The following is a 60,145-nucleotide window of genomic DNA, read 5'->3' on the forward strand; positions in this document are numbered from 1 at the left end:
GCTTCACTTGCAGCGATATATTCTGCTTCAGTAGTAGAATTTGTTGTGGTATCTTGTTTACAACTCCAAGATATCGCTCCACTAGCCAAAGTAAAAACAAAGCCTGAAGAAGACTTCATATCATCAACGTCAGACTGAAAATCCGCGTCGATAAAGGCAGAAATGACTAACCCGTCTGCCCCATAAACCAAACAATAATGTTTGGTTCTCCTAAGATATTTAAAAATATATTTAACCGCCGTCCAATGCTCAGGACGTGGGTCTTATTGATATTTGCTAACCACACTTACAGAATAACAGATATCTGGCCTTGTACATAACATGGCGTACATAAGACCTCCCACAGCCGATGGATAGGGAACTTTATTCATCATTTGCTTCTCCTCAGATGTCTTTGGAGACATCTTCTTGGATAGCCTGATTCCATGCCTGAAAGGGATTAATCCCTTCTTAGAATCTGTCATATTAAACCTTGCCAATATCTTATCAACGTAAGCCTCATGTGATAGCCCAAGCTTCCTACTTTTACGGTCCCTAAACAATTTAAGTCCTAAAATATAAGAAGCTTCACCCAGATCTTTCATTGCAAATGTACTAGAAAGCCATAACTTTGTGTTAGATAACATTCCTACATCATTCCCAATGAGTAGAATGTCATCCACGTATAGAACTAAAAAGGTTACGGCACTCCCATTGACCTTCTTGTATACACAAGCCTCATTAACATTTTGAGAGAAGCTAAACTCTTTGACCGCTTGATCAAAACGATGATTCCAATTGAGAGATGCTTACTTTAATCCATAAATGGATCTCTACAACTTGCACACTTTCTGATTATCCTCTTCAGCAGCCTCAAAACCCTCTGGCTGGACCATATAAATATCTTCTTGAATGTTTGCATTCAAGAAGGCGGTTTTGACGTCCATCTGCCAGATTTCATAATCATAATGTGCAGCGATAGCTAACAAAATCCTGAAAGACTTTAACATACATACAGGCGAGAAGGTTTCCTCATAATCAATTCCAGGCTTTTGAGTATAACCCTTTGCCACAAGCCATGCCTTGTAGGTCTCAACCTTTCCATCAGGGCCTTTCTTCCTCTTGAATATCAATTTGCATCCAATAGGCTTAATACCCTCTAGTTGATCGACTAGAGTCCAGACCTTGTTGAAATACATAGAGTCCATTTTGGATTTCATAGCATCTAACCATTTGCTCGCATCGATGTCTAACATCGCCTCTCTATAGTTAAGGGGATCCGTTTCTTATATGTTTGGATTAATTTCCTCACCCAGATAGAGATATCTACGGGGTCTTCTGATCTCCCTAATACTATGTCGAAGTGACAGAGTAGGCACATTAGATTCTTGCTCAGTTTCCTCATATGTCTTTATTGGATTATCAGATTGCTCTTCCAAGGCAATCATCTCCATCTCACCAGCATCTTGGATGAACTCTTCTTCCAAGAATGTGGTATTCCGGCTTACAACACAAATTTGTTCGCCAGGGTTATAAAACCAATAACCCTTTGTTTCCTTAGGATATCCAATAAAGAGACACCTTTCGGTTCGAGTCTCTAACTTGTCAGCACTTATCTTTTTAACATTGGCAGGACAACCCCATATCCTCATATGATTCAATTAGGGTTTTCTACCCATTCATAATTCATACGGAGTCATTGGTACTAACTTAGTTGGGACTCGATTAAGAATACAGAGCGTTATTTGTACGGCATACCCCCAAAGAAACAGTTGTACCTTGGCAAAACTCATCATGGATCGAACCATGTCTAACAAAGTTCGATTCCTTCTTTCTGACACACCGTTCAACTCGGGTGAGGCAGGTGGAGTCCATTGAGACGTTATTCCATGTTCTTTTAAGTAGTCATTAAACTCATCCGAGAGATACTCTCCTCCCCTATCAGAGCGAAGAGTCTTGATTTTCTTATTTAACTGCTTTCTACTTCATTCTTGAACTCCTTGAACTTTTCAAGGGTCTCAGACTTACGTCGCATTAGATACAGATATTCGTACCTTGAATGGTCATCCGTGTAAGTCACAAACTAGACAAACCCTCCTCTCGCATGATGAGAAAGAGGTCCACAAACATCCGTACGTATTAACTCTAACAGACTTTCGCTTCTTCCACTCTTGCCTTTAAAAGGAATTTTGGTCATTTTGCCCTGTAGACACGATTCACAAGTTGGAAAGGGTTCCACTTGAATAGCATCCAATGGATCATCTTTCACTAACCTCGTGATCCGCTCTACACCAATATGACCTAATCGAAGATGCCAAAGTTGAGTTGGAATTACAGTATCCCTTGCCATTTTGAGGTTCGGAACATCAACGCTTGGAACACTCTCAATGTTACTCACATTCTCTTTGGCATTAATTGGATACAAACCATCTACTAATGCACCTTCCATAATAATAGAATTTTTCTTTTTAATAAAAACTGAACTTTAATTAAAATCTACTAAATATCCATTTGAAATAAGTTTAGAAACAGAAATCAAATTCCTTCTTATAGAAGGCACATAAAGACAATCTTTTAATAATAAGTATCCCTTAGAAAATGCCAAATAATAATCGCCCACAGCCTGAACTGCAATAATTGCATCAGTTCCAACCTGTAGGTTGAGTTCGCCATCAGTCAGCCTTCTACTTATCCTTAGCCCCTGCAAAACATTGCAGATGTGTGAGGTCGCAACAATATCTACACACCAGAAAAAAGCAGGACCAATCATATTGGTTTCAGCAACAAAAACTTGCGACATACCTTGAGAAGGCTTGTCTCCCTGCTTGCTATCTAAGTAGCTCCTGTAGTTTCGCTTCCAATGTCCAGGCTTGCCACAATGGAAGGAAGCATTCATCGTTACTTTTGGTTGACTTTTTCTTGAAAGTTTTCTTATTCATAACCACTGAAGCCTTTTTCTTGGAGGGTTGGCCTTTTCCCCTTCTTTTCCTCTTGCCTTTCGGTTTGGAAACTGAAGGTACATTATCCTCAGCTAAGAAGACACTCTTTTTATTTGCCTTCTAAAGATCTTCAGTTGACTGGAGTTGGTTTAATAGCTCAGTCAATGTCATTGTTAACTTGTTCATATGATAGGTTAACACAAACTCATTGAATGACCCTTGTAGGGAAGCAAGAACAATGTGTACCTGCATTTCTACATCCATGATGGCCCCCAAGATGTTGAGTTCATTAAGGAAACCCATCATCTTTAATATATGGTTCCTGACCGGAGTTACCTCTACCATCTTAGTGGATACAAGGCCCTTTATCGCAATCAATCTAGCTGTGCGATTTTGCTCTCCAAATAATTCTTTTAGATTAAGTATTATTTCTGTGGCTGTAGCCATTCCAACATGTTGCTGTTGCATCACATTGGACATGGAGCTAAGGATATAACACTTAGCCATTTCATTATCATCAGTACATTTCTGCCTCCTGTCCCTTTCAGCTTGTGGGGCATCGACAGTAGGCTCTTCGGGAAGTGGTAAGAACCCAGTAAACTTTCACAGCTGTTAAAACCAGCATCAAATTCCTTTTTGAGTCAATGTAATTAGGGCCAGTTAACTTATTATCTTCTAGGATTATAGCTAGTGGGTTGAAGGAAGCCATTGATCTACATTCAATGAAAAAGAGAGACACACATTAGCAAGACTACCAAATTTAAGTTCATTAATCTCATGACATATTTCCATGGGATCTGACTTCTCGATCTACAATGGTACCACCCATTGCACGTCTCATTCACGGGCTCCTCATCCTCATGAATCAAGAGAAATTTGTAATTTCTCCATTGGGTATCAGAAATCTATTCATAAATTTGAACAAGTGGATACTTCTAATCCATTATGTCTCACATAATATCCAATTTTTATTTTGGCCTCCAAGCATCGCGGTATGTTTATCATTTGGGCTTCAATACCCTTTGCTTGGTTAAGTTAGACCCATTGCCTCGAAAAATAATATAAATTTACAAAGCTTATGCTTTGGCATGTGACTATTGCATTTTTTGCATATTTCCTTATCCCCATGGCAATCTAACGGTTACTCTCGAATGGAATCGACTTCTGCTTTGGCATGTGACCGTTCTATTTTTTTGACCAGCCAACCACTAGATAGCTATGGAAGGCCATGGAGTTTAATTCTTTCAATTTGAACCCCATTTATCAACTTAATATCATAATGATGGTAGTTTTATAGTGGGAGTGTGAATATAACATTAATTGCATGTTTTAAGCAAACAAACATCAAATGGAATAAAACATGCACATTGAACAAGCATAAAGCAATCATAAGGCATCCAGCACATGAACAGATCCATCCAAACCATAGGCTCTATTTGGTATTTGGGTTGTAGGGAACTCCCACTAACCTTATTATAATAAGGGTATCCCCACGACTCCATATTACCAAACTGAAGGTGAATTTTGGGCAACTTAGTGCTTTCGCACTAGGGAAATTCGTCGACCTCAAGGCGAATCATCAAGAGGGATAAATTTCAGATATATTCCTCATAAAAAATTGCTAAATAAATCTGTAACATCAGCATATATGTCCGTCCTTGGTCGAATAAAAGACCGACATCATCCGCCAGACTTTCTGAAGCATCTACATGCCACGATTGATTCGATACGTCCGTCGGCCTCCAAAGCAACGATCCGATCATTAATCGAGCTTATTTGAACATGAAATAAACTACCTTAGTGTCCTACACTAGCCTTGGTAATCTATACATAATGATCAAATCTCCATGGGAAACCAGTTGTCCGCACAACTGTTCAGAGGGAGTATAATAATTAAATAAAATTAAAATTAATACATTGCGGACAATATGAGGAACAAACCACGAATGATAGGATAAATCACTTGCACATCAGCACATAAAATCATAAATTAACACATGGTTGTAGCGCACAAGTTGAGGTCCAAACTCCCTTTCGCACTTTTGATAGGAATACCAAAAAATTTGTCCTGTACCGGGGACATAATCCGTATAGCATGACCTTTCAGATAATTATGAGTGGGATTCAATTATCTGAAAGACCTATCATAGTTCTGCTCATGCTACAAACTCCCCAAGACATTGTTTGAAAAATCCATGCCAGGGTTACATGTTTTTCAAACTTGTTTGGGGTGAAAATCAAAAACCCGTTTTGATTTTCGCATCAAAATTTCAACAATTCCAGCAAATTATATGCAAATTCAAAAAATCGTATCACCTAATCCGCCCATCGGATTTCGATGATTCTTGATGCGTTGGATTCATATTCGAGTGTACTATCCAACCATGTGAAGCGTCGATCCAAAAAATATCCAGCAAGCATATCAGATCCGCTGTTTTCTAAAAACAGTCCTATGTGTATTGAAATCACACAAAGAATAGAAATCTCGGATAGCCGGGATAAACGTCCGGGCTCACAGCGGGTAACAACATGATCTATCTTTGGTTTTTTAGCCTCTTAATCTATTCCCTAGTTTGCTATGATACCACTTGTTAGAAGAAGGGTCGTATAACCCCAGGCAAAATCGCTATGCGCAGCGGAATCTAATCGCATAGTATAATAATTATTTTTCAATTTTGCCCTTAGCCCAAGATTTTTAGGAACTAGATTATATTTTGGTGATAAAATAAACAGATAAAAATATACCTTTGTAGAAGTTACCACGAAGAAGATCATATGCTTGATCTACTCCCCGAATCGCCGCTAACGAGCTTTTCGGCGCGAACACTGCAAGTTGATCTGATGGGATCCTTTGATTTCGCACAAAGAATAGAACAACTTTTGTTCTACTCTTATAAACTGATAAAAATCAGTTCTTTTGATGGAAAATCCAATAATAGATGATGGAGCTTTTGTGTTTTCTGATGATGATTCCAGATCACTTTGAACGAGAATAATGGAAGCGTAATCCCACTTATTCCTCCACTTTCGCCAAGAGGAATAAATGCTTGAGAAAATAAAAAGATCGGTGAGATGAGGGAAGAGGACTAGAATAGATTGGTTATGATGATATTGTGTATATATTTTTTAACTAGTGGGTATGATAGCTCTCTTTTATAGAATTTTCCTAAAAGTCCTCTTCACAATCCACTTCTTCTTGCTATCAATAGAGCTTTTTAAATTATATAGGGAAACCCACAAGTTTTCATCTACTTTTATGATAAGAACAAAACTCAGGTGCGTCCCACATGAGAGACACATATATTTCTGTGGACCCCGATCCTGAGAACGAGTGCGGAGGACACAAGATCCTCTGCAATCCTCAAAGATCTCCACATGAAAGAGAGCTCTGCTTAGGAACTCTCGAAACGGATGCCACCCTCATAGCACAGCACGAGTGGCGATATAAAAAGAAAAATATGTCTTAATCCGGAGCCAAGGCTCGAAACCAAGACATACCTAAAATAAACTCAGAGTCGCCATCCATGGATAGGCCATGGAACCCCAAAATCAAATCCTCTGTGGAATGGATAACCAGAAATATATATGGGCTCGTGCCTGATTACGAATGGAGAAGGTCCGAAGAGCACCCCCAATTCGTCCGAGTGCAAGCACTTGGTCTCTTATGTCATTTATTATTAACTTCGAAGAATTTTAGGCAAAAATCATGTGAAATGGGAACAATCCTCAGGAGACGTCTACCTAAGCATACATTTCCTGAGAATAGAAATAATAAGCACAAAAAATAAATAAATGAAAGAGGTGTCACCTAAACATTGCTAGGTTATGAGTGACATACCTAACTGATGTCTAAGTTCTGATGGACAAACACATGCATGCTACAGCTAAAGGTATAAAGTCTGAATATGAAAGTAAGAAAACATAACAAAATACACAACAATGACAACACAACAAATCCTAGGACTCTAAACGATTTAAGCCGAGTCCTTGGATGGTCTGATGTTCATCCAAAGAAGCCTACGTATCACCGCCTCCACAAGAATCAAAGTCACGTAGTTCTTCGCACCTATTCTAAGCTATGATGCCTAAGAGATCTAGACCTCTATCCTAGACTCGACCTAAAAGACCGGACTAGTTATTAAAGCTTCTTATGCGATTATTTAAATTCCAGTGGATTGTGGATTTTAGACACCCTATATGCCCCAACTAAATGCAGGTTAGCTCTAAGCTAATGCAGGTGGTTCCTACAACCTATGTGTAACTAGGCTGTGTGTCCTAAGAAAAACAATGGGATCACTAGCGCATCCTAGACCTAGTAATCAGTCGGCAATGTGAATCGCCAACTGACCGGACGGAGGCGTAACAAACCCCTAACTCTAATACAAACACAAATAAACCACACAACACATCAAAGACAAACTCCTAACTCTAAAACTCTTTATCTAGGACAAACTCCTAACTCTAGAGGAAGACCTTTTTGAAAACAAGTTGTTTGAATAATTTTTGAAAGATTTACAAAGTCTATTTACAAAGTGTGGCTGGACTTGGGATAAAGATCCCAAGCTGCACTATGTACCTCGTGGAAGAGGATCAAGCCAACGTAGTTCGAAATCGAACTCTCCAAACTAAAACTTAACACCGCAAATGACTTAAGTTTTTAATGCTTTTCAAATATTTTTGACTTTTACATTTTCGATGCTTTTGAATTTTAAAATATTCAATTGTTTTTTTGGATTTTTAAAGGGTTTCAATGTTCTTGCGATTTTAAGATTTCAAATGTTTATGGATTTTAAAATTTTAAAAACCTTCACCCTCTTGGTCAAAGGCCAAAGGGAACACACAAAACAACACCCTAGGGTAAGACCCTTAGGGTAAAGGGGAAACCCCAAACCAACAAACTAGTAACCCAAAACAAGATGTAACAATCCACAAACAGGTAGACAAGTACCCCAAGAACAAAGAAAATGATCGAAGATCCCTAGCAGGTAAGCTCCAATAAGACAGATTTAGTCTCTAATGGAAAAACTCCTAGCTAATAACACTAGAGAGGGAGCACAAATGAGTCAGAGACTCTCTAATAACACTACCAAAAAGAGATGAGTAAATAAGTCAAAGACTTGCTCTAGAAGAAGGGGGACTCTAACAAGAGGTTGGGTAAGCCTCCTAAAGGGGAAACACTCTAAATGAAACAAGGCTTGTCTCCAAATAAGGGCTCTACAAATGAGGTAAGGCATGCCTCCTAGACACAAAGGTGGGCTCCAAATATCCCTATCATCGTCCTTGTAATGATAAAGTAAGGGATTAGGCAACTAACGGACCAAGTTGGTCTCTAACTAGTAGGGGGTACAAGTTGGTGTACAACTTAGAGAATGAATCTATAAATGAGGCAAGGCATGCCTCCTGTGGGTACACTATCTATCAAAATCAAGGTAACCTCCCTGAGGGTAGGCTCTAAACAACAAGGCTTGTCCCCAAGGAAGAAACACCTTAATGAGACTAAGCATGTCTCCTAAAAGAGGACTCATGGAAGTTGGAAGGTCTAGACATGATTTGGAAGTGATCCTAGAAGTTTTGAGATCTAGGTTGACATGTAGCACGGGTTCCACTCATTTAGCATAAAAAAAAATATTGAAAACACTCTACACAACATGCAATTTTTGCAAATAAGGCTCTAAAATATAAAGTAAATCATGAAAATTGATCAATATATGATTTGTGACTTGCTAGCATGCTTATTATATCCCAATACAAGCATTAGAATCAATATAGGCTCAAAACAATCTAAAAAAAAAAGAAAGATGAAATTTCCACCAAACATGTAATTTTTACCGAAGAGGGTAAACAAATGCCAAACAATTCATGAAAATGATTTAATATATGATTTAAAACTTGCTACCAAGCTCAAAACATCCAAAACAATCATTAAAATTGAATAGAGCTCAAGTTGTCGGTGATTTTCAAGAAATGGCACAATTATGACATATAGTGTGAAAAATGCGACTTTGCACCGACTTTTGGACCCCTCAAACATCAAAACCATCTAACACTCTACTGATCAAAATTGTAGATCTCAGCATAAGAGACATTCTCTCAGTTGACCACTTCGTTTGGATCTGGCCAGAAGTGGCCGGATATTGGCCTCTTCCGATCCATCGCCATTAAAAGACATATTAGTGTTTTAACTGAAACTTCGGGCTCAGTTTTGACACTCAAAACATCGTTTCTGAAAATATTCGCTCAAGGACAAAGTATTAGAAAATCTTGTGAAGAACATTTTTTCCTTCTGCGACTTCGGACGAAACAGACCTGAAATAGCCTAAAGTTGGCCAAAAAGCTGCTGTTGCAGAAATGACAGTTTTTTCAGAAAAACTGAAGCTTGTAAGTAGTTTTTGACATATTAAAAAATCTTTATGGAAAAATTTGCTCAATAAGACAGCTTTAGGAAATATTATAACGAATACTTTTCCAGTTGACAGTTTGGAACAATTCCGACCAGAAGCTGCCCAAAAGTTACTCGACACGATAATTGCTAAAAACTAACATCGTGGGCTGTAAACTTCAAACGGGCATAACTCTCGTCTTTTGGCCAAATTTGGGCTGCTATATGTCGAACTGACCGGCTCGACGAGATCTAAAAGATTTTTCTTTGTTTTTAGAAGTTTTGAGCATTTGAGGTCGAAAAAGGGGAATTCAGAACTAGACGGCATGCATGTAACATTTTTTTTTTTTAGTAGTGACTACTTATTGTAGGAGAAGGCAATGGTATCAGCATTGTCATATCTTAGTAGAATACACAAAAACATCTCATCATTTAGAGTTTATATGACTGCTCCAAGGGTTATTACAATTTCCAAAAGATTCACAAGCTAATCAAAAAGGAAAGATGAAGTAGGGATGCAATTATCAAGACATAGCTAGGATTCCCCACCAAATGCAAGGACAAGTATAGAGCTATGCAACTATTGAAATTGGGCTGGGCCAATACTACTCTTCAAGCTGGTGGAGCTGCCATGAGTGGAATTTTGAGAGATGGGAAAGATAATACATTGGGGTAGTTTGCCAATGATCGTGTTAAGGAAGAGATTTGAGGGCTGGAAATGAAACCGAATTAATAAAATTTACCCAAATAAACAACTATTCATCAAATGAAGCTGATTTGGATAGCATGCATCAGGCTCTTCCAGGTACAGTCACTATCCGGTCTTTTATTCATGGACACAGTAGCAAAAGGTTATCTCCATATACCAAAACAATGCTATGATGACCCCATTAAAATGGAAAGCATTCTGCTAGCAAAAGGTTTTCTCCATATACCAAAACTCTTTCCAATCCAAGGGGAAACTACTTTTCGCCCAATCTTCCAATCGATGGGGAAACTATTTTTCCCTCAATCTTACAATCAAAGGGGAAACTACTTTTCACCCAATCTTCCAATCCACGGGGAACAACTTTTCGCCCAATCTTCCAATCCACGGGAAACTACTTTTCGCCTAATCTTCCAATCAAAGGGGAAACTACTTTTCGCCCAATCTTTCAATCAACAGGGAAACTACTTTTCGCCCAATCTTCCAATCAAAGGGGAAACTACTTTTCGCCCAATCCGAAATCACGGTGAAACTATTTTTCACCAAGCGATGCTATACAGACTATTGCTGAAAATCCATCTGTTTAGCTATCCCGGTAACTCTGACTCCTCTCTTTCAAGGTAGCAAATCACCCAAGATTTATATGGTCCTGCCAAACAAGTCCATATAAATCAACGCAGATATACCTGACTCCTAACTCGTTAGGTAGCGATACATTGCGAAGCGATGATTAAGCGAGTCACTACTTGACATTTCACTGCTAATCATCTTGGTATTCAAATATTTGAGGAAACTACTTCTCTCCCAAACATTCAATACCAAGGCGAAACTACTTTTCACCAAGCAACAATTAAACATGCCACTACTTGGCACCTCACTAACTAGTAATCAAAAGATTTTTTTTTCTTAAACAAAATGCCCCTTGTTTGGGTTTAACAAAGAAAACGATTTTTGTTTTCTTTTTAGGCCCAAAGGGCTGCAAACATGATCGATGGGTTTACCGATCTTTTATCGATTTCACTGAAGGAAAAGATATCTCCTGCCGAGAAAAATGAGAGTGCATGATCATTGCTCAAGACCAGACTCATAAAACTTGATGGAATTTTTGGGTATTGACTCTTTTAAAGAGAGGAAAAGCATTCTGCTAAGATTTGAAGATCGCAAAAGTGAATTCTAGACTCCGCTTGGGACTAGATTTTCTGAAACATTGACTCTTTCAAAGAATGAGTTCAATTGATGAATTTGATTCAAGAGAGTGTTCAAGCTTCTCTTGTCTCTATCTGCTAAGAAAATCTATCTCAATTATCATGTTTGATATCTTTTATGACTCAAGTAATAAAAGATTCCCCTAGTATGATTACTTCCATGACAGGATTCATAGGAGAGCAAAATCAGGATTGGCAAGAAAGTTTAAGCTTGCATGGGTTCTTTCTTTGGTATATGGGTAAAAGGATATCCAAAATTGCAGAGTCTAAGAATTTTTTCTTTCATTGCTCACTACTTGAGGCTTGATGTCTCTGGCAAGTTTGAACCAAATGTGTTGCCATTTCCTTGATTTCCAGACCAGGATCCACTTTGAATTCTCTTTACATTTCAAAAGGTGTACTCCCGCTCTTCCAGTGCCAAACACTTTGGACATTGAGAGAAAAATGATAAAATAAGGAAAAGACTTCCAAAGACTCCATCAAAGAAGACTCAAATTAATCAAGGGACTTGACTCACTTTTGATTCACCCTTAGATAAAATGCATTATTTTGTATGGTAAGGCTAGCCACTCTTAGAGTACTCTTGAATACCATGTCAAGAGGATCTAATTTCCTCCATCGGGACATCCGTCATGGTTATTACCCCCTTCGGATTGCTCAGTCTTAATGCCCCTAGTTTAAAAGGGTATCAAAGCAAGTCTCACCGACACTACTCGGATTCTGGGATCATGCTTTGTTTCGAGGTTGCTTCTCCGTTGCCTTGATTTCTCTCTTCAAAAGAAGTCACAATTTTTGCTTTCCAAGTTTTTAGTCTAAAAGACTACTTGTCTCAACTTTTGCTTGCCCTACCTGCAATCTAAAATTCTTCGTAACCGATAAACTCCTGCTGTATCTCATCAATTCTTTCTTCATGGGAAGTCTTTGCCTCTAATTGAATTGTCTCTTCAAGTTTTCAATCCAGTAGACCACTACCCTTACTTTGCAAAAAGCCAAACTCGTTGGTCATGGACTTAGCCAGACTACCTACGTACCTCAAAAATGGAGGATCAGATCCGCATAGTTCACTTTTTTTTTTGGGTTGAAGAAAGAATGGTCTAGCTTTTAGCTTAAAAAATATTGAAAGGGGATTTTATCCCAAGGTTTCACCGAACCCAAATTAATCAAGTTGCCTACGTACCCCTGAAGAGTTGGGGATCAGGTCCGACGTAGTTCGGGTGCATAAATGCCCCGGGTTTATAATGTGTTTGAAAAGAAATTGTTTAATTTTACTTTTGGCCCAAAAGGTTTATAGAAGGATTTTTAAACGTTAGGATTTTGGCCATAAAAGTTCAAACGTCCAAGGATGGCCTCCTGATGTATTTGATGTACAAGCTCTTTTGCTTAAGGTTCGAAAACTTTGAATTTTTTTTGAGGTTTCTGACAGCATGTCACGCAAAACTTCAACCACTCTGCTCCACTCCCATCTCGAAGATCTTGAATTTATGCTCAAGATTCCACAACTCCTTATCTCTTTTTTTTTTACTCCTTCTTTTCTCTTAAATGTTCTCTTTCTTTTTGGACAGTGAAAATGTCCTCATTCATGGAATATTCTACCTCGAAATCATAATGGAAATACACAGCCCAAATATTTTTTTTTTTAGGGCTTAAATTTATAATACAGCTTCCTTGCCTAAAACTCTTCTCTTAATATCTCATCAGTTCTACAGGATGTCTGATGCTGATCTCTTTAAAATTTTACTCTTCAACTGGATGTCTAAAGACGATGAAGTCTTGCTGTAAGCCCAATGGTTTTCACCTTGGCATTCCCATCTTGTTTTGATGATTCCAATACACAAGTGATCTTTTATCACTAATGTGTTTGAATGTCCAAGTTGTAGATTATGATAAAGTAAGATCAAGGATGCTTGGATTGAAGGCCAAGAAGCTCACATTGGACCACCAATTGGAAGGCCAAAGTCATCAAGCAAGAAGACATGAAGAAATTCATATTGAAGACCATTTTTTGTCTTTTAGAATGTATTTGATCCAAACCTAGATTAGGCTTTTAGAGGCATAATTAAGTTAATCTCACAAACCCTAAATAAACAAGTGATTGTATTTGTGGAGTTCCAACACCTTGGAACCCTCATAGCAATCCCATCTTGGTTGAGAATTGGAAGCCCAAAACAGAATTGAAAATCTGCTCTGCATAGGCTTCTCGGAACTCCGAGAGTTTTTCTCGGAACTCCGAGAATTATTCTCGGAACTCCGAGAAATGGTCCAGTAGATCATTTTCCAACTTCTGTGTGTATTCTCGGAACTCCGAGAATTCTCGGAACTCCGAGAATTATTCTCGGAACTCCGAGAACACTCCAACGGTCTGAAAAAGAGCCGTTTGGAATTTTGCTGGAATTACCTCAATGCCATTGAACGGTCATATTTTGGTTTTCCTATAAATATGGGTGTTCTAAACATACAAACCATCAATCCTAACACTCTAAAACTTCATTTGAATATCTAAGAGTGAATCAAACTTCAATTGTGCCTCTCATCACCATCTTTAGGATTTGGATCATAGGCTCAAATTTGTACATCCATTTTGTAACCCTTGTGAGGGATTTTTCATTTCTTTCTTTCAACCTTCGAGTGTTGTATTCGGGCGAGTATTCGGAGAAGCGAAGCCCATTCTCCGTGGTGAGGATAGCCACCGAGGTTAAAGCTATTGGGGTGAGGATAGCCACCAAAGTTAAAGCTATTGTAATTGGCATTCGATCTTCGCCAAGGTTAAGAAGATCAAATAGTGAAGCCATCAACGGGTTTGGTTGGTGGAGTGGAGTAGGCCTCGGATTTGAGGACCGAACCACTTTAAATCTCGGGTGCACTCTTTCTATCTCTTTGCTCTTTTATTTGCATTGCACCATTAGATTTAACTTGAATATTGATTCTTGATCTCTTAATCTTAAAATCGGTTTAAAGGTTTTAAATTGGTAGATTCTATTTCTTAAACAACCATATTCTCCCTCCTCATTGTGTTGCCAATTTAGTATAACTTGGGACCCCCCTACATCGGTTTTTCACTTGGTATCAGAGCCTTGGCTCTTAAAAGATTTTAAAATTTTTGTGAAAGTTATTTCAAAATCTAACTAGGGAAAGATTTTATTTGGCAACTTCTATTTGTGAAATGGCACACCAAATTGGAACCGGACTTCCGGAAGGCCATTCCACAACTAGACCTCCTTTCTTCAATGGGTCAAACTATGGACATTGGAAAACAAGGATGCGCATCTATCTTCTGTCGATAGATGTGGAACTTTGGTACATTGTGGAAAATGGATACAATGTACCTTCCAAACCATTTGAAGAATGGAACGTGGTAGAGAAAAGGCAAGCTAATTTGAACTACAAAGCAATAAATTCTTTGTTTTGTGCCTTAGCTACCGAGGAGTTCAATCGAGTTGCTCTTTTTGATTCCGCCAAGACTATTTGGGATACCCTTGCGACTACCCATGAGGGAACATCACAAGTCAAGGATTCCAAAATAAACTTGTTAAAGAGCAAGTATGAAATGTTTAGAATGAGTCCAAACGAGAGTATTTCGGAAATGTATACTCGTTTTTCTATTATTTCTAACGAACTGGCTAATCTTGGTAAATCTTATCCTACTGATGAGCTTGTAAGTAAGCTGCTTAGGTCTCTTCCTCCACATTGGGATCCAAAGGTGACCGCGATTCAAGAGTCAAAAAATCTCAAGACGCTAACCATAGAGGAGCTTGTAGGATCTCTCATCACCCATGAGATGCTCCTTACTAGCCGACAAGAGGAAAAGAAGCCAAAGGAGAAGGAGAGGGAATTTAGATCCCTAGCACTCAAAGCTTCCAAGGAAGACTCATCAAGTGAAGCGGATAGTGACGAAGAAGAAGCTTTTCGAAGATTCAAGAGCTTGTGAAGAAAGAAGCATAAGAAAGATAAGAAGAAGAAAGAAGAAAGTGATGTTGATGGAGCCTTAAGATGCTTCAATTGCAAGAAGATTGGACACAAAAGACCGGATTGTCCACTTCTAAAATCTACTTCCTCTAAGTACAAGGGTAAGAAGGATTGGAAGAAGCATAAGGCTCTTGCCGCCGGTTGGGATGCGTTAAGCACATCGGGCAAAAGCTCAAGTGAAGGGGAAGAAAATAAAAAAGATGATCTTTGCTTCATGACATTCACCCATGAAGATGAGGTAAACTCTAACCCATCTTGTAAATCATCAAGTAGCGATAGTGAAAAAATATCTTATGATGAATTGTGTAACACTTTGCACTCCCAAATTTCCAAAAACAAAGTTCTTAAAAAATCCATTTTAAAGTTAGAAAAAGAACTTGAATTTTTGAAAATTGATTTATCTTCTTCCATATCTCAAGAACAAGTGATACTTGAAAATCATAAACTTGAGATTAATACCCTTAAGGGTAGTTTGGATGAGAAAACTTGCCAACTTTTAAAACTTCAAAATATGGCAAGCTCCTCCAATTCTTATGAAGATGAAAGAAATGAGCTTTTAGTTCAAACATCCCATCTTCATAATGAAAATGAAAGACTTAGATTATGTTTACATGTATTTCTAAATGGAAATAAAATTATTGACATAATCCTAAGTAAAACTAGTCTTAGACCTCAACATGCTTATCATGATAGGACTAGTGTATCTAACCCTCTTGTTAGATGCCATTTTTGTGGAATGAATGGTCATTACCAATTCCAATGTGCATCCAAGAGTAGGGCTAGATGTGGGACCAAGAAATCTTGGGTTCCCAAAACCCCCATATGATTTTATTCATATTGTGTAGATTAGGGGTTTTTGAACTTAAAATTGAATATATTTCATTTGTATGGTTTGTGATAACCCCTCTGGTATTGTAAAATTATTTTAACTAGGGGGAGTTAAAATTGAATTTTTCTTTGAAAAAGGGGGAGCTTTAAAATTGTAAATTTTAAACCCTTTGTTTTTCTTACCCCTTCCTTTTGTTGATGACAAAGGGGGAGAAGAATCTAGAAAATGTGCACGAAATGTGAACATAAAATAAACTCTGCCTCCATAGTGGATGAAGCCGTCATTCTCTGCTTGACGCTTCTCCAAGAAATAGTTCCTCCTGAAAGCATAAAAATATAACCAGAAGTGGATCGATAGGTGTCCCGACAACCAGCGAAGTCGGAATCAGAATAGCCAATCACCTCAAGGCTATCCGATCTCCTAAATGTGAGCATGTAATCTGAAGTCCCTCGCAGGTAACGCATAACCTTTTTGGCTGCCTTCCAGTGATCCAGACCTGGGTCACTTTGGTATCTACCAAGCATGCCAACTGCAAATGAAATATCTGGACGGGTACAGACCTGAGCATACATGAGACTACCAACAGCGGAAGCATAAGGAATATGTCTCATCTCATTCCGTTCCAGTGCGTTCCTGGGACATTGTAACTGACTGAATACATCGCCCTTAACTATAGGGGTATCCACCGTTAGGAAATAATCCTAACATTATTTTCATGTTATGAAGGGTTTGAAGCTGCAAAATTGCCTGAACTCTACCACTTGTTTGTCGACGGCCCCAAAGGTTGTGACTTTTGTAGAGGAACAAGTGCAAGCATTTATCTCGACAATGCTGCTTACAGGAGTTTCATATATAGTAAGTTCAAGAGGAGCCCCGTCGACATGGAGAGTGCATCAGTGGCACTCATCTGCCTTCAACAGAGAGTTCCTTACATTGCTATCAGAGCTTTGTCTGATTTGGCCGGCAGAGGCTCTGCTCAGTCCAACGAAGCTGCTACGTTCACATCGCTCGCTGCCACAAATTCTATTGCTGTTGTGATCGAGTTCATCAAGAAATTGTGAGCTAACCTTGTGTTACTCATTTTCCTAAGCCTAGAACTTTGCTAATCTCACTACAAGAAAAATCTCTTAAGTCGCGAATTCCACATTTCAACCTGATTTCATCACAACTTCAAGGAACTATATCTTATTCATTTGAACTTCGATTCGCTCAAGGTTGGATCTGATGGAATCCGTATGACGAGAGGATCCCACCAAACCTAGATTCACATTTCAAGATTCATGAAACGGAGATCGAAACAAAACTTTAAGATCTAAATTAAAAGTTGCAAAATCTCAATTTCTAAAGCCAAAACGGATTGATCTCGAATTCGTTGGGGTTCAGGAACAGGAAAAACCGCAAGGAATCCGAAATTAATCACGGAGTTCATCTTGAATTCTATCAAACATAATTCCCATCTCCTAAATACCACTTATTCCTCTTTTAGGGTTCTTTAACACATCTCTTTCATCTTAGAACATAAATCTTACCTTGGCTCTCGTTCTCCGGTCTCAAAGTTGGATTCTCCTCTCCTTTCACACGAAAATCGTCTCTTTGTGCAAGACAAAACATTTAGGGTTTTGTTTTAGTCTTCCAAAATCTCACAAAAGTGATATTATACATTTCAATCAGTTGCAAAACCAATTCCCTGCAGCCTTAAGTGGGGTTTTCTCCACACTTTGACCAAAAAAGGGGTATCCCTTTCTCTCCTTTGGCCATGTGTCGTATGCCATATGACTAGGGGTGGCCAACCGGTTCGGTTCTCGGTTCTCGGTTCTCGGTTCCTTTTTTTTCGGTTCTCGGTTCTCGGTTCCATGAACCGTAAGAACCGAACCGAACCGTAGTACACAGTAGGACCGAACCGAACCGAACCAAACATAATCGGTTCGGTCCGGTCCGGTTCTTCGGTTCTAAAGGCTAATTATTAATTATTAATTATAATTTATAAAAACTTTTAATTAAAGTTATAATATAAGTTACTTTCTTATTATAAGAATAGTATTAACTATTACTTATTAATATTATAAGTAATTTATATTATTAAGTATATGTATAATAGAAATATAAAAATATTATATATATATATATATATATATATATATATATATATATATATTCAAAGTTCGGTTCTTCGGTTCTGGAACTGAACCGAGAACATTAGACCCGGAACCGAACCGAATAAGTTCGGTTCTTCATCAGTGGAACCGAACCGAACAAAAAATATTTTTTTACAGTTCGGTTCCGGTTCGGTTCTTCGGTTCTGGTTCGGTTCTGGCCACCCCTACATATGACACCCTAGCCTTGCATTATTCCCTTCAACCTCAAGTGGGGTTTAATAACTTACCATGTGTTGTATGACCTGGCCTGAAATTTGCGGACCTCTGAACTAGGCCCACACTGATACCAAATCCTCTTGGATCAATCCTGTTAGATTATAAAGCAATGTTGACATAATTAAACAATAGATTGCCACATAATTATTTGATGCGTGATACTCAAATAGATACGATTGGACAAAGACTTCAATAGATCGACCCTAACACAGTCTTGCTACATTCAGCAAGTATCATGTAACGTAGAATAAGCTATTTGTAAAACATTTTCAATCATTCTTCCTAAGGCCTTGTTTGTTTTCGATTATGTAAATCGATTGTGACTTGTGAGCTCAAAACTGATTATTGGATGCAAAATTTCATTTATTATTTTAGTCCAATAATCAGTTTTGGACTCACAATCGGTTCCCATTATCCAAAACCAACAAGGCCTAAATGTTAAAGAAAATATTTTTTGCATAAGATTAATAATGGTAGGGAGACTGATCCAAACTGGCACAACTGCGTTTTAATGACCCAATAGGGATTCCACCTCATCTAACCACATTATCATTCCTTTAAGTTTATATTTTCCGAGCCAATGTAAATGCGGTCGGTGACTGGTTGGGTGAAGTGGAATGAACGGGGCAAATTTATATTAGTGCTTGGACTAATCCTTGTCTAACACGCATTTATTTAAGTGGAATGATTTAAATGTCAGGAACACACTTTCAAGACTGAATTCCTTTTGTAAGATAAAGATGAAAGTGAAAATGACGTCTAACTTGATCATTTTCCCACTGTTTCATGCGTTTTGTGGGGAATGGAGCTCTCTTCCTTGTCTTCTAGAGCACTTGTCACGACAGTGGGTCTGTGTTTTCTTTTCTTTTGTTTTTTTTTTTTTTTTCAGAAAACGGATTTCCATTGCTATTTGCACCGCCATGGTTTGATAATGACAGAAACTCACCTTGTCTTTTTTTATTTAACCAGTTGTCAAAAGCTATTACGATTCCCAAAATGCACTCAGCAGCTAATTAAAAAGGAAAATACAAGGTGAGTTTGGATCGTTATCAAAAAATGGCAATGCAACTATCAATAGCCATTAGCCTTTCCATTTTAAATCTCCACAAATCGGAGGGTTACGATCATCATATGGAGAACATTTCCGGGGGACACCATCTCTAAGTCCGGGCCCAACAAATGAATGGTTTGGATCACCCAAACAATGTGGACCCTACTGTTTTCTGGTGCTGCTTGTGCTTGCACTGTTAGAAATAATAAAGCAAAATACTACTTTTGTTTGACTTTAAATTTGGAGGGAATATTCAAAATTTGAAAGATCCCTCTTGTTTTCAAAGCTCCTGTCTTTTGTGGCTTACGGGGACTTGAACCGAAGACCTTGAGGTGAGTGGAGAAGGCTCTCAACCACATTGCAAAACATTTAGTCCCACATTGGACATATAAGACGTGGAGTTGGAGGAAAGGCTTGAGCCTTTTAGGAGGCATTGAAAGTTGTTGGGTGACCCGGAACCCAAGTTCATATACACACACGCGCGCCGGGCCTGGCCGTGGTTCGTGGTCTGGGTTTGGGTTCGAGTAAATTAAAACTAGCATTTTGGTTCCCAAAAAGGTTTTGATTTTTCCTTATCAATTCTCAATAGTTTTAATACTCCACACATTTTGATTAAAGGACCCATTAAATGCTTGAACCGTTTTGCTACCGTTTTAATATCTCCAACAATCACAAATGGAGAGAAACATTTGGGTCTCTTAATATGGGCATTTTCCCCTCTCTAACAGTCATAAATGTTAGAGGTACATTTTGATACAGATATTACATGTTGTTTTGCTACTGTTTTACACAAGGAAATCTAGATTTCTCTCCTTCCTTCCCCCTCTTGTTTCGTGTCAGAGCACATTTCTAAGTTGGTTCTAAGTGGACTATTCAGCAAGTGCATGTGGACTGGAGCCTGTCTAGGCTGTTTTATCTTCGAGCATCGATTCATGGATCCCGGTTGCACCGTAGGGGGCGGATACGATTCTTAAGGAGAGTGACCATGTGTCACGACTCAGTCATCCTTCCTCAATTATCATCAATCTGGATATCAAAAAGGGTTTTTCGTCAAAAAGATAAGTTCAATCTTGTTTTTCAAAGTTTAATTTCAATTCTAGAATTTTTTAACACTACAGTTTTGGGTCCGAGTTGCACTAATTTGGGGCCAAGTAACGTTCAAGTAACTAGTTCTGAGTCCGAGTAACCAAGTTGGATTCGACCTACTGATTTTTGGGTTTGGTTAAGCCATAGACCAGTCCCTCTTTCATATTATAAGTTTCATTAAGAGTAGTAGCAATCTGAACATCTATTATTTCATCCAACAATCTTAGGAATCATATCATATCAGATTTACTACTTTCTTACAAAAATCGTAATGGTTACTGATCTATGGCTTTCGAAGACCCAAATATAGTTTTGCCTTGGTTTTAAAAACTTGAACAGTTCTATTACTCTATTTTAATTAATCAAAGTTTAGGAATTTCATATGCTTGATCGGAAGTCATGTGATGCTTTTATGATCCCTCGGTTGAAATTCCTTTGACGTTTAGAACTGAAATTGAGAGATCACAGGGATTGGTTAGATCTAAAAGTAAAACCTAATGATTTAAAGTTGATGTAAAACACCATCCCTTATTTGGTTGGGCAAATCAAAAGGTTAAGTGTCTTTTATAATTTAGGACCCAATATTGTTATCCCAAACTAATAGGACTTGTTTGGTTTTGATGATGGATTCTCTCACTCTATAAACATTTATACAATTGCCTGTTCTTATGATCATATTGATCATGGTCGTTTAACCAAATTTAGGAAACTGGTTTATAGCACTAGTACGCTATGTTTTATATCTATATTGTGCTGTAGAACAATGTTTGAAAAACTAGCCTAAGAGATGGACTTGCCAAGTGACTTGTTAAAGGTGACACCCTTGAGTAGAATGAGTTTCCATTGCTTAGAATGTGATTATCATTGACACAACTAGCTAAACGAATCACATCGGAAGCATGAATTACATTTATCTATATGAAGAGTAATTGCATGAGTTACTTCCACTTGTGGGCTTTCCATTGTTTTTTCTGCATAGTTATCTGGATTATTTTCCATCATTTGATGAACATCAAAAATTGTAAATGTTAAATTACAAATTCATTTGAGAGTTGAGCATGTGAATTGAATCAAAAGTGAATACTTAATGTTATTAACTCGTGAGTATATAACGTTACCTTTTGGATATATTATGCTGAGAATTTATATGTGGGTGCCCGTGAAAACACGTGAAGTCTTGGAAAACAGGTACGGCCCACTTTTTTTGATGATCCAAACCGTTCATCTGTTTGGGCATAACGTAGATAGGTTGTGCCCCAAAAATCATTTCCATAGGATGATCCTAACCCTCCGATTTTTAGAAGATTCCATAAATGGTTTTTGGACATCTCCATATTCAGATCGGAGGGTTAGGATCATCCAATGAAAATGATTTTTGGTGCACTACCTATTTACATTGTGCCCAAACAGATGAACGGTTTGGATCATCAAAAAAAGTGGGCCGTACCTACTTTTTGAGACTTCACGTGTTTTCACGGCCACCCATGATATAAATTCTCTATTATGCTTATATGTCACATGATTCAGTGGATTCCTTTGTTTCGATCGGTAATGACACTCTTTGTTGACACACTTTATCAAAAATTTTAAGGGAACATACAACCAATCTGAAAAGTGTGTTAAAAACAAAGGGAATGGTTCATTCGGGTTGAATCATCCAAACCGCTCATTTGTTGGGTTGTGCTTCACAAATCATCTCCATAAAATGAATTTAAACCCAAGATCTAAAAGGTTGATCAAATTGGCGATCTGATTGGACGAGCCAACTTTATCAACTTTGGATCGATGATCTGAGCCTTCAAACCACCAATTGATGAGTTTAAATTTTGTTATTGATCATAGGATTGGATAATTTCGACGGCTCTCATCTATCCGTAGCTTTTCACAGGTTTTACGCTCAACGAAAGGATCCAACGTTTAATTAGGCTTGGGACTTAATACGATTGATTCAATTCTTATTGGTAAAGACACTTGAATTAATCTCAACCCTTGGTTTGATGATTAAAAAAACGGGTCTTGGGATGGAATTAGGGCTCAAGCTGTGAAGTAACTTATCTAATTTTACCCCAATTGATGATCTGAAGGGTTGGATTATGATTTTGATAACCTTAAGTATATAAATTCATGAGAGAGGTTTTCTCACATGATTTAGTATGCTTAACTCATCAAACATGGTATTTTCCAAGGTTTTGGGCCAACTATGTCTTACCGGGCAAATCTTGCCGTACATTTTGGACCTTGGAAGTGTGAGATTGAGTGATTTAGAGGGAAAATTCCACGGATGATGTATTAGGTTATCGTAGATTAAAGTGTAGCAAAATGAAGGTGTCTACACCAACATTTCTCATTTATTTGAGAATTTATATAGAGAACGGCTGTGCATGCACTTGAGGCCCAGAAATACAATGGGGCCCACATTGTTTGGGTGATCTAAAACATTCATTTGTTGAGCCCTGACAGCGATAGGTTTTGCCCAGAAAATCTCCCCCAGAGGATCATCCTAACTCTCCAATCCATGGATGTTTCTATACTGTGCCATCTATTTTAAATCTCCACAAATAGGAGGGTTAGGATCATACTATGGAGAAGATATGTTGGCGCCACTATATCTAAGTTAGGGCCCAACAAATGAATGATTTAGATCACCCAAAAAAATGGTGGAGAAATTGTACGGTGGACTGAGACCCCAAAAAACAATAGGGCCCACATTGGATGGGTGATCTAAACCATTCATTTGTTGGGTCCTGATATAGATAAGATGTGCCCAGAAAATAACCCCATAGTATAATCCTAACCCTCTAATCCATGGACGTTTCTGTACTGCGCCGTCCATTTTAAATTTCCACAAATGGGAGGGTTAGGATCATCCTAAGGAGAAAATTTTCTAGGGATACCCTATCTAAGTCAGGGCCCAACAAATGAATGATTTGGATCACCAAAACATTGTGGGCCCTACTGTTTTCTGGTGCTGCATGTGCCTGCACGGGTCCACAATACAATTTCGTTTATTTGCACCGAAATCATTTTGCCGTATATAAGATATTTTTGTAATCCATCTGGACCGTCATTCTGTGGACCAGGGCCAAAGAATGGGTATGATTCGAGCACACAGTTCACGAGGCAAACGTTAAACCAGAAATATATAATAATAATAGGGGATTTGCATAAGGCATCTCTCGGATGGTCAGTTGCATGTGATAGCAGCCACCTCGTGAATGAAGACAAAATCTGCTGAAAAGTTAGCATGTGTGGCTTCAGTCAGATGCAACAGACCATCCGCGAAATGCCGTCTGCGATGGACGCTAGCAAATTTCTAACAATAAAAAGTCATCTTAAAGACAAAAGATAAGCGAAAAATGCCTTTTCAGTTTTAACCGCTAATGACATTGGGCAAATACGCAGCTTACGTCCAAAAGATGACACTTTGTACAAAAAAAAGGCAATAAAACTGAAAGATGCTGCCGAAGGAGGCGTTTTGGCATTGAATCTCCTACAAGCCTCTTCTTCTCTTATTTAATTTCTCTCCTTCAAGGCTCTCTCAACACTTTGAACAAGAGAAGATGGAGCTTTCTTCAGATCTAATGGAAAAACCCCATAAATCTTCAATGAAAAAGGGTGGCTTAAGAACCATGCCCTTCATCATAGGTGACCCACTTATATCATTTCTTCTTCTCTAATGACTGATTATTTTTTATGTATTTTATTCCACATACATGCATGTATTTGTATAGAGTGATTATATATGATTCTGTGTTTTATTTTTCTCAGCTAATGAAACATTTGAAAAGGTTGCCAGTTTTGGGCTTCTAGCAAATATGATTCTATATTTAACAAACGAGTACAACATGGGCATAGTGAAGGGATCTAGTGTTCTGTTCATATGGTCGGCCACATCAAATTTCATTCCTATTATTGGGGCTTTCATCTCAGATTCTTACTTGGGGCGTTTTCGCGTGATCTTCTTTGGATCAATTGCAAGCTTTATTGTAAGCAAATTTGTGTTCCCTGCAAGTTCTTACTTCCATCTTGTTTTTCCTCTATTTTACATGATTGGCTGATTAAGTAGTAAGTTATTATTAAGACAATTAAATGGGGATAAATTAAATTAAAATGTACATAATTTGGGATTTGCTAGGGACCATCGCAAAAAGGCATTTCGTGGAACGACTGTTTCATTTGAGGTGGCCACACCAGTTCTAATTTTGGCTTATTCATTTAATTCATCTGAGGTGGCTGCTCTCTCATTCAACAGCTTTTCCACTAATTGCCTTTTGTTATGGTCCCTAGCAAATCCCACATAATTTAATTAAGGGAACTGATATAGTGGCCTCCTTTTCTTCCCCAGGTAACCCTCATTTATTGTATTTCTCTTTTTACACTAGAAAGAGGTGGCCGGCCCATGAGAGAAAGGGGACTAATATATACATCATCATCCTTGAGCTCCATTGCATATGTGAAACAACCAATTACTCCAAAAGCTTAAGCTAGTGGAGATGGCGTTATTTAATCTTTTATACTTTTAACACTCCCTCTCACGTGTGGTCCCTCTTTTTAGGGTTGGCCTACACATGGCACATGTGGCCCATCTTTCGGGTTGACTTCCATGTGGATTTTTAATATCAAGAAGTTTTGAACCTAGGGCCTTTGTTCTGTTGCCATGTCAAACAACCAATTACTCCAAAAGCTTAGGATTAATTAATTAATTACTAAAAAAGCCCCTATTTGGACCGCAGGAATTTTCTGAAAATGCTCGGAATGGAAAATATTTCTAAATTTCGTACTTTTTAAAAAAATATGAGCAATAACTTGAACAACTCTCGTTCAATTTTTAGTTAGAGAGACCTTCAATTTAGATATTATCACTCTAGATTAACCATAATCATTTCATTTCCCTATAAATCATGGAAAGAAAAAAAATTCTTGACAATAAAGTTTCCTCCCTAAATGTTTTTCTAGCAATCCACATTGTTATCATCATCATATTGTTTTCGTCAACGTTAGATACTCGGCTCCAAAGAGATCGAACCTCAATTTAATGAAAATTTTCTCGATTTCCATTGAATTAGAATTCTTTAAAATTTATTTGTGTTGTGGTTTATTGAATATTTTACTTCCTTTGTCATTGTCGTTTGATTTTACGTTTACTTCTTGTCTTCATCCTTTTGCTAATTTTAGGTGAGCATTGGCTTTGTAAATATCATTTATTTTCGTTCTTATACTTAAATGAGTTTTTTATTACCTTGACCATCCTCTTCTTGTCTTCAGCCTTTTGGAATAATTTTGGATAAGCATTGGATTTGTAAGGGCATGTTTGACAAACATGAAAAAGATATTCCATGGAATTTTAGTGGGTCCAATTGTGAGAAATGGGCGGAGAGGGAGAGACTTTTTATTTTGGTGCGTAAGCTGGTATTTGGCTGACCCCTACCTGTGTATTAATAAATAATAATGAGAGAAAATTACATGGGATTGCACAGATATCCAATCATATACCGAGTGATAATAACGGCGAGGACTATACTCTCCCTTACATGGACAGTCCATTTTTTTTTATAGGAAATCAACTCTGTCCATGTATGTGTGATCTACAGGAGTTAAAGTGATAAAGATTTGCCATTATATTTTCAAGAAGGAGAGACTTGAGAGGCTGAGAGGGAGGGGAGATTGAGGCTGGAGTCCTTTTCTTCCCTTGGCCAGCTCTGTCTATTGTATTTATGACTACCATTTTACACTACAAGGGGATGACCAAAGAAAAGAAGGGGGTGAAGATATCATTTCCAAAGGAAATAGACTAATTGAAATTTGATTTTTTTCCCTATTTTCAGGGTATTATCACGCCCCAATCAGTTGTCCCTCTAGAGCACCAAAATTAAAAGTCAGAAACATGACTAGAAAAAGCCCTAAAATAGAAATGATCCTGAAATAAACATGTAGCAAGTTTGTAAATCATTCATAACTTTGTCAATCTTGGGCTCGATAGATTGGTAATCGAAAAACCTTTCTAATGGTACCCTCATCAAGCCAAACAAATAAGATTTGATGCCTAAAAAGTAAGCTACAAATAATGTCACAAAATCAGAAGTTGAAGAATAATTGACTTGATCCACACTACCACACATTCTGCATCAGGATCAGGTGGAGTTAAATGGATAATTCGAATCGATCCAAAATGTCCGATGAAAAAACTTCTAATTTTATGCGAATCAGTATCATTATTTTAATTAATCATCCATTCATATTAAATTTACCCTAATATCATAATCCCATTGCTATGATTTTTGCATAGTAGGACATTCTTTATGTGCCTAACTAGATGCGGTGGAGTTTGCAGAGGACTAAGGACCATGGTTTCTCCTTTTCAAAAAAAAGGACCATGGTTTCAAAACTTACCCGGGTCATTGTTGACTCGCCTGACTTAACTCCCTTTTACATTGGCTGTGTTATTATTTGAGTCTGCTTTTTTCCTATAAAGTTAATCAAAACTCTTTTGACTCTCCTGAGTTATAACCGCTCCAACTCAGTACTTGATTGCATCAACCATATATTTCATGGAGTCGCGCCCAGCCGACTAACATTTGCTTTAGCCGCATTTTGGCCCGCATCAGCATTTTGAAACACCGAAACACCGCTAAGGACTAATAACATTAGTAGTGTTATGATTACCGAGCTAAACCTCTTACCGATCATTAGGGCTGATTACTAGCATTTTTTATTTATTTTTGTCACAGGGGATAGTCATGCTATGGTCAACGACCATGATTCCTGGAGCAAGGCCACCGGAGTGCCCGACTCACGAGAACTGCAAATCACCAAGTTCGGCCCAACTCGCGCTCTTATTTTCCTCGTTTGTCATCATGTCTGTGGGTTCTGGTGGAGTTAGGCCTTGTTCCTTAGCCTTTGGTGCAGATCAAATGGAGGCTAGGTCTTTGCAGAGTTTCTTCAACTGGTACTATGTTTCCACTGGAGTTTCTATCATGGTTGCAGTGACCGTGATTGTCTACATTCAAGATAACATGGGATGGAAAGTGGGTTTTGGAGTTCCTGCCATTCTCATGTTCCTATCTACCACTTTCTTCTTCATGGGTTCTCCTCTTTATTTAATGATGAAGGCCAACAAGAGCTTGTTTACTGGACTTGCTCAAGTCATCGCGGTAGCTATTAAAAACAGGCGTCTTGCTTTCCCACCCAGAGACAAAGATGGGTGGTATCACCATGGTAAAGGCTCAAAGCTCATTGCTCCAACAGATAACCTAAGGTATAACTAATTCTCATTATCATTTGATTTTTATCACAATGTTTTGATATGGTCACATTTATTTTAGGGGTGCAACTTGGCCGGGTTGGTTTCAGGCCAACCCTAGCCCAACCCAAGGAACCAAAGCCTCAACCCTAATCCAACTCAACCAGAGCCTCGGGTCAAGGAGGATCAACGGTAACCTAACCCACCTTTAAGTCTCTCAGCCCTAACCCAACCTGATTTTCCGATTTGGATCAGGTTGGAACGAATTGGATTTGGGTTGGTCCGAGGCAAAAATAGAAAACTATACGTAAAAATTCTTAACCCTAAAATTTTGAAATCGCGATAAAATTAGGGAACAGGATGAGGTTCAGGAGGTTGCCAGAGGTACCAACCATAACCCAACCTAAAATAAAATCTGGTTGGCTTCTCCTAACCCTAACCCAAGACAACCGAACCCAGGCCAAAATCTGGTTGAACCACTCTGGTTGGGGTTGAGCCCAGCCCATGTTACACCAGTAACTTATTTCATATATTAGATAAGAATCAGAAAAGGGTAGTTATAGGTGTATATTTTTGTAGAGTCTCTATATGATGTGTGGTCGCATAGTCTAATTTTTCATAATGTACGTCCGACTACATAGGCTGATCCAACTGCCCATATGTTGGGCCACAATGTAAAGAATTTGTGCCCCATAAATCATTTCCATAGGATGATCTTAACCCTACGATCTATTGATATTTCAATAATGTGCAGTCCCTCTATAGATCGGAGGGTTAGTATCATCCTATTGAAATGATTTCGGACACAACCTATTTATGTTGTGGCCCAACTTTCGATCATCTTCTGGAGTGGACCATACAGTAAGTACGTTTTGAAAAATACAGGACTATACAGCCACATACCATATAAAATATCTTTTTGGTATGATTTCAATGATTTGTTCGATGGGTCTTGTTTATATCACTTGGTTTTTATCCAAGACCCTTAAGATTTCACCATGTCTCATCATCATCCTTGCTGTGCTACACCAATGTTGATTTTCTATGTATGGTAAGAAAAAAAATAATGGCATAGTCAAAATGGAAATGATATTTCCACCTCCTTTCCAAGCATTTCACTCCCTACTGGTTGTCATTGTCATGAAAAGAAACAAATGGTATGGAAATGAGATCTTTTCATGAAGGGTTAAATAGAGAGTGGAAATTAATATCATTTCCCCCACTTAATTACATTTATGCATGAATCTTAATGGACATCTACATCATTATCCTAATCATGCACATCGCCATCATATTTATTTATTATTACCGGATAATATTCCGAACATAGTTAAATGGTTAGCCGTGATCCTAGACTAGAAATTTGTCATCATCTTCATTAATTTTGCCACCATTGGCCTTTTCATATTTCTCGTCCACTAATCATACCGCAGCTCACTAAAAAATCAGAATAAGAAAGTTTTTCCCCTCAAATCTATAGAGGGATATGATACCAAAAGGATATAGGGGAGTGATATTATTCCCTCCCCCCCCCCTCCGACGTATAAAATCCCTCCTATAAAACGTTTTCCGTTAAGTTTTAAAGGCAAATAAAAAGGTTAATGGGTGAATTTATCCTCAAGCAGAAACCGTTAAAGGAGGGGATTTTATCCATTTAGGGGGGGGGAGAGGGGGTGTGGAATATCATTTCCGAAAGGATATTCTCAATTATCTGTACAGGCCATGTTCGTTTTAGATTTTGACTAACTGATTGTGAGTCCAAAACTGATTATTGAACTCAAAAATTAAGGCCCTATTCTTTTTAGATTTTGTTAATTGTTTGTTGATCCAAAACGGATAATTGGACTAAAAATAAACGTAATTTTGAGACTCACAATCATTTGTCGAAATCTATTTGAGATCACAAGTCAAAATCACTTGTCAAAATCTAAAACAATTGGGGATTAAACTGTTGGATTTTTCTCTCTAAGATCAAGAATGAAGAATGAACAAAGTAATAACTTTCGAATGAATGAAGTAATAACTTTCTCTTTTATTGATTGAGTTTTGTAAAGCAAAACAAAAAGAAAAGACTAAAATAAATAAATATATATAAAAACAAATAAATAAACAAAAAGATAAGAGACGTTTTGAGAGAAGATCTTTTTCTTTTAATACGTTTTACTTTCTCTGTACCCTCTTTAAATAGATGGAGTTAATTTACATTTGAAGTAATAAGAGAAGACAGCTACAAAAAAATAAATAATAGAAAATAAACTAAAGTACCAAATCAAGATAATTTATCAGCTAACCTAATCTCTTAACAAAAAATATGAGATAATTAAACTGGGACTTGATAAACCGTTTGAATTATTTTCAACACTCCTCCTTATTTTAATGCCAAGCAAGCAACATAGCTTGTAAAACCTCTTATTTGGAAGTGTTTTGTAAAACCTCTAGCTTGATTTCTTATGCAGCACTGAATTTTTTTTTATCATTGCAATAGTTGATTTATTATCACAATATATTATCGTAGCTCCATCTTGCTTTTCCTTCAAATCGAACAGCATTCTTCATAGCCATACTGTTTGCCATGCTGCACTTGTTACAATGTATTATGTATCTTGCATTCTTCATCCAAGAACCACGATCCAATGCAAAACCTGGAGTATTTTTCCTATCATATGCACATCCAGCCCAATCCTTGTTACTATTACTAAAACGTTTAAAGTCATTCACTTGACCATACATGATCCCTTAATTCATTGTTCCTAGAGTGTATCTTAATACCTTTTTTGCCGCATCAAGGTGATGCTTACTTGGAATTTGCATAAATTTTGAAAGTAAACTTACAATAGCATTATATCAAGCCTTGTATGAGTTAAATATATAAATAATGCAAATGTGTAGTAGCGTAATGGTTGATTCGAGGTCCCGAGTTGATCCAACCATGTCTTTGAAGCTCTCAGTTTTTTATCTGAGAGATCTGATCAATTCGATCGATCATTTGACCCTCGAATGGCTGGGATGCACTGCTTAAATAAGCCCAATAATCATGATCCTGAATTCTTTTGCATCGGATTTTCAACTCCGTGATCTAGCATGGTCTTTTCATTAGTGCTTATGGGTATCATTGTAGGATTACAATTGACATACTTTTATTGACATAAAAATACTTCATGAGAAGCATCGGTCCTGCACACAAGGTGTTTGTGAAATTGCTTAAGAGAAGCAAGGTTGAGAAATTGACTAGCCACACATTTAAGGTGGAGCTTTTTTATGAGAATACAGAAGGATCCAATTGTTGATAGTGGGAACCAAGGAGAATGTTACTGATATGCTCACTAAGGTGGTTCAAAGAGAGAAGTCGGATCAGTATTTATCTTCTCTTGGCTCCAAGAAGGAAGGCTCGACATGCCAGTGATATGCATCAAGGTGGAGATTGTTGAGTTGGTGATACAAAATCACCGGTTCTATTTCAGTCTCGAAGTGGGTCCCACTTAGTCCTTTTAAGTGGGATGTGTTTTATTTCTCGATGTGGTTTGCATATGAAAGAGAGGGTTTGAAGAAGAAGGGAAAATGTAGAGAAGAGAAGAGAAAAGGGTAGGGCAAGACAAGATGGGTTTTCTCTTGGGGGGCCCTACTAAGGCTTTTGTGGCGAAGCAAAAGCAAGGTTCTTCTTCTTGAGGAGAAAGTTAGGGCAAGGAAAGAGGGGTTTTCTCTTGGGGGCTCTAGGAGGGCTTCTGTGGTGAAGCAAAAGCAAGGTTCTTCTACTCAAGATTGAGGAGAAATTTAAGGTAAGAAGAGGGTTTTTCTCTTGGGCTCTTGAAGGCTTTTTGTAGTGAAGCAAAACGGGGTTTTCTCCTTGTTCTTGGCAGCCATCTTCTTCTTCCATACTTCATCTCTACTGGTTTTTCTTCTTTGAAAGTTAGGCATAGTGTTGGAGGGTTTTCCAAAGGGCTCACACCCGGTGTAGAGATTTGAGGGTTGGTTTGGGGTTGCATAGAAGATTGGAGAAAAGGGTTTATCGGTGGCTTTTACCGGTGGAGGTAACATTGTACTATTTTGTTTCTAAATAGTGGATTGTGTGTTGCCTTGTCCGTGGAGTAGCCTATTGTGGTGAACCACATATATTCTTGTCTTCTTATGGTTGCTTGTGATTTGCTCCCTTTTGTGGTTGTGGTTTGTTGGCATATATTTTCTCCATCTTGTTGTGCAAGATCTTGAGTTTTTCCTTATGTTTGCCGGTGGTAGATTGGCGGATGTTTTTGGCGGTGGGTTTTGGCCACTACAAAAACACCCCCTTTCTATACATGAGTGCCAACCAAAGCAAGACTCAGAAGTATACTTCATGTCTGAATACGCCTTCTATCTTTGACCATCTACCTTGATGACAACTGCAAAGAACAACTACACATCCTTAACAGGCAGGATGAAAATTACAGAACCCAAGAGCATCACATCTGGATGCCCCCTCCATGCCGTCGTCATCTCTCTCCAAGTGTAACGACCCGATTTCCGTCGTGTCGCTACGAGCAAAAGAAAGTAAAAATCATGGAAATATTTTTTTTTTTTTTTTTTTTTTTTATACAAGCATCAACGACGATCCCGATAGAATCTTATTACAACTTAAAAATGATACATGACGTAAGACGTCAAAATGCAAGGACTCCAGGAACGAACTCTCTGATCACACAGTCCCTTATCCCATGGTTCCTTCATTTGCAAATGCTCCGCCATCTAATGCCTCAACCCCTGTGGTGGAGGAATCAACGTCAAAGCAGGGTCATCCAAAGACCGAGCAAAGTAAAAGAGACAATATAAACAGTTCATACAATATAATCCACATTTCAATAATGTCTAGAATAAAGATTACAATGCCCATGGCAATATAAATCAAAGGAGTGACAATAATTTCAATGTATGCTATGTATGCATGTATGCAACAATTTTATAAAATGAGACAGCACATTCCCCAGGTACATCCGGCTTTTCCCCCATTTATTTTTCTGTCAGTTCTTTTCTGACTTTTTCATTTTCTTTTATTTTTTTCTGCCGGTGTCCTTGCCGCACGGCTAACCACTACCCCTGTCTGAAGGCAGTGACGTTATGGACTTGGATTACGGTCTCGCATGTAATGCCGAGCCGGGGATACTATCCCTCGGGGATACTTTCCCTTTTTGGTTGGTTTGCCAACGAAAGGCAGTACACGCTTCTCGCGTTGGCCTTTGGACCTTAGGTCCCAGGATGATTCCACCACACCCTTATGTTCCCCTTCACTCTCCCCCATGTATGCAACATGTATGCAATTACTTACCTTTGCCTTTCTTCCTGCATTCATTTCAATTCATTTGATTCCAGCATTCATTTCAATTCATTTGATTCCAGGCAAGCGAGTATAAATTCACTAAGCAGGTATTTATCAGGCAATTTATAAGCAGAGCTACATTGCATAGACAATTATATTGAATACCATTACAAGACAAGGTCTAGCTGTCACCTGCCTTTTCTTATAGTCGCAGTAGGACGAGATGGCTCCTGTAGGCAAATAAGTGAAATAGGTCAACTTATTTTAGTCTAGGTCCTTTTAATATCACACAGACAACACTTGTCCTTTCTGTGTCCATTTATGTCCTAAAATAAGGTTCCCTGTGTTCACTATTCATGTGGGCCCTGTATGTACTATTCATGTGGGCCCTGTATGTTACTATTCATGTGGGCCCTGCATGTTACTATTCATGTGGGCCCCGCATGTTACTCATTCATGTGGGCCTCGCATGTTACTATTCATGTGGGCCCCGCATGTTACTATTCATTTCACCATAAGTTGATAAAGTTTACTTTACGGTTACTATGCTAGTATTTCACCGTTAAGTATATAGGTGGTAGAACCAACCATTACTTTATCCATATAGGTGGTAAAACCAACCATTACTTCAAATAAAATATAGGTAGGTGGTAGAACCAACCATGAAAGAGATCATTAAATAATTTAGGTGGTAGAACCAACCATTGAAAGAGATCATTAAATAATTTAGGTGGTAGAACCAACCATGAAAGAGAGACTATTATAAAAGACTTACTTGGTAGTGGATTTTCTTTTTCCTTCTTCTCTCTCTCTCTTCCTCTTTCTCTTTCTTCTCTTCTCTTCCTCTCTCTCTCTCTCTTCTCTTCTCTTCTCTTCTCTTCTCCTTTTCTTCTCCTCCTCCTCCTCTATTTATAGACATTTTTTTGCATAGTACTTTTTGCATAGTAAAGACTATTTACTATTTTAAATTATTATTTCTGTCGGTCAATAGTATTTTTGCATAGTACTTTTGCATAGTAAAAACTATTTACTATTTTAAATTATTATTTTCGTCGGTTAACAGTACTTGCATAGTAAATAATATATTTTTTTATTATTAATTTCGTCGGTCAATAGTATTTTTGCTACTATTTACGATTTGTTTATTATTATTTTCGTCGGTGCGATGATATTTCCGTTTTCCACTAGATGTGGGACCCGTTGATGTGGGACCCGCTGATGTGGGACCCGCTTGTGTGGGGCCCGCTGATGTGGGACCCGCTGGCGTTGGATCCGCTGATGTGGGACCCGCTTGTGTGGGGCCCGCTTGTGTGGGACCCGCTGGTGAATAGTATTGGGCCCGCTGATGTGGGTCCCACTTGTAAATAGTACTCGGTGGGTCCTACTGTGAATAGTAGTTTTGAATAGTATTTTAAATAGTAATTCTGCATAGTAATCTTGCATAGTATTTTAAATAGTAATTATGAACAGTATTTTAAATAGTAATTCTAAATAGTAATCTTGCATAGTGACTATTTTTAATATATATTTTTACCGGTTATTACACCAAGAGTGGAACACCCGGTTCTCTAGTATTGTATGCTTCATTAGCTAACACATCCGCCACATAATTTCCTTCTCCGTATCGGTGCTGACACACCTGAGAAAGGATTTCCATAAGAGAGAGTATTTCTACCTAGTAGTAGAAGATGGACCATGGATGGATGCCTTTTTTAGTCGTGAGATTTATGATAACATTTCTTTTTTCATGATAAAATTTCTATTCGATTAGATCCATAGATTGAGGATGTTAAGAGTTATGTAGAGGCGCAAACTGTCTAACATTGCCCTCGTTTCTGCCACCATGTTGGTTGTTTCCCTTTAGTAAAAGGAGAAAGCTGAGACTGCTAGCCCGCTTGAATCTCGAACCACTCCTCCCACTGCTCCTCGATTGCCCCTAGAGGCCTTGTCGATGTTCAGCTTGTGAACCCCCTTCTCTGGCCTATGCCACCAAATCCACATGTCGTGATTCACCTTGGCCTATGGGCAACAAATTAATTGAATAACATCCAAATATAGCCTATCCTCCATACTTAGATCTTTAGATCTGCTATGAGAAAATTTGGCACCCTTTAATCCTCATATTATTTGTTTTTCAAGCCAGAAAGTACCATTGTTTTTTTTTCTTGAAAGGTAAGTACCATTGCTCTTTCCCTCCAACTTTCTCCTACATCTCTCTTTCCATGTAGTCCATATAACCAGCACAACTGACATCCGAAGAAGCTCGCCTGCTTGCTTGACTTTTTGCATCCATGATTCATCCAATCTCGGACATGGCTCCTCGCATGTTGCTTACGAAGAAGATGGACAACCCAGATATTGGAAAAACCCCCAAAGTTGACTTGCCAAGTCACTAGTAGAGAATAGATGGTCAAGAGTTTCTATTTTGCTTCAAAAATAGTACATGCACTTCGACACTAACCGAACATTCAAAACTTGAATTCTGGAATCTAAATCCACTGCTTTGTTGAAAAACTACCACAAAAAACATGTCACATTGGGTTCGAGCCATGCTCATGCCCATGCTAATCTGGCACTTTTAGGTCTGCGGAAAGGCCATGCCGAGTTGGTGGAGAAGGTGCCTGAAGTTGTTCCACTCGAAATCATCTTATCTTAGTAAGAAGAAAATCAGGTCCTAACACCATTTAGAATACCTTCCCACAATGGAGGCAGAAACCTTTGGATCAGATCCCACTTACAATCACTAAAATCATTGAGGAGATCTTTGATTTGCTACTTCAAATCAATCCCGACCCTGGTAGTTGTGTATCCAATTAGAGGGCTGCTGCCTAGCCAAAGATCTGTCCAAAAGAAAATGATGCCCTCACCAACTGTCCATCTGGCATATTCGATCCTAATAGTATTTGTTTCAAGAATGTATCTCCATTGTTTTGAGCTGCTCGGGTAGAAAACAGTTAAGTTGAGGTGGAGTCCTCTGCAGTACATTGATTTCATAAATCTACTCCATAGAGAATGGTTGCTATGCAACATATGAAGAGCTTTCATGCGAAAGGCAGTACACACATCCTGCAAATCCCACCCACATCATTAGGCTTGTAAATCCGCTTCTGAGATACCCAATGGTTCTTGGCCCCAAACTTTGAATTCCCCCAGCAGAAATTTTGAAGGATATTATCAATGCGATGGAGGACCTCCTTGAATGACTAATGGCAGATGATATATATTGGCAAGCTCCCCAAGACATGATTGATGGGCGTAAGATCCCCCTGCATGTAGCATTTTTCCTTTCCACCCTTCAATCTTCTTTCTTACTTTTTTCACTAGTCGATCAAAGTATGCCACTTTTATTCTTCCAGAGAAAAGAGGAGCACTGAAATACATGATTGGAGCCCTCTTTTGGAGAAAGCCCCTGTCGATCGCCATTTTTCTGCTTAAAGACATCTTATCTGAAGTAGTGTAATTGATTTTGCCTAAATTCACCAACTGCCCAGATATTTTCTCATATCTTCCTAGGCAGTGGTTGATCCGAGAAAGACTAATTTTGCCTTAGTTCAAGAAAATTACCATTTCGTCAGCAGAAAGACAATGCGAAATAAGATACTCCTCTGACTTCTTTGGAAGTATTTATCTTTCCCTGGATGGAAGAGGTGGGATAGCTCTCTGCATTGCACCTCCTCGGCCAAAATAAACAAACGAGGAGAAAAAGGGTCGCCTTGCCTGAGTCCTCTTGAGGACTTGAAATACCCAAACGGCTCCCCATTCATCATCACCGAGAACCAACAGGTTTGCGGGACTTCTGGCGTAGGCGGAAGCATGCAGAATAGCCAAAGAACACCGTCTTCAACCTGATAGAAGAAGATAACCGTCTTTTTGGATAAAACTCTTGAATCCACAAGAGGAAAACCTTAAATCCACAAGGAAAGAAGAAATAGAAATAAGTCTATTCCATGAAAGATCTCCTTTTTCAGAGAGTACAATCACATATTTATAGAGTTTTTCTCTAAGATTAGGATAACCTCAAACTCTACCTAACTCGTGTCTCTAGGACTCCTAACTTTTCTCTAACTATTAATCACTTTTACAAATAAAAATAAACAAAAGAAAAGAAAAGTGATAAACATGTCCTACATCAACTTCCCCAAAGAAACTTCTCCAATGGTTAGAAACTCTGAAGCACTTTAAATTTTTTTGGAGAAACTCCAGTTCAACTTGTCATAGCTTTTGTCATGTCAATCTTGAGTATAACGCCCAGCCTCGAGCTTTCCTCCGACAACCATCATCATTTCCTGGACTGTAGTGATGTTGTTGGTGATATGCCTGCCTTTAACAAAAAGCACCTTGATTAGGGAGTTAGTATACTACATCAACAAATGTAAGCATTCTTCCCCTTGTCAATTTTTCTTACCTGCTTTGTTATTAATTTTTATGGGTGACTATGTAATACATGTTAATTGTAAGGGTGTCTTTACCAGCCCACTTATTATTATTCTTCAAATGAGAATGTGGATAGCTATGAATTATCAGGCTAGTAGTTCACATACATATTGGGTTCACACATATTGGGTTCCATTCTAATGAGCTTAAACATCTCAGTCACTGTTTTCTCTATCTGAATTAGGTTCTTTCTCATTGTCAATGCTTATACATATATTCCTGTTTTGTATGTTAATTGTAAAGGTCACTATACGAGCCCACTTATTATTATTCTTCAAATGAGAATATGAATAGCTATGAATTATGGGGCTAGTAGTTCTCATACCAAATTGGGTTCCATTCTAATGAGCTGAAACCTCTTAGTCACTGTTTTCTCTATCTGAAATAGGTTCTTTCTCATTGTCAGCTTATACATATATTCCTGTACAGAAGATAATATTAAGAACACGCTGTACCTTTTTGAAAATGAATGACATTATGAAATCTTCATTGACATTTTCTAGGTTACTAAACAAAGCTTGCATCATTACAAATCCTCAAGAGGAGTTAAACTCTGATGGCTCGTCAGCGAATCCCTGGAATCTATGCACAGTCGAGCAAGTAGAAGAGCTAAAATCACTTATCAAAGTGATCCCAATGTGGTCTACAGGAATCGTGATCGCTGTAAATATTAGCCAAAACTCCTTTCCAGTGCTCCAGGCAAACTCCATGGATCGACACCTCGGACCAAAATTCCAAATCCCTGCAGGATCCTACGGCATATTTTCAATTGTTACTTTGACAATATGGATTGCAATCTATGATCGAATAATCGTCCCCCTAATGGCAAGGTTAACCGGAAGACCACGTGGATTTAGCCTGAAACAACGTATGGGCATCGGTCTACTACTAACGTGCATCGGGACTGGAACATCAGCCATGGTTGAGAGCGTTCGACGGAGAAACGCAATCCGCCAAGGTTTATCGGAAAATCCGCTCGGTGTGGTGGACATGACTGCAATGTGGCTAGTACCACAGCATTGTCTTACTGGCCTAGCTGAGGCTTTTAATGCAATTGGGCAAATAGAGTTCTACTATTCTGAGCTCCCTCATAGCATGTCAAGCATTGGGGTGGCCCTTTTTTCTCTAGGGATGGCTATTGGAAACTTGATGGCAACAGCAATAGTAGGGGTTGTGGATCACTGCAGTAAGAGAAATGGGAAGGATAGTTGGGTTTCAAACAACATTAACAAGGCCCATTTCGACTACTACTATTGGATCCTTACTGGCTTGGGTTTACTTAACTTTCTCTACTTTTTGCTTTGCAGTTTCACTTATGGGCGTTGTAAAAAAGATAGGAATAGGGTGTTGGATGAGGGGGATGAGACAAAAGAAGAAGAGGAGGGAAATCCTAGGGAAGTATCTGTGATGTTTTGAGTTTCATGTGTGTATTTTACAGTTATATTACTAAAGAAAACTTAGTTGGAGCCATTCCTACAAAAAGATATAAGCATTTTACTTGTTCTGATTTTAATAATCTATTTACTGAGTAGATGTAAGGTAGAGAAATTTGAATCTAGCTCAAGAGGAGGGAAATGCTTGGATAATACTTTGAAAGCATTGGATACGGTAGAGATTTTGTGAGAACATTTTTTAACACAGAAATTTATCTGCCCTGGGGCGGACCACCAATTAAATATAGAAATTTTGGAGAGATGCTAAAAAGAGCCCATGGCTAGGCATGTGACAGCGCCGCACACCTGCAAGTAACCTTGGGTTCTATGGGATCCCTGAAATGAATAGTACCCGATGGAATCACGTCCGGTGAAGGAAACACGGCAAGATCTCCTTCTCTCAAAGGGAATAACACACATTTCTGAACACTATGTTGAGTCCCCAGTTTTTAGGGATTTCAATAACCAACTGTTGACGTTGGCTTGTTAGGTTTAAGGTATCTTTCATATTTATCTTTTAGTTTTCGTTTTATTATTCTTAATTGTGATTGGTTGTAGAGTCCTAGTTGTGTTGAAACTTGAGATCATTGTAGACTTCTATATTTTCTTCTTATCTCTTAATGAAAACGTAGAGAAGATTTCAACCTAATTTCGTGCTCTTGTACGAGGGACTGGTTTCCCAAAAGATCCGAATTTTCGTCTTCCTCGCTTTATCTTGCAGGTACTTATCAACTAGTATCAGAGCTGGGTGATCTTGGCATGAAAAAAAGGAGTCAAGAACAATTCGGCCATGGAAGAGAGAGTGGAGAACTTGGAAGACACGGTTAACAATCTGGCGGAGATGTTTTCCTAGTTTATAGAAAGTCAAAACCAGAAATCCGTTGAGTATGAGTTTCCCGTGGCAAGGCTACCTCTTCCAACTTGGAATTGGGAGGAAACGACGCATCAGGGTCTAGCGCAAAAGGAGGATCTGTTTAAACGAGGTACACTCGGTTGGATTTCCCTAAATACAATGGATCAGAAGACGAGCATTTTTTCCTGTTCCATCAAACTAATGAAGAAATGAAGATCCCACTATCTTCATTCCATATGGAAGGAGAAGCCCTCAGTGGTTCCAATGGTATGAGAAGACTCATAAGAATATGGAGTGGAATGAGTTTAAATTAGCCTTGTGTGTTAGATTTGGCCCTACGGACTTTGAAGACTTTGATTCGACACTCAACAAACTTCAGCAAGCAGCTTCGGTACGGGAATGTCAAAAACAATTCGAGAGGCTGTCTAACATGGTTGAAGGCTGGATTGAGAAGGCCTTGGTTGGGACTTTAGTGGGAGGCCTAAATGATGAATTGGTGGGCGAAGTTCAAGTCTTCCGTCCAAAGACATTGAATGACGCTACTAGCTTAGCACGCATGATGGAAGAAAAAATCCAGCGTGGCAAGGCCACGATTGAGCTCAATGTAAGCACCTCTACATCAGATCCAAAGGTTCCTTGAAAGCTTACGATAGGCGAGATGGAGGAGAGACGTGCTAAAGGGTTGTGCTATAACTATGAGGAGCGATTTGTTCCTGGTCACAAGTGCAAGCTTCCCCAATTTCAGTTGATTGAAGTTCTTGACAGTGACAAGGAAGAAGAAGATGGAGAAGAGCATCCGCCTTGAGGACAAGGCAATTTTCAAGGGGAAGGGAGTGTTGAGTCTCCAGTTTTTAGGGATTTCAATAACCAACTGTTGACGTTGGCTTGTTAGGTTTAAGCTATCTTTTGTATTTATCTTTTAGTTTTCTTTTTATTATTCTTAATTTTGATTGGTTGTAGAGTCCTAGTGTTGAAACTTGAGATCAGTGTAGACGTTTATATTTTCTTCAAATCACTTTATGAAAACGTAGAAAAGATTTCAACCTAATTTCGTGCTCTCGGACGAGGGACTGGTTTCCCAAACGAACCGAATTTTTTTCTTCCTCGCTTTATCTTTAGGTACCTATCACACTAAAACAAATTCGAAGAAAAGAATCATTCTTTACAAAGTTTCATAGCTTGGGCATTATTCCAAGCAAATTTCTTTACAAAGTTTCTTACCGGAATCACATCAGACGAAACAACCCAAATTACATGCCAGCAATAGGATTCATTTAACTTACAGTCATGTTTCCAATATTACCAGCCACTAATATGAGCTTCAAATAACACACTAGTGCTATGGAAGAATTTTGCTATTGCATCTTCATAGAATCAGCCTTGGTAAGGATCTGTTTGGCAGTACCTTCAAGCACATTGGAGCCTTAACAATTTGGATTGGTTAGCATTTTTTTAAGCAAGGAGAAGTGCCTTTTTATCTAACTGAACCAGATTGGAAATTCCCAAAGGTTGACATAAAACTTATGGTCACGGTTCCAGGTTCAAGGGGTGAATGGACCCTTAGATTTAACGAAGGTGAAATACCCTGAAAATACCCAAAACGAATTTTGTTTAGAGGGGTATTTTCATCTAGTAGGAGACGAATTTTATTAGGGCTCTCCAAGAGTTATTGTAAATGCCAATGAAGGAGTTATTGTTTTTTCCAGTAGAAAAACCTAACTTGGAGAAAGAGAGGCATGGAAGATTTCGAGGGTGGATAAATTAGTTCCCAAAGGTATGTGATTAAATAAATCTTTGTGATGTCGCGCGGTCCGAAGTTAAAGAAAAAGATTTTGGCTGGAAAAAATTTGTTGGGACTGATTTTGGGATATTAGGGTGATGAAAATCTTTTTTCCCAAAAATTCCAAGAGAGTGTTTTGTATGTTTATGAGTGAAAAAGAGGCTTTTTGGAAGAGAACACACAAGAAAAAGAAATCCGGCGTCCTCTTTCAATCCCAATCTCTCCCTACAATTTTGGATACATTTCTAACCTTATGTAGTTTGTTATGAAACAAACTCTTATTTGATAAGGATTAATCCAAGCCATTGATTTCTGTTGAGTTGGCTTTCTTGAATTCAAACCCAATTGTGGTATGAAATAATATTATGTGCGACCTGGCTAAGGATCGCTTGGCCCGGCCCGTTTTATGTGTTTTCGGCCCAATAAGACTAACTTATTACACCCTTTATATAAAGGGGCTTTTAGGACTTCTTTTGTATTTTTCTAGTTTTAGAAAGAGGGCTCAAAAAGGGAAAAAGGGTGTGCTAGGGTTTCTAGTGAGTTTTGGTGAGAGAGACATTGATCTTCTCTTGTAATCTCTGAATCTTATGGTAGATTTTTTCTGTCGCCTCTGCCGGGGAGTAGGCTTTGCCGAACCACGTAAATCTTTGTGTTATTGCTTGTGTTTGTTATTTGTTTGCTTTCGTATTCAATTCGCCATTGAAATTGCATAAGAAGTGGGGTTTTCATAACAATTTCTATAAGGCCATCTGTGGTTAGGTTCAGATCCTAACAAAGTTGGGTGACCGTTTTCTCGAAACTCTGTGTTCTAGAAATCTATTCCTTTAAAGATCATTTATCATGAACATGTTCAAGAACGGAAAAAAATGTCATCTGACCCAAATATATATCTGCATTGATTCCCTACCTTATGGCCATCTACACTGACTGGGACTATTCGTCCAGTAGACCCACTGAGGATAGGCTACTTGACCAAAAAATGCCCCCAACACCAAAGCCTCCAAGACCAGATATAAGTGCTCTCAATCAAGGTGAGGATGCAGCATCCTAACAAGGGCTTTGGAACCCAATTTGTGCTAATTTTGCCTGACTTTTAATAGTAGGAAGTTGGTTGAAAGGAATGTCTCGAGCTCAGTAATAGCCACCAAATTTAAATTCCACGCACATTTGACATTCAATCGCAACCACTTGAAATTACGATGCACTCTCAAGGCCATCCTCTATATATTGAGGACCATTTTCCCAGGCAGGTGTTGTTGTTTTCTTCTGGTTTAGGGTTGGTTGAGAACGGGCATATATATTAATGAACTGACAATCCTATTTAACTTTATACAAAAATCCTATCTGGAACTTTCTTTTCTCCAGGTATAATCGATTCCGTTTGGTTGCCGGAATTTTTTGGTTCTTGGGATTTTTGTGGAACAAAAAACATCCTCAGAGATTGGTGGGAAAAAAAACTCCATGGAAGTATCCCGGTAAATTAAAAATCCCATGTTTGAACGGCTTTGTTTGGTTGCTTGAACTGTTGGGGAGGAAATAAAATCTTCTGCAAGCTTATTTTTGGTTCCTGGGAGTTTTTTTTTTCTTCCTTTCGTGCGGGGTTATTTTGGTTCCTGGGATTATTTTGGGCCCACCAACCAAACATGGGCGAACTGCGGAAATTCCACAAAAGTCCCAAGAATCAAAAAAATTCCGGCAACCAAACGTAGATCCCGGGTATATCACTTACAATGGTACACTCCTAGACCCCTTTCAGAAAAACTAAGGGATGAACTAATTATGCCTTCTCTCACACATACAGAGAGAGAGAGAGAGAGAGAGAGAGAGAGAGAGAGAGAGAGAGAGAGAGAGAGAGAGAGAGAGAGAGAGAGAGAGAGAGAGTTTTAATGTTCATTTATTAAATAGTAGTACTGTTTTTAGCTTCATACAAACTAAAGAGGTATTTATTAGCAAGAAAAACCGATTTAGAGCTTGCTTTTGCGGTCCACCCCTTCAGGCTTGACAGCTGACATCCATTGCTTTCCCAAAGCAACCAACTCTCCTGTTACCTTCTTTCTAATCTCCACCATCATTGAAGACAATTTCCCCTGCGGGCCTAAAACCTTAGCTTCAATCTCCACTTCTTCCTGAAATAATGGGAAAATCAACAACCCGTTTCTAATCATCAAAATTCCACTAATCAAGTTTAAGTTCCAATAAATTTAGCAATACCCATAAAAAGCATATGAACCCATCTGATAAACAGGCAAGATCAAACATCAATGACCTCGATTACTGCCCAATGTCATCGGTCCCACCTTGCGTATGATCTTAGCCATTGATACATTATTTAGAGTTTCACAAAGAGAAGTTGAACATTTTTTGTGGTAGTCCCTATCTCATTTGATAAATGGGATAAGAACTAATTGGGTCACCTATTGATGATCCACTATATCAAGGGTCTCAATTTTATTAATAAATTTTAAATTCAAGAGAGAAAAAGAGACATAAACATAGGATATTGATTTTATCAAGACCCTGAAGAGTAGTAGAAACCTAGATGGCAATGAGGGGACTATTCTTATCATGAAAGGGGGTGCCAGAATCACGTTTCCTGACTAAATAAAATAAATAAATTTGGGTTTTTAAGACGAACATTGATCTTAACCGTTGAAAAGTAGGAGATAACGAAATCAACGGACACTTTTATCTGGTTGAAGAAGGAAAATACAGTTAAAGACCCAACATCATCAATTAGGGTGGCAATTGCTCCTGCAGACCAGTTTCCATCTTTGTCCTGAAAAACAAATAATATTATATGGTCAAGAATTTCAGAAAGGTATTGAGAGATATAAAAGTAATTAGGAGGACAAATGAAAATCCAACCTCCGATTTTTCGGGTTTTTCATTCTAAACTATCTGAATTGGAGAAAAAAGAAGACCCAATTCAAATACCTAGAATAATAAAGAATCAAAGAAAGAAAAGGACAAAAATGCTCAATTGAAACAAGAGAAAATGAAATAAAAACAGGAGATAAATCCTAAAAAAGGGATTTTTGCTGATTAGTCCCTGCATGGCAAAATAATTGCTTATTAGTCCCTAAGAAAAGCATATTACCTGAACAGTCCTACTTTTAGAAAATATTTGCTAAAAGATCCCTAAAACTCACGAACTTCAATTTTCTCCGTTAAAATTTTTAAAATGCCAAATTTACCCCCATCACATTTAATCCGTGTTAGCGTTTTTTGATTTCCCTTCCAATATTTTTGGAAAAAAACTATGAAATAAGCAACAATATTATCTCTTCCAGTATTGACTTTCTCTTTGACATTCTCCCTTATTCTTCTAAGATTAGAAGCCAAGCCCTAGTTCTTATTCCGAAAACAAAAGTTCGAAAAGGAAAAAAAATCTAAAATTTCTTATTTCTTACACAGAAAAAAAGAAAAAGCAAACCGACCCTATTCAATTTTTCAGTCAGGGACCTTCAGTTGATGATGTTATCCCTCCAAATTAATCAGAATCTAACATAATTCCTCAATGAAAAAAATTTCCATAGAAATAATTTTCCATCAGAGATATTTTCTTATAATCCAAATCAAGATAGAAATTTCTTAGAAAAGTTAGAAACGAAAAATATTCCAAAAATTTCTTACTTTATTTATCTATGAAGAAAAAGATAACTCAAACCAACCCTATTTAATTTATTTTAGAGGGATTTTTAATTTATGTACTTCCTAAAATGATTTTTTGTTGAAGGGTTTTTGACGAGAATATTGGAAGAGATAATATTGTTGCTTATTCCCTAGTTTTTTTTTTTTTTTTTTTTTCCAAAAATATTGGAAGGGAAATCAAAAAACGCTAAGACTGGTTAAATGGGTTGGGGTAACTTTGCCATTTTAAACGGAGAAAATTGAAGTTAGTGAGTTTTAGGGACCTTTTAGTAAATATTTTCTAAAAGTAGGACTGTTCAGCTAATATGCTTTTCTTAAGGACTAATAAGCAATTATTTTGCCATGTAGGCACTAATCAGCAAAAATCCCTAAAAGATAAAAATAAACCAATTAAAAAACCCAAAACAAAGGAAGAAACATGCAAACCCAAAACAAACTAAAAATAAAAGTAATCATGTAACACCTTAAAATAACAAAATAACCATATTAAAATACTAAAATATGAATGAATCAAAAGAAGAAAAACACAAAATGCTCACTTGAAACAAGAGAAAATTAAGTAAAAAAAAGAAAGAAGATAATGTGATAAAAATTAAAATAAACCAATAAAAAGAACAACATCGAAACATGCAAACCCAAAACACATGAAGGGAAAAAGAAATCATGCAAACCCAAAACAAATGACGGAAAAGGAAATCATGCAAACCCATAAAAAACAACTCTGATCATAATCATCTAATGAGAGAAACATACAAACCCAAAAAAATGAAAAAATGAAAAGTACAGACTATACAACTCCGACCATAACTATCTAAAGGAAGAAACATGCAAACCCAAAAAAATGAGAAAAAAAAGAGAGTAGAGATTATACATGCATATGGTAGTGGTGGTCTTGAAGACTTACAGATAGATGGCTAGGCACAACAAACTTGCAAAAAAGGAGACCTTTCTCTGCTCTTAGGACTTCAAGTCCTTTGAGGGCGACAACATCTAAGGCCTTGAACTCTCTTGGCTTACCATCACCAAGGTCCTTCACTTGTCGTGCCCCTCCATTGGCTAGATTTTCCAACCAGTTCTTTGCTACAGGAGCTTTTTCCATCTCCCCAATTCTGACCCTGAAATTGATTCCAACACTCCAATTATATCAAATTTACTTCATGCATGCTCCCCAAAATTCGCACCTTGATTCGTTTGTATTTAATTCGTGGAGATGAATTAGACACCCTACAAATTAGGCATGACACCTGTGTGTAATCGAGCCCGTTGATCTTGTGGAATGGGAGTCCATATGGCCATAGTCCCACATCAAACAAATATACCATCAAGGGGTAGGATCATAGCCACGTGGCTTAGGCGTGGCTGGGATGGGAAAGAACCTACCAATCACGTTTTTTAGGATTTTGCTATTTAGAAGAAACAAAAAGAAGACCCAATTCAAATACCTAGAATAATAAAGCAAAGAAAGAAAAGGACAAAATGCTCAATTGAAAAAACTGCTTATTAGTCCCTAAGAAAAACATATTACCTGAACAGTCAAACTTTTAGAAAATATTTGCTAAAAGGTCCCTAAAACTTACGAACTTCAATTTTCTCCATCTAAAATTTTAAAATGCCAAATTTACCCCCATCACATTTAATTGGTTTTAGCGTTTTGTGATTTCCCTTCCAATATTTTTGGAAAAAAAACTCGGAAATAAGCAACAATATCATCGCTTCCAATATTGACTTTCTCTTTGACATTCTCCTTTTTTCTCGTAAGATTAGAAGCCAAGCCCTAGTTCTTATTCTGAAAACAAAAGTTTGGAAAGGAAAAAAAACTAAAATTTCTTATTTCCTACACACAAAAAAAGATAAGGTAAACCAACCCTATTCAATTTTTCAGTCAGGGACCTTCGGTTGATGATGTTATACCTCTAAATTAATCAAAATCAGACATAATTCCTCAATGAAAAAATTTTCCATAGAAATAATTTTCCGTTAGAGATATTTTCTTACAATCCAACCAAGATAGGAATTTCGTAGAAAAGTTTGAAACGAAAATTTTTCCAAAAATTTCTTAATTTATTTATCTATGAAGAAAAAGATAACTCAAACCAATCCTATTTAATTTATTTTAGAGGGATTTTTAATTTATTTAATTCCTGAAATGATTTTTTGTTGAAGGGTTTTTGATGAGAATATTAGAAGAGATAATATCGTTGCTTATTCCCTAGTTTATTTTTTTTTCAAAAATATTGGAACCGAAATAAAAAAACGCTAAAACTGGTTAAATGGGTTGGGGGTAACTTTGCCATTTTAAAATTTTAAACGGAGAAAATTGAAGTTAGTGAGTTTTAGGGACCTTTTAGCATATATTTTCTAAAAGTAGGACTGTTCAGCTAATATGCTTTTCTTAGAGAGTAATAAGCAATTGTTTTGCCATGTAAGGACTAATAAGCAAAAATCCCTAAAAAATAAAAATAAACCAATTAAATAACCCAAAACAAAGGGAGAAACATGCAAACCTAAAACAAACTAAAAATAAAAGTAATCATGTAACACCTTAAAATAACAAAATAACCATATTAAAATACTAAAATATGAATGAATCAAAAGAAGAAAAACACAAAATCCTCACTTGAAACAAGAGAAAATTAAGTAAAAAAAAGAAAGAAGATAATGTGATAAAAATTAAAATAAACCAATAAAAAGAACCATATCGAAACATGCAAACCCAAAACAAATGAAGGAAAAAAGAAATCTTGCAAACCCAAAACAAATGATGGAAAAGGAAATCATGCGAACCCATAAAAAACAACTCTAATCATAATCATCTAATGAGAGAAACATACAAACCCAAAAAAATGAAAAAAAGAAAAGTACAGACTATACAACTCCGATCATAACTATCTAAAGAAAGAAGCATGCAAACCCAAAAAAATGAGAAAAAAGAGAGAGTAGAGATTATACATGCATATGGTAGTGGTGGTCTAGAAGACTTACAGATAAGTGGCTAGGCACAATAAACTTGCAAAAAAGGAGACCTTTCTCTGCTCTTAGGACTTCAAGTCCTTTGAGGGCGACAGCATCTAAGGCCTTGAACTCTCTTGGCTTACCATCACCAAGGTCCTTCACTTGTCGTGCCCCTCCATTGGCTAGATTTTCCAACCAGTTCTTTGCTACATGAGCCTTTTCCATCTCCCCAATTCTGACCCTGAAATTGATTCCAACACTCCACTTCTATCAAATTTACTTCACGCAAGCTCCCCGAAATTCGCACCTTGATTCGTTTGTATTTAATTCGGGGAGATGAATTAGAGACCCTACAAATTAGGCATGACACCTGCGTGTAATCGAGCCCATTGATCTTGTGGAATGGGAGTCCATATGGCCATGGTCCCACATCAAACAAATATACCATCAAGGGGTAGGATCATAGCCACGTGGGATAGGCATGGCTGGGATGGGAAAGAACCTACCAATCACTGTGTTTTTTAGGATTTTGCTATTTAGAAGTAGGGCTGCACAAAAAACCCCTCGGTTCGGTTACGGTTTCTAAAATCAGAAAACCGATCCCATCGGTTCGGTTTACGGTTCAAAGAAATTTTATACGAAAAATCCGAACCGAACCGGCAATTGTTAGAAACGTATAAAAAAGTAAAAACCAATGAAAGATTACAGATTTCTGAAGGGAGTTGATATTTTCACCCCCCATGAAGTACGCATCCACCCCCTTTAATCCTTTATAACGTGAACAGAAGTACAGAACAGTGGGCAAAAAAACCATGCTGGAGAAGTGGAGAGGTCGTTTTTTATTTCTTATTTCCTTATTGGTCCATGAAAGTGGGCCCAAGGGGAAAGAAAAATAAGAAAAGTAAAGTTGAAAGTTGAAACCCTAGCTCTCTCTCTTTCAAATTTTATTTTTCAATGCAAATCTCCCTTCTCTGTTTGTCTCCGCCGACAGCCGACCCTTCAGTCCTTCACCACTTACCACTTAGCACAATAGTGATCTCGTCATTCTCTCTTCTCTTGTCTCCTTAAACAAAAACCCAATTTTGAAAAGGAGAAAAGACTGAGGTGGGTTTTGAAAAAGGTAAGAAACCCTAGCTCTCTCTCTCTCTCTCTCTTTCAAATTTTATTTTTCAATGCAAATCTCCCTTCTCTGTTTGTCTCCGCCGACAGCCGACCCTTCAGTCCTTCACCACTTAGCACAATAGTGATCTCGTCATTCTCTCTTGTCTCCTTAAAAAAAACCCAATCTTGAAAAGGAGAAAAGACTGAGGTGGGTTTTGAAAAAGGTAAAGACTCACCCCATTTCCATCTTTGGGCCGACCCTTCACCCTAGCTCTCTGCCTCTCTTTGTTTCCATTTCCATTTTTATTTTTTGCCCAAATCAACCACCATCACTCATTCACTCCATCAGCCACCATCATTTCTGCCCTTGATTCTTTAGTTCTTCACCAAACATCATATCCACCATTTTCGCCCATTTCCAGTGACCTAAACCATTTTTTTTTGAACCATAAACCCCTCAGCCAATTGAACGAAGAAGATGGAGGCTTGACTCGCATCTCAAAGCGCCCAACGTCGATCATTTGGCTCCAGTGATTCCCAAGTATCAGAGAAAATAGCGAAAGAGGTAATAAAGCATTTAATGTGTTGTAGAATTTCTGTGGAAAAGTCGATGATTCTCTTCTTTTTCAGCTCCTAAAAAAACCAGTGATTCTTCTTTTCCAAACTAGAAGAAAATAATTTTTTTTTCTGATTCAATAAGTTGTATTGACTAGGGTTTTTCCATTCAAAACAAAAGCTAGGGTTTTTCCATTCAAAAAAAAAGCTTAGGTTTTTCCATTAAAAAAAAGCTAGGGTTTTTCCATTAAAAAAAGCCAGAGTTTTTCCATTTTAGGGTTTTTTCATTCAAAGAAAAAATCGAGGGTTTTCCCATTCGAAGGGTGATTTCACTATCTCTTGTGTTTTAATTCTAGATTACTTTCTCAGTTTTCTTTTGGACCAAACAGACTTTGTATATTTTTATCCCACCAGGTACCTTTATTCTTCAACTCTCTTTTCTTTTCTTTTTTTCAACTAGGGTTCACTGCTTCTTTTCTTTTCAATTTTTTTTATCTTGAGCTGATTTAATTGGATGTGATCATAGCATAAATGGGATTTGCTTGCCAATTTCACGGCTGATTAGTTGTTACATTCCTAATTGCCCATGTTTTTCTAGTCAATTTTCTTGAATTCAATTGTTACTCATCACCTTCATCAAAACCTCATTCCCTAACAACATCTTTGGGAATTCTTCATTTTCTTATTAGATGTCAAGCATGGAAGATACCTCCGGCTCTAATCCAACTGTCGAGCTGAGCCTCGATGCTCCACAAGAAACCTATGCATCAAAGTCAAAAGTGAAAAAAAAGCCTTATAAATCTGATGTGTGGGATCATTACACTAAAATTGCAAAAGTGGAAGGACACATGTCTTCTAAGGACAAGGTAAAGTGCAATTATTGTCGTGTTGAATATGTACATAGTAGTGCTAATGGGACTAGTACAATGCGCACACACTTACAAAAATATGAGAAGTATCCCTACAATAATGACAAGAGATAAAAGCTTTTATCCTGGCAATCAGTGACACAAAAAGAAGGAGATAATAGTCTTGTCTCTTGGAAATTTGACCAAGATGTATGTAGGGATGCACTTGCGAAGATGATAATAGTAGATGAGTTGCCCTTTAAATTTGTAGAGCATGAAGGTTTTAGGTATTTTTGTAGTGTTTTGCAACCCAGGTTCAAGTTGATCTCTCGTTTGACTGTAGCTAGAGATTGCTTAGCTTTGTATGTTGTGGAGAAGAAAAAATTAAAGGGTTTGTTGTCTAATGAAAGAATTTGCCTCACTACGGATACATGGACCTCTTTGCAAAACATGTCTTACATGTGTCTCACCGCTCACTTTATTGATAAAAATTGGAAGCTTCATAAGTGAATAATCAATTTTTGTCTAATTGCTAGTCACAAAGGTGATGTTGTTGGAGGGGCAATAGAGTCGTGCATGCTTGATTGGGGTATTGAAAAATTATGCACAATAACTGTAGATAATGCTAGTTCCAACGATACGGCTATTGCATCTTTGAGAAGAATTGTTAAGACAAATGCTAGTTCACAAAATTGTTTGATGTTGGATGGTGATTTTTTGCACGTGAGGTGTTGTGCATACATATTGAACTTAATTGTGAAGGATGGTTTAAATGAGGTGAAGATATCAATCAATAATATTCGTGGGGTAGTTAGGTATATTAGGAGTTCTCCTGCTAAAAGCCAAAGATTTAAGGAATGTGTGGAGAAGGAGAAAATCACATGTAAGAGTCTTCTTTGCCTAGACATTCAAACAAGATGGAACTCAACATACCTAATGTTAGATGCTGCATTGAAATTCCAAAAAGCGTTTGAACGGATGGAAGAGGAAGATTCATCATACTTGATTGATTTGAAGGATGCGGTTCCTACTGAATTTGATTCGGATAATGCTCGATTATTGCATAGATTTTTCAAGTCCTTTTACAATATGACTAATCGTTTATCTGGAACTCTGTATGTGACTTCTAATATATATTTTTATGAAGTGTGTGCAATTGAAAAAATTCTATTTGATTGGTCAAAAAATGTAGACTCATCCTTGAAATTAATGGCAGTGAAAATGAAGGAGAAGTTTGATAAATATTGGGGAGATATAGAAAATATATGCTTAAAAAATGTATGCTTCATTAGCTAACACATCCGCCACATAATTTCCTTCTCCGTATCGGTGCTGACACACCTGAGAAAGGATTTCCATAAGAGAGAGTATTTCTACCTAGTAGTAGAAGATGGACCATGGACGGATGCCTTTTTTAGTCGTGAGATTTATGATAACATTTCTTTTTTCATGATAAAATTTCTATTCGATTAGATCCATAGATTGAGGATGTTAAGAGTTCTGTAGAGGCGCAAACTGTCTAACATTGCCCTCGTTTCTGCCACCATGTTGGTTGTTTCCCCATAGTAAAAGGAGAAACCTGAGACCGCTAGCCCGCTTGAATCTCGAACCACTCCTCCCACTGCTCCTCGATTGCCCCTAGAGGCCTTGTCGATGTTCAGCTTGTGAACCCCCTTCTCTGGCCTATGCCACCAAATCCACATGTCGTGATTCACCTTGGCCTATGGGCAGCAAATTAATTGAATAACATCCAAATATAGCCTATCCTCCATGCTTAGATCTTTAGATATGCTATGAGAAAATTTGGCACCCTTTAATCCTCATATAATTTGTTTTTCAAGCCAGAAAGTACCATTGTTTTTTTTTCTTGAATGGCAAGTACCATTGCTCTTTCCCTCCATCTTTCTCCTACATCTCTCTTTCCATGTAGTCCATATAACCAGCACAACTGACATCCGAAGAAGCTCGCCTGCTTGCTTGATCTTTTTGCATCCATGATTCATCCAATCTCGGACATGGCTCCTCGCATGTTGCTTAGGAAGAAGATGGACAACCCAGATATTGGAAAAACCCCCAAAGATGACTTGCCAAGTCACTAGTAGAGAATAGATGGTCAAGAGTTTCTATTTTGCTTCAAAAATAGTACATGCACTTCGACAGTAACCGAACATTCAAAACTTGAATTCTCGAATCTAAATCCACTGCTTTGTCGAAAAACTTCCACAAAAAACATGTCACATTGGGTTCGAGCCATGCTCATGCCCAAGCTAGTTTGGCACTTTTAGGTCTGCGGAAAGGCCATGCCGAACATTCAAAACTTGAATTCTGGAATCTAAATCCACTGCTTTGTTGAAAAACTTCCACAAAAAACATGTCACATTGGGTTCGAGCCATGCTCATGCCCAAGCTAGTTTGGCACTTTTAGGTCTGCAGAAAGGCCATGCCGAGTTGGTGGAGAAGATGCCTGAAGTTGTTCCACTCGAAATCATCTTATCTTAGTAAGAAGAAAATCAGGTCCTAACACCATTTAGAATACCTTCCCACAATGGAGGCAGAAACCTTTGGATCAGATCCCACTTACAATCACTAAAATCATTGAGGAGATCTTTGATTTGCTACTTCAAATCAATCCCGACCCTGGTAGTTGTGTATCCAATTAGAGGGCTGCTGCCTAGCCAAAGATCTGTCCAAAAGAAAATGATGCCCTCACCAACTGTCCATCTGGCATATTCGATCCTAATAGTATTTGTTTCAAGAATGTCTCTCCATTGTTTTGAGCTGCTCGGGTAGAAAACAGTTAAGTTGAGGTGGAGTCCTCTGCAGTACATTGATTTCATAAATCTACTCCATAGAGAATGGTTGCTATGCAACATATGAAGAGCTTTCATGCGAAAGGCAGTACACACATCCTGCAAATCCCACCCACATCATTAGGCTTGTAAATCCGCTTCTGAGATACCCAATGGTTCTTGGCCCCAAACTTTGAATTCCCCCAGCAGAAATTTTGAAGGATATTATCAATGCGATGGAGGACCTCCTTGAATGACTAATGGCAGACGATATATATTGGCAAGCTCCCCAAGACATGATTGATGGGCGTAAGATCCCCCTGCATGTAGCATTTTTCCTTTCCACCCTTCAATCTTCTTTCTTACTTTTTTCACTAGTCGATCAAAGTATGCCACTTTTATTCTTCCAGAGAAAAGAGGAGCACTGAAATACATGATTGGAGCCCTCTTTTGGAGAAAGCCCCTGTCGATCGCCATTTGTCTGCTTAAAGACATCTTATCTGAAGTAGTGTAATTGATTTTACCTAAATTCACCAACTGCCCAGATATTTTCTCATATCTTCCTAGGCAGTGGTTGATCCGAGAAAGACTAATTTTGCCTTAGTTCAAGAAAATTACCATTTCGTCAGCAGAAAGACAATGCGAAATAAGATACTCCTCTGACTTCTTTGGAAGTATTTATCTTTCCCTGGATGGAAGAGGTGGGATAGCTCTCTGCATTGCACCTCCTCGGCCAAAATAAACAAACGAGGAGAAAAAGGGTCGCCTTGCCTGAGTCCTCTTGAGGACTTGAAATACCCAAACGGCTCCCCATTCATCATCACCGAGAACCAACAGGTTTGCGGGACTTCTGGCGTAGGCGGAAGCATGCGGAATAGCCGAAGAACACCGTCTTCAACCTGATAGAAGAAGATAACCGTCTTTTTGGATAAAACTCTTGAATCCACAAGAGGAAAACCTTAAATCCACAAGGAAAGAAGAAATAGAAATAAGTCTATTCCATGAAAGATCTCCTTTTTCAGAGAGTACAATCACATATTTATAGAGTTTTTCTCTAAGATTAGAATAACCTCAAACTCTACCTAACTCGTGTCTCTAGGACTCCTAACTTTTCTCTAACTATTAATCACTTTTACAAATAAAAATAAACAAAAGAAAAGAAAATTGATAAACATGTCCTACATCAACTTCCCCAAAGAAACTTCTCCAATGGTTAGAAACTCTGAAGCACTTTAAAAATTTTTGGAGAAACTCCAGTTCAACTTGTCATAGCTTTTGTCATGTCAATCTTGAGTATAACGCCCAGCCTCGAGCTTTTCTCCGACAACCATCATCATTTCCTGGACTGTAGTGATGTTGTTGGTGATACGCCTGCCTTTAACAAAAAGCACCTTGATTAGGGAGTTAGTATACTACATCAACAAATGTAAGCATTCTTCCCCTTGTCAATTTTTCTTACCTGCTTTGTTATTAATTTTTATGGGTGACTATGTAATACATGTTAATTGTAAGGGTGTTTTTACCAGCCCACTTATTATTATTCTTCAAATGAGAATGTGGATAGCTATGAATTATCAGGCTAGTAGTTCACATACATATTGGGTTCACACATATTGGGTTCCATTCTAATGAGCTTAAACATCTCAGTCACTGTTTTCTCTATCTGAATTAGGTTCTTTCTCATTGTCAATGCTTATACATATATTCCTGTTTTGTATGTTAATTGTAAAGGTCACTATACAAGCCCACTTATTATTATTCTTCAAATGAGAATATGAATAGCTATGAATTATGGGGCTAGTAGTTCTCATACCAAATTGGGTTCCATTCTAATGAGCTGAAACCTCTTAGTCACTGTTTTCTCTATCTGAAATAGGTTCTTTCTCATTGTCAGCTTATACATATATTCCTGTACAGAAGATAATATTAAGAACACGCTGTACCTTTTTGAAAATGAATGACATTATGAAATCTTCATTGACATTTTCTAGGTTACTAAACAAAGCTTGCATCATTACAAATCCTCAAGAGGAGTTAAACTCTGATGGCTCGTCAGCGAATCCCTGGAATCTATGCACAGTCGAGCAAGTAGAAGAGCTAAAATCACTTATCAAAGTGATCCCAATGTGGTCTACAGGAATCGTGATCGCTGTAAATATTAGCCAAAACTCCTTTCCAGTGCTCCAGGCAAACTCCATGGATCGACACCTCGGACCAAAATTCCAAATCCCTGCAGGATCCTACGGCATATTTTCAATTGTTACTATGACTATATGGATTGCAATCTATGATCGAATAATCGTCCCCCTAATGGCAAGGTTAACCGGAAGACCACGTGGATTTAGCCTGAAACAACGTATGGGCATCGGTCTACTACTAACGTGCATCGGGACTGGAACATCGGCCATGGTTGAGAGCGTTCGACGGAGAAACGCAATCCGCCAAGGTTTATCGGAAAATCCGCTCGGTGTGGTGGACATGACTGCAATGTGGCTAGTACCACAGCATTGTCTTACTGGCCTAGCTGAGGCTTTTAATGCAATTGGGCAAATAGAGTTCTACTATTCTGAGCTCCCTCATAGCATGTCAAGCATTGGGGTGGCCCTTTTTTCTCTAGGGATGGCTATTGGAAACTTGATGGCAACAGCAATAGTAGGGGTTGTGGATCACTGCAGTAAGAGAAATGGGAAGGATAGTTGGGTTTCAAACAACATTAACAAGGCCCATTTCGACTACTACTATTGGATCCTTACTGGCTTGGGTTTACTTAACTTTCTCTACCTTTTGCTTTGCAGTTTCACTTATGGGCGTTGTAAAAAAGATAGGAATAGGGTGTTGGATGAGGGGGATGAGACAAAAGAAGAAGAGGAGGGAAATCCTAGGGAAGTATCTGTGATGTTTTGAGTTTCATGTGTGTATTTTACAGTTATATTACTAAAGAAAACTTAGTTGGAGCCATTCCTACAAAAAGATATAAGCATTTTACTTGTTCTGATTTTAATAATCTATTTACTGAGTAGATGTAAGGTAGAGAAATTTGAATCTAGCTCAAGAGGAGCGAAATGCTTGGATAATACTTTGAATGCATTGGATACGGAAGAGATTTTGTGAGAACATTTTTTAACGCAGAAATTTATCTGCCCTGGGGCGGACCACCAATTAAATATAGAAATTTTGGAGAGATGCTAAAAACGAGCCCATGGCTAGGCATGTGACAGCGCCGCACACCTGCAAGTAAGCTTGGGTTTTATGGGATCCCTGCAATGAGTAGTACCCGATGGAATCACGTCCGGTGAAGGAAACACGGCAAGATCTCCTTCTCTCAAAGGGAATAACACACATTTCTGAACACTATGTTGAGTCCCCAGTTTTTAGGGATTTCAATAACCAACTGTTGACGTTGGCTTGTTAGGTTTAAGGTATCTTTCATATTTATCTTTTAGTTTTCGTTTTATTTTTCTTAATTTTGATTGGTTGTAGAGTCCTAGTTGTGTTGAAACTTGAGATCATTGTAGACTTTTATATTTTCTTCTTATCTCTTAATGAAAACGTAGAGAAGATTTCAACCTAATTTCGTGCTCTTGTACGAGGGACTGGTTTCCCAAAAGATCCGAATTTTCGTCTTCCTCGCTTTATCTTGTAGGTACTTATCAACTAGTATCAGAGCTGGGTGATCTTGGCATGAAAAAAAGGAGTCAAGAACAATTCGGCCATGGAAGAGAGAGTGGAGAACTTGGAAGACACGGTTAACAATCTGGCGGAGATGTTTTCCTAGTTTATAAAAAGTCAAAACCAGAATCCGATGAGTATGAGTTTCCCGTGGCAAGGCTACCTCTTCCAACTTGGAATTGGGAGGAAACGACGCATCAGGGTCTAGCGCAAAAGGAGGATCTGTTCAAACGAGGTACACTCGGTTGGATTTCCCTAAATACAATGGATCAGAAGACGAGCATTTTTTCCTGTTCCATCAAACTAATGAAGAAATGAAGATCCCACTATCTTCATTCCATATGGAAGGAGAAGCTCTCAGTGGTTCCAATGGTATGAGAAGACTCATAAGAATATGGAGTGGAATGAGTTTAAATTAGCCTTGTGTGTTAGATTTGGCCCCACGGACTTTGAAGACTTTGATTCGACACTCAACAAACTTCAGCAAGCAGCTTCGGTACGGGAATGTCAAAAACAATTCGAGAGGCTGTCTAACATGGTTGAAGGCTGGATTGAGAAGGCCTTGGTTGGGACTTTAGTGGGAGGCCTAAATGATGAATTGGTGGGCGAAGTTCAAGTCTTCCGTCCAAAGACATTGAATGACGCTACTAGCTTAGCACGCATGATGGAAGAAAAAATCCAGCGTGGCAAGGCCACGATTGAGCTCAATGTAAGCACCTCTACATCAGATCCAAAGGTTCCTTGAAAGCTTACGATAGGCGAGATGGAGGAGAGACGTGCTAAAGGGTTGTGCTATAACTATGAGGAGCGATTTGTTCCTGGTCACAAGTGCAAGCTTCCCCAATTTCAGTTGATTGAAGTTCTTGACAGTGACAAGGAAGAAGAAGATGGAGAAGAGCATCCGCCTTGAGGACAAGGCAATTTTCAAGGGGAAGGGAGTGTTGAGTCTCCAGTTTTTAGGGATTTCAATAACCAACTGTTGACGTTGGCTTGTTAGGTTTAAGCTATCTTTTGTATTTATCTTTTAGTTTTCTTTTTATTATTCTTAATTTTGATTGGTTGTAGAGTCCTAGTGTTGAAACTTGAGATCAGTGTAGACGTTTATATTTTCTTCAAATCACTTTATGAAAACGTAGAAAAGATTTCAACCTAATTTCGTGCTCTCGGACGAGGGACTGGTTTCCCAAACGAACCGAATTTTTTTCTTCCTCGCTTTATCTTTAGGTACCTATCACACTAAAACAAATTCGAAGAAAAGAATCATTCTTTACAAAGTTTCATAGCTTGGGCATTATTCCAAGCAAATTTCTTTACAAAGTTTCTTACCGGAATCACATCAGACGAAACAACCCAAATTACATGCCAGCAATAGGATTCATTTAACTTACAGTCATGTTTCCAATATTACCAGCCACTAATATGAGCTTCAAATAACACACTAGTGCTATGGAAGAATTTTGCTATTGCATCTTCATAGAATCAGCCTTGGTAAGGATCTGTTTGGCAGTACCTTCAAGCACATTGGAGCCTTAACAATTTGGATTGGTTAGCATTTTTTTAAGCAAGGAGAAGTGCCTTTTTATCTAACTGAACCAGATTGGAAATTCCCAAAGGTTGACATAAAACTTATGGTCACGGTTCCAGGTTCAAGGGGTGAATGGACCCTTAGATTTAACGAAGGTGAAATACCCTGAAAATACCCAAAACGAATTTTGTTTAGAGGGGTATTTTCATCTAGTAGGAGACGAATTTTATTAGGGCTCTCCAAGAGTTATTGTAAATGCCAATGAAGGAGTTATTGTTTTTTCCAGTAGAAAAACCTAACTTGGAGAAAGAGAGGCATGGAAGATTTCGAGGGTGGATAAATTAGTTCCCAAAGGTATGTGATTAAATAAATCTTTGTGATGTCGCGCGGTCCGAAGTTAAAGAAAAAGATTTTGGCTGGAAAAAATTTGTTGGGACTGATTTTGGGATATTAGGGTGATGAAAATCTTTTTTCCCAAAAATTCCAAGAGAGTGTTTTGTATGTTTATGAGTGAAAAAGAGGCTTTTTGGAAGAGAACACACAAGAAAAAGAAATCCGGCGTCCTCTTTCAATCCCAATCTCTCCCTACAATTTTGGATACATTTCTAACCTTATGTAGTTTGTTATGAAACAAACTCTTATTTGATAAGGATTAATCCAAGCCATTGATTTCTGTTGAGTTGGCTTTCTTGAATTCAAACCCAATTGTGGTATGAAATAATATTATGTGCGACCTGGCTAAGGATCGCTTGGCCCGGCCCGTTTTATGTGTTTTCGGCCCAATAAGACTAACTTATTACACCCTTTATATAAAGGGGCTTTTAGGACTTCTTTTGTATTTTTCTAGTTTTAGAAAGAGGGCTCAAAAAGGGAAAAAGGGTGTGCTAGGGTTTCTAGTGAGTTTTGGTGAGAGAGACATTGATCTTCTCTTGTAATCTCTGAATCTTATGGTAGATTTTTTCTGTCGCCTCTGCCGGGGAGTAGGCTTTGCCGAACCACGTAAATCTTTGTGTTATTGCTTGTGTTTGTTATTTGTTTGCTTTCGTATTCAATTCGCCATTGAAATTGCATAAGAAGTGGGGTTTTCATAACAATTTCTATAAGGCCATCTGTGGTTAGGTTCAGATCCTAACAAAGTTGGGTGACCGTTTTCTCGAAACTCTGTGTTCTAGAAATCTATTCCTTTAAAGATCATTTATCATGAACATGTTCAAGAACGGAAAAAAATGTCATCTGACCCAAATATATATCTGCATTGATTCCCTACCTTATGGCCATCTACACTGACTGGGACTATTCGTCCAGTAGACCCACTGAGGATAGGCTACTTGACCAAAAAATGCCCCCAACACCAAAGCCTCCAAGACCAGATATAAATGCTCTCAATCAAGGTGAGGATGCAGCATCCTAACAAGGGCTTTGGAACCCAATTTGTGCTAATTTTGCCTGACTTTTAATAGTAGGAAGTTGGTTGAAAGGAATGTCTCGAGCTCAGTAATAGCCACCAAATTTAAATTCC

At 38.1% G+C, this 60,145-nt stretch overlaps 3 protein-coding genes across 3 annotated transcripts; 2 read left to right on the plus strand and 1 right to left on the minus strand.

Annotated features, from left to right (window-relative positions):
- Window positions 1-23,825: 23,825 nt before the first annotated feature.
- Window positions 23,826-39,445, plus strand: LOC143853292 (protein NRT1/ PTR FAMILY 1.2-like). Its single transcript, XM_077363013.1, has 4 exons — window positions 23,826-24,154; window positions 24,278-24,495; window positions 27,238-27,764; window positions 37,974-39,445. Exons 1-4 carry the CDS (start codon window positions 24,070-24,072, stop codon window positions 38,884-38,886), a joined length of 1,743 nt encoding a protein of 580 aa, XP_077219128.1. The 5' UTR covers window positions 23,826-24,069; the 3' UTR covers window positions 38,887-39,445.
- A 3,969-nt stretch (window positions 39,446-43,414) lies between these two features.
- Window positions 43,415-46,356, minus strand: LOC143861759 (uncharacterized). Its single transcript, XM_077372668.1, has 3 exons — window positions 46,092-46,356; window positions 44,172-44,312; window positions 43,415-43,662 (listed from the first exon to the last, which is right to left on the minus strand). The coding sequence occupies exons 1-3, from the start codon at window positions 46,284-46,286 to the stop codon at window positions 43,501-43,503; spliced, it is 498 nt and encodes a 165-aa protein (XP_077228783.1). The 5' UTR covers window positions 46,287-46,356; the 3' UTR covers window positions 43,415-43,500.
- Window positions 46,357-53,035: 6,679 nt separating this feature from the next.
- On the plus strand, window positions 53,036-56,436 carry LOC143861762 (protein NRT1/ PTR FAMILY 1.2-like). Its single transcript, XM_077372681.1, has 2 exons — window positions 53,036-54,858; window positions 55,424-56,436. Coding segments are annotated over exons 1-2 (915 nt in total). The 5' UTR covers window positions 53,036-54,856; the 3' UTR covers window positions 56,337-56,436.
- Window positions 56,437-60,145: the final 3,709 nt, after the last annotated feature.

The sequence above is a fragment of the Tasmannia lanceolata genome, unplaced genomic scaffold (assembly GCF_043159265.1).
Source record: "Tasmannia lanceolata isolate RefF3 unplaced genomic scaffold, GAP_Taslan_0.1 ptg000003l, whole genome shotgun sequence".
Taxonomy (NCBI): domain Eukaryota; kingdom Viridiplantae; phylum Streptophyta; class Magnoliopsida; order Canellales; family Winteraceae; genus Tasmannia; species Tasmannia lanceolata.

What these genes read in the sequence shown, in the direction of transcription:
- LOC143861759 (XM_077372668.1), bottom strand. Translation starts at nt 46,286, where the DNA reads ATGGAAAAAGCTCCTGTAGCAAAGAACTGGTTGGAAAATCTAGCCAAT. An exon ending in TTGTGCCTAGCCATCTATCT is followed by an intron (nt 44,313 to 46,091) that starts GTAAGTCTTCAA and finishes TTTGTTTTTCAG; the next exon opens with GACAAAGATGGAAACTGGTC. An exon ending in TTTCAACGGTTAAGATCAAT is followed by an intron (nt 43,663 to 44,171) that starts GTTCGTCTTAAA and finishes CCATTATTTCAG; the next exon opens with GAAGAAGTGGAGATTGAAGC.
- LOC143853292 (XM_077363013.1), top strand. Translation starts at nt 24,070, where the DNA reads ATGGAGCTTTCTTCAGATCTAATGGAAAAACCCCATAAATCTTCAATG. An exon ending in AACCATGCCCTTCATCATAG is followed by an intron (nt 24,155 to 24,277) that starts GTGACCCACTTA and finishes TATTTTTCTCAG; the next exon opens with CTAATGAAACATTTGAAAAG. An exon ending in GATCAATTGCAAGCTTTATT is followed by an intron (nt 24,496 to 27,237) that starts GTAAGCAAATTT and finishes TTTTTGTCACAG; the next exon opens with GGGATAGTCATGCTATGGTC.